The following is a 57,591-nucleotide window of genomic DNA, read 5'->3' as shown; positions in this document are numbered from 1 at the left end:
ATTATTATTATTATTATTATTATTATTATTATTATTATTATTATTATTATTATTATTTCACAACTCATAGTGACCCTAAGGCAAATCTATCATGGGGTTTTCTTGGCAAGATTTGTTTGAAGTAGGTTCGACATTGCCTTCCTTGAGGGTGAGAGAGCCTGATTTGTCCATGATCACCCAGTGGTTTTCCATGGCAAAGCAGGGATTCATATTGTGCCTCCCAAAGTCTAGTCCAGCACTCAAACCACTATACCATCCTGGAGTACCTGGGCAGACTTACTCATATGTGCTAAATTTGCAGTCTTTACAGAGATGCTTAAGTGTGTATGATACAGAAAGTGAGTACCCAGCTGTAAATTAGCACAATTCAAATATTTAAAAGCACTCAACAAAATGGCATGAGTACATGTGCAAAAGTTATATAATTCAGCCTCATTCACAGTATCATAGTCATTATCAAACTGTTGGTTGTGACACCCTCACAACTACATTCCATATAGTCTTCAGTGGTTCTGCCATCTGAAGAAAGAATAATTTTCTGAGTCACTGTGGCTTTGTCACTGAGACAATGCCATGTCTCTGAATCAGCAGCCCATTCTTGAGCTGTTGGGCTGGAAATATAACACTCCTGTGCAACAACTCTGCATTTGATAGGTACTAAATTGTAAAGGAAGGAAGAGTACATAATATAAAAAGAGTACACAATACACAATTTTATGGTAATCATTTTTTTTAAATGCCCAGACTAAGAATGTTAATGTTTTTTCTCAGAACTGAGAGGAAAGACAGACATATCTCTCTACACCTAATTTCTAAATACCCTTTTTAGAAACCAAAGGGGCTGTAGCCTAGTCATAAGCACATGCTTTGTATGTAGAAATGTCCTGCTTCCAGCTCAAATGCTTCACATCTCCAATTAAAAATATCATTGAATAAAAATGCCCATTTGCTATCAAATATATTAGGAGGGGTGCAATTTTGGTGATTGACAGACAGATGGTGAGATTCACCTCTGAGTTCAAGGCTGTTTATTCAGTGCAATAGAACAGGGTTTTTCTTTTGTCCCAGAGGCTGGTGCAGGGGAGCATGAAGTGGCAACAGAACTGAGACCAGACCTTAGTGGAAATCCTGTGGTTGTACAGATATTGTTGAACTGCAAATATCATCACTCCTCACCTAGGGAGCTATGTTGGGAGTTGCAGTCTAGAGGGCTGCATGATTCCCACCTGCATCTTAGAACAATGCTGTATCACACTATAGTGTGATAGTGTGATTCTCAGGGTATTTGGGAGAAAGGAGAGTGCCAGCCTCCTTTAAAACTGCCACCAATAAGGGAACCGCTGCTGTTGCCTTTATTTATTTATTTTAGGAAAGAATGGCCACACTTCTTACAGAAAATTTCAAAAAGCACTGCTAAAATTATTCCCATCTCCACACACACACACAATTTCAAGTACTCCTTGTCCAGTGTTGATTTCTCCATGGATCACCAAATCACAGAATCATAGAGCTAGGGGAGACCAAAAGGGCAATCCAGTCCAACCCCCTCCCATACAGGAACACAGAATCAAAGCACCCCTAACAGATGGCCATCCATCCTCTGTTTAAAGACCTTCAAAGAAGGAGACTCCACCATTCTCCGAGGGAGTGCGTTCCGCTGTCAAATAGCTCTTACTGTCAGGAAGTTCCTCCTAATATTCAGGTGGAATCTCTTTTCCTGCAGTTTGCATCCATTGTTCCATGTCCTATTCTTTTGAGCAGCAAAAAATAAGCTTGCTCCATTCCTCAACGTGATGCTCCTTCAAATATTTAAATAGGGCTATCATATCACCTCTTAACCTTCTTTTCTGCCCAGCTCCCTAAGTCACTCCTCATAAGGCATGATTTCCAGGCCCTTCACCATTTTGGTTGCCTTCTTCTCGATATGCTCCAGCTTATCAACATCCTTACTGAACTGTGGTGCTCAGAAATAGACACAAAATCCCAGGTGAGGCCTGACCAAAATGGAATAGAGTGGTACTATTACTTTCCTTGCTCTAAACATTATACTTCTATTGATGCAGCCTAGAATTGCCTTGACCTTTTTAACTGCCGCATCACACTGTTGACTCATGTTCAACTTGTCTACTAAGACTCCTAGATCCTTTTCACATGTAGTTTTGTTAAGCCCATCCTATATCTGTGCATTTCATTATTATTATTATTTTGCCCAAAGTATAGTACCTTACATTTCTCCCTATTGAAATTCATCTTGTCAGTTTTGGCCCAGCTTTCTAATTTATTAAAGTCATTTTGAATTTTGATCCTGTTCTCTGGGGTATTAGCTATTCCTCCTAATTTGGTGTCATTTGCAAATTTGAAAAGCATGTCCTCTATTCTTTCATCCAAGTCATTGATAAAGATGTTGAATACCACTGGGCCAGAAATCTTTGGCACCCCACTATAGAGCATAGACACCTGTTTACAAACCTGGCTCATGTTTCTTAATGTTGTCAAAATTAGAAAGCAGCATAAAAGTAATGGGCAGGAAGAGCTGGATGGATTTTTCACAAGTTCTTTTAACATGTAAAGAGGTGGTTAGTGGTCCCTGCAAAATCCAAGGAAAGCACACTTCCTTGCCAGCTAAGAAATTCCTTGTTCTGACACAAAGTATTTTTCATCCTTTTGGATATAAACCCCTCCAAAATAACTGCATCTGAATCATGACAGCATAAATAAGCTTGCTGACAATTTGTCTTAAGTAAGAGCTAGTGGAGCTTGTAGGCAAACTGATTCACAGATCCCACACACCAACAAGAGCTGGCAGCTTGGTACTCAGGGACCTCATTTACCACTTACATAAACAATTAAAAGGCCTCACCTGAGAAGACGTTTCTCCTGCTACAGATTCTGAGCTTCTGGTGGCACTGCTGCAGCACCAGTGTTCAGAGTCACTTACTCCAAAATATGATGTTCAGGTCTCAGTCAGCAGTTCAGTCAATAGGCTTCTTGCCAAACATGCACTATACAGCTGTAGCTGCTAGGCAACTCTGGAAAACTCAGCTAATGCCATTAAAGCAATGAACAAAAGCCCAGGGTAGCCTTCTCCAAAGCCTCCACAGTACTAGAGATTTAAGGTTCACACAATCTGTGAGACTGACAGGGATCTCAGTCTTTGCCATATTACTCATTTACTGGGCATTTTGCAATGGTTTCATGTTTGAATCACTGGAATAATGTTAACACCTTCCAATTAGCCAGAAACTGTTCCACATGTGGAATGAAATGCTGTGTGTGACTCTGTTTTGTTTTACACAATTTTAAAGCATTTACTATGCCAGAATAGTCTAAGAACCTTTGGTATTTGTTGCAATTTACCCAGAGTCTTTCTACTAAGAAGTATCCATAATACAGTAAATGACACAGTTCCAAAGCAGATTGTAAACCTGACCACATTAGGCTAGATGTCCAAGGAAAGCTGCCAAATTTCTTGAACCATAAGGAACCATCCTTATTTCAAGTGTGAATCCTAAACAGCATAAGATCCCTTCTTTCTGAAATTTCAGTTCAGAACTTCAGATCAGTCACATCCACATACTGCAAAAGTAGTTTGAACACTAAATCCTGACAAAACCTTTTTGCAAAATCTTCTCTGTTGCATTCAAATTTGTCCTCCTTGTTTCAATAGCATTTTCTATCATCAATTTTTCTACTACCTGAGTATTGTCAAATTGGAAGATGTTCTTTAAAAAAAAAAGTAGTGTAACCAGGCGTCCAGTTCACACACACATAAAAATAGGTGACTAATTACTTTAGCCTCTGGCAAGCACAATGAAAGATTTCTTTTCTAGACAACACTGTTTTGTTTCATAAAACCAAACTGGTGAAAGAAAAATCAGCTCCACGTTTCATATACTACAACACCCATGCAGAATATTGCTACAGACTGAGAACAAAGGCACATGGAAGGGGGGGAAGTGTATTTGCATTGTACTGCAGCTTCCTGCTGATAAGAGAATTCCTGGACTTGGGCCACCTGGTGTCACTTGGAAAGCTCCATAGAGCATGGAAGCTTAATCTCTGCATGTGCAATGACTACATACAGTATGTTTAAAAAATAATAGATAGATATAGAGTGAAACTCTGGCATCTGTATTCTGAAATAAGAGAAATGTTATTGTGCTTTAGGGAACGTTGCTACTCTGGAATGGATGGTACAAGGGGGATTTGAAACATAATGTTGCCTTATGGGGTGTCCCTGTTCAGTATTGCAGACAGAAAACCATGACCTCTTCTAAGCTATTCTGTTCTATTACCCTCTCTGCCCAATTTTCTGTTCCTCTCAAAAGTCAGCATTCTTTGTCCTCTGTGTATGGTCAGTACACACTGGGCTGTTTTGTAATTTCCTCTGCTTTACAGTTTTGTGCAAAACATTTTTATTCCCCTGTAAATATTTCTAAAGTCAGAATTGTCCAGGCAATTGTATTCCCAATTACCATGTACAGATGCGAGAACTGGACAGCGAAGGAGGCAGACAGAAAGAAAATCATCTCGTACGAAATATGGTGCTGAAGAAGAGTACTTAGGATACTGTGGATGACCAAGAAGACAAATAAATGGGTTCTTCAACAGATCAGACCAGAGCTCTCCTTGGAAGCTTAAGACGATCAAGTTGAGACTATTATACTTTGGCCACATAATGAGAAGGCACAGATCTCTAGAAAAAATAATAATGCTAGGAAAGGTAGAGGGTAGAAGAAAGAGAGGAAGACCACAAACAGATGGATAGATGTGATCAGGGGGAGTTATGGGCAAGGGCTTACAGGATCTGGGCAAGGCAGCAAAGGATAAGGATTCTTGGAGATGTCTCATTCACAGGGTCACTATGAGTCAGAGTCGACTTGAGGGCAGCTAACAACAGCAACAAATAGTTCTTGTTGTGTGCTTCAAGTCAGCTTATGGTGACCATAAGGCATCCCTATCCCAGGGTTTTCTGGGGCTGAGAGCATATGACCTGCCCAAGGTCACCCAGGGGGTTACCAAGGGCAAGTGGGGAATCAAACCCTGGGCTCCAGAATTGTAGTCCAACATTCAAACCACTACAGCACATTGGCTTTTTACTTTTTACTTTTTTAATTTTATTTTATTGGAGATCCCCAAATCTTATGGCTCTCTGGGTGACACTGAAAATTTTGACAGCATAAGCTTCCACACTGACCAATGAACTTTAAAAATAGAGTCGATTACTATTTCAATATTACTACATTCCTATGATTACAGACTGAAAAATATATATTCACAATTGTGAGTAGATGTGCTACAATGAAACTTTTCAACCATGTAGTTTGGGCAATGGTTTGTCCATTGTGGAAAACATTCCAGGAAAAGTGTAATCCTGGTCTTGAGAAACATACATTGCTAAGTGTGATGTAGCCGTGATAATCTGCCCAGCATGACACACCTGCAATGATATAACTGCAAATGGAAGGGACTGCTTTAGATAATATGACTACACTCATTTCCTGCATTTATTGATTTATAAACACTGAACATATCAGTAATAGTCCCTACAGTTCAGGCATGATTCAGTCATCACGTCATGCAATGGCTTGGTTTTATTTCAGTCAACCTAACTGAATCTTCAGGATTGCATGCTACTTTCCCATTTCCACCCCCTCCTCCTCTGTGGTTGCTCTGCCAGCCAGGACTGCAAACTAGGGGTGGAAAAAATATTTACTGTTATTTTTTCCTGGCTGGATAATGAGTTTCCCCAAACTCAAGAAAGCTGACCAGAAAATACAGTATAACACAGTGGCAAGAATTTTGCACAGTTTTTCCATGCAATTTGCACATCCCAATGTGTTTATATTCGGCAGAGAAATACATCTGGGTTCCTCGGCTAGAAAATTGGGGTAGGGGTGCAACATAAAAAAAAATCCACTGTTTTTCAGACAGCCACACTGCTATTTTTTGTGCAAACACCAAAACCAGCAACAGTACACATACATACACACAAAACGCCCCAAACTTGTGTGGGTGTCTGGAAAGTATATTTTGTGAAAAAATGTGTTTATTGCATAAAAAGCTCATTTTTGTGCAAAAATAGTCTTTTTGTAGCAAGGAGATAGTAGTCTTCTCTTTAGTGGGGAGAAAATGCCCATAAAGTATTCATCCTCACTGTGAGACAAGTAGTCAAACATTTACATCCCTACAATAAACCAGAATCAAATCCCAGTTTATAATCCTGCATTGCAGGTCATGCGTAAAACAGTTTGCCACTTCAGACACAACCAACTATGGTTTGACGGAAAGCAGGCAAGGAGGGAATGACAGAATTGCCATGCACAAGGACACAAGAAACTACATGAGCCCAAGGATATAATGCCAACTCCTGGCAAAACATTACATCTGAAATTCTATCAAAAGGGAATTACATCCAAAAAAGAGATCTGGATGGGGAGTGAGTAGTTCTGGGGATGGAGATCCTCATTTCATGTTGTACTTAACAGTAAAGGAGCCCTCTTGGCTAGTGTTTCCAGCTTGGATCCAGGACAAGGCTCCAGTCATTTTACATCTTAAAAGATCACATAGCAAGGCAAGCTAGCAAGTGGGACAAGTAGGACAAAGGTCCTACCTCATTTTCCAAATCCCAACTTCCAGCCACAGCATCCCCTCCCATCACTTAATTTAAAATAGCATTGAAAATTCATCTGTCAGCAGTCCTATCCAGATGATTTTGAAAAAGTGTAAATTTTAAACAATTAATTTTAAATGTAGACTGTTTTAATATGTCTATGTCTTGTTTGTTCTTTTAAACTGATGTATCTTTTAACTCAAGTTGTGTTTTAACTGATGCATATTTGTTGGTCTGTTGTTGTTCCCCACCTCTATCCATGGGGAGAGGCAGATAATTAGCAATAGCAAATACATTTCTAGGCCACTTATCAGTGCACTTAAGCACTCCCTAAATGGTTTACAATGTGTAAACTAATTGTTCCCAACAGGCTGGGTACTCATTTTAGCAACCTACAGAAGGATGCCAGGGGTGAGTGGACCCTTGAGCCCTGCCTGGGATCGAACTCACAACCTTATGGCTGTGAATGGCTGCAGTACTGGCATTTAACCACTGCACCACCAAGGCTCCTTTTAATTGCAGGAGGAGGAGGGGGGATCCTGGAACAGTCTGTGACAAAAACTGAGCTGGATACTGCTCCGTGCCTCCTCCCATCTCCAGGGTGTGAAGATGGCGGGGGGGGGGGTTTGAGCTGCAACTGAAAGCTGTGATTTGGAAGATGAAGGAGGTACCTTCATCCCACCTGACTGAGGGAGATTTGCAGTATCAAGATCTGTTAGGGATTAAAGTGACAGGAGCCTCGTTACTCATCAAACCTGGCAACCCTACCTTTGCAATCAGGATCTTACAACTTTTTCTAATTTGGGTTGAATCCACACTGCAAAAATAATCTGGTCTGACATCACTTTAACTGCCATGGCTCAATGCTATCTGGTCCCACAGCAAGCTACAGTTCCCAGAATTCCATAGCATTGAGCCAAGGCTGTTAAAGTGGTGTCAAACTGTTATTTGTGCAGTGTGGATGCAGCGTAACACAGTGCCTCTGGATTCAGTTACACAAAAGTGCTTACAATTGAATAGATACTCTTGAACTCACTGTTGAATAGATACAGCGTAAATTCTAATTCATGCAATCAAACTCTGCTTAAAGTTTACATCTTGGAAACGAATGCTCCGCCCCCAAAAAAAAGACAAACTGCTTTGCTTATTTATTAGCGCTTCAGCTCTGATGCAAAGTCAGCTGCATATTGAGTATCTGTAAACAGAAAGAAAAGCAAGAGGCCCAAGAAAAAGCAGGCAGCAACCTGTCTATGCAGCCTCACTCAACCCCCAGAACTGAGACAGAAAGCAGCCATGCATGAAGTCAAACAAATATGGCAGAGGGAATTAACAGCATGGCGGGGGAGAGAAAAGGACACACCTGCCATCTGCTTGGGTTTTCTTTCTGCCGTGAACATTTAACATGAAAATCATGGGGACCCAAAGCAAAAGGCATCAGAAAGAAACACTCTGAAAGTCACTGCAAACAAGTTCAGGAAAGAGGTACAGTAGTAGTTTGCTAAATTCTGTGGATTACTCAACAAATGACATTCCCCTCAGTCACGGGTGGGAAACTGCAGTAGGTCTGACTGAGGGGCACTTTTCTGTCCCAGGGATTCTTCTAAGGGCTGCACAAAGTGCCAGAATAAAGGAAAGGCAACATTGCTGGAAGGGTACGATTCCACCTCTGGTTTTCCAAAATAAAAAATAAAAATAAATAAAAATGTTTTGTTTTTACTTTTAATGTTGTTTCAGGGAGGAGGTCACAACCTATGTAAAAGATGAATTCACTCCTGAATGCTTCCAGGAAGACCAATTTGCCCTTTTTCATGGCCAGAAAAAGGGCAATGCAGGGAGTTTGGAAGGCTCCATGGGCCACAAGGTCAGCCTTGGGGGCTGCATACAGTTGTCTACTCCTGCCTTAAGTCATAAAGCAGCAATATTGATATATTATTTATTTTATTTCATTTCATTTTTATGCTGATTTTCTCCCAGAACGGCTCACATGATAAAAACAATTTTTTAGAAATGATAGTAAGAAATTAAAAACAGTTAAAATCATCTAATTAAAACAGTATAAAACTGGCATAAAAACATACAAAGCAACCATACATACATAGTATAGACATACAAAACATACGTAGTAACATACAAAACATACATAATAACCATACATACATATACTATGTTTATACTATACATAGTATAAATATGCTATGTAACCATATGTATGTACGTAAGACATATGTATTATACATATTATAATATGTTTATGTATGTATGTAATGTATGTATAAAACATACATAGTAACCATTCAAATTGTAATAGCTCTTCCAGGTACACACATTTTTGCCATCTTTGGACTTGTCACAGTTGAGAGTTCATAATAACTCTTCTGAAACTTGTCCTTCTCTTTTACCTCTAACCGTACCCTGAAAAGCTGACGTTCAACTTGTGATGCCAATCCCTTCCTTACCACTTTATCTTAAAAAGTCAGGAGGGGGAAAAGGCCACCATCTACATTTCTACTTGCTGGGCCACCCTTAACTAGCACTGGAGTCAGGTCACCAAGAGAAGTTGACAGATTTACTACACAGACACAAAAGGCGCTGCACTCCATAACACCCTAAAGGCACCAGATCCTGTCTGATGTTGGAAGCTAAGCAGGGTCAACAAATGGTTAATGCTTGCATGGGAGACTGCCAACAAATAAAAGGTGCTGCAGGCTCGTATTTAAGAGGATGAAAATGACAAAACCACCTCTGAATGTTCCTTGCCCAGGAAAACTCTATGAAATTGAGGGGCTCATGGAGGCCCATGTGGCCTTCAGCAAGTCACACTCTCTCAGCTTTAGTGGCAACCCCCCTTTGAAGAAATTTGCCAAGAAAACCCTATGATAGGTTTGCCATAAGTCAGAAATGACTTGAAGACATTAAGCAATGACAACAGTGTGCCTTCAAGTTGCCTGTCGATGTATGGCAACCCTAAGATGAACCTATCATGGGGGTTTTCTTGGCCAGGGTTTTCTTCCGCGGGGGTTCACCATTGCCATCCTCTGATTAAAGTGCATTTAAAGCATCCCGCAAATGAAGCGGAAATGGTGAATAACTGTGCGAATGATTATCACAAATTGTGCAAATAAAGTGATATTGGATGTGCATTGTCGCTGAAATCCCAAAAGTAAAAAGATATGTGTTAATGCTTCTTTGTGACCACTTTAATGGCAGGTTTTGTGTGACGCTGGGAGAAATTGTTATGTGTAATTATGCGATTTTTCTGGGATATTCACGGGATAAGCTCCTGATCCCCTTCGTGTGATAAACTCCATGGGGTTTTTCTTGGCCAGGCTTTTCTTAAGAGGGGATTCGCCGGTGCCCTCCTCTGAGGCTGAGAGAGTGTGACTTGCCCAAGGTCACCCAGTGTCCATGGTGTCCATGGCCAAGCGGGGGATTGGAACCCCGGTCTCCAAAGTCCAACACTCAAACTACTACACAATGCTGAAGGCACCCAAATACACACTGAGAGGGTGTGTCAAAGGGGGTCTGGGAAGCAAGACAGGTCAATACACTGCCTGAGGAGAGAAAGGCGGGCAGGTTGGGTGTCTTGAGAGGGGGATTGGGGTCTGGCATTTCGCCTCCTCCACTCCAGACTGTCCTGCACCTTCCTCACAAGAAACAATACCTCCAAACAAAGGGGTGCTCCATTAAAGCTAATGAGGCACCAAGTTGCCAGCACTTGTCCCCTTCCCTCCTGGGCCCCAAACTCCTCTTTTAAGTTGGGACCAGTCTCCCTTTCTCAAAACCAGAAAGCAAGACCCAAAGGTTTTGCTGGGCTGTCAAGACCAAACCCAGGCACTAGCCAGGACTTTGGCCAAACTCCTTCGCAGACAGAGTTACATAAGAGCCCCCCCTCACTCCCCTAATCCCCAGCCGCCGTCCTCCGTGGGCTGAGAAGGCCGAGAAGGAGACCCTGCCGCCTGCCCGCTTTAGCCCAGGGGGGCCAGGCCTCCTCTTTTCCCAGGACGCGTCCTCCATTCCCAGTCTCCTCTCCGGGAGGAATTCCCAAAGGCCCTCCATTTGGAGCAGGGCAAAGAAGCATCCCTTTATATTTTGCATGGAATGTTTTTAGGTCAAGGTGACCAGAGGTGGTCCTTTTCCAGGACATGCCTCCATCCAACCTTCTGTCCAGGAGGAATTCCAAAAGGCCCTCCATTTTGAGAAGGGCTAAGCAGCATGGATTTACGTTTATAGGACTGGTATTTTTTTTAGCTCAAGGTAACCAAGGTAAAAGCCCCCCCCCCATCTCCCCTCGTTTCTGGGGCTGAGAAGGAGGAGGAGGAGGAGGAGGAGACCCTGCTGCCTTCCCTCTTTGCCCAGGACCTCTTCTCCATTTCAGTCTTCTGTCCAGGAGGAATTTCAAAAGGTCCTCCATTTGACAGGAGCAGGCCTGTCAAGGCATGGGTTTTCCCCTTCCTTCCCTCTTTCTGGGAGCCCCCAAAGGCAGGGCGGCCAGATGTCCTCACCGCCAGGGAGGACAAGGCACCGCAAAATGGAGGACAGGCAAGCAAAAGGAGGACGCGACCAAAAGAATGGCCCAAAAACACTCCTGTAAATAGATAGTAAATCCAGGCTTCTTAGCCCTGCTCAAAACGGAGACCTTTTTACATTCCTCCTGGACAGAGACTGAAATGGAGGACAGGTCCTGGAAAAGGAGGACAACTGGTCACCTCTGGGCTAAAAGCACTCCTATAAAGATAAATCCATGCTTTTCAGCCATGCTCAAAACGGAGGACCTTTTGGAAATCCTCCTGGACAGAAAGCTGAAATGGAGGACACGTCCTGGAAAAGGAAGCCGCGGGCCACTCTCCCGGACACCACAGAAGACGTCGGGTCACCCTGAGCTTGAAAAACACCACTAAACGTAAATGTAAAGCCATGCTTCTTAGCCCTGCTCAAAATGGAGGGCCTTTGGGAATTCCTCCTGGACCCAAGGCGGAAATGTAGGACGTGTCCTGGAAAAAGAAGACCTCTGTTCACCCGAACTAATCATAACATAAATATCAATAAATGCTACTCAAAATGGAGGGCCTTTTGAACTCCCTCCTGGACAGAAATGGAGGACCTGTCCTAGAAAAGGAGGGGGAGAGGAGGGCTCTGGTGAGCCTGCCTCAAAGGGGGGCTGGAGGGGCTGGGGACCCCTCAAGGTCCCCCTCAGCCCTCTCCCGAGGCTCTCGAAAGCCCGCCTTGGGCGAAACAGAAGCAGAAAAACTTTCCTGGAGGGGAAGGAGAAGGCCTGGCTGGACATGGCGGCAGGTGAGGGAATGACCTCCTCCTCTGCCCTCACCTGCCCTCCAAGTCCAGCTCCCAAAATGGTGACCCTCAAAAACTTTGAGCTCTGACAGAGAGTTCTCTTTGGGCTTCCACTTTTGGGGGGGCCATGGCGTGGTCTCCCCCCTTTTTGCCCTCCTCCTCCTCCTCCTTCCTGGGGTCCCTCTCCTCCTGGAGGCCTCCTCCTCTTCCAGAGAGGGCTGCCTCTCCCACTCACCCTTCTTCCTCCTCCTCCTCCTCCTCCTCTTCCTCACTGAAGGTCAGCTGGAACCACCTCAAAGGCAGGCAGAGAGTTCCTCCTAGGAGTTGGGGCAACTTTGGGCCTCCTCCTCCTCCTCCGGTGGCCTCTCCTTCTCTTCTCTTCTCTTCTTTCTGGGCTCCAGGTAGTCCAGCTGTTCCTGCACCTTCCCTCCTCCAGCAATCTCTCTCTCTCTCTCTCTCTGCTTCTCAGCCCCAGGACCCCCAGCCCTCCCCCTCCATTTACTGTCACCTTCCCTCTGGCCAGCTTCCTAGGGCCACCCGACCAGAGAGGGCAGCACTCCTCCAACGCAAGCCCCGCCCCCCCAGCCCTCGCAGGGGCTCATGGGAAATGTAGTCCTCTTCTGGACTCAAGCTGGCTGGCTGGCTTCCCAAAACAAAGCTCTGCCCCGAAGGGTCTGTCGCGGTTGTTTTGTCGGGAAACGCAACCACGCACGTCCTCCTTGTCCAGGACAGGCCTCCACTGCAGCCCTCTCTGTCCAGGAGGGTGACCAAAGGTCCTCCTTTTCCAGGACACAGCCTCCATTTCTGCCTTCTGTACAAGAGGGGGCCAGGCATCCTCCTCCTTCAGGACACGTCCTACATTTCAGCCTTCTCTTCAGGAGGGTAACCAGGCATCCTCCTTTTCCAGGACACATCCTACATTTCAGCCTTCTGGGTAAGAGGAATTCCAAAACGTCCTACCCTTTGAGCAGGACCAAGAAGGATGAATTTACAGGTATAGGAGTGTTTTTAGCTCAGGGCGAACAGAGGTCTTCCTTTTCCAGGACCGATTCTCCATTTCAGCCTTATGTCCAGGAGAAATTCCAAAAGATCCTATGATCCAAGCAGGCCTAAGAATCATGCATTTACATTTATGGGGGTGTTTTGTTTCTCTCCCCCCCCCCCATGTCTGACATTTTTCTTGAACGCCCTACATTTTAGGGCGCTTTGTCCTCCCTTGGGGTGGTCACCCTGCACGGAGCAAAATACAGAAGTGGAACTTGGGACTCTTGAAACTTGGTCCTTTCACTTTCATTCCCTAGTTGTTGCTGTTAAAGTCATTTCCAACTGATGGTGACCCAAAAGTGAACCTATCATGGGGATTTCTTGGCATGATTTGTTCAGAATGAGTTTGCCATTGCCTTCCTCTGAGGCTGAGAGCATGTGACTTGCCCAAGGTCCCCCAGTAGGTTTCATGGCTGAGCTGGGAATTGAACCCTGGTCTCCAGAGACATAGTCCAACACTCAAACCACTACTCCACATTGGCTCTCTCATATATGTGTGTCTGTATACACACAAATGCACACACACACACTTGCCAAGAAAACTCCGTGATAGGTCACCATAAGTTGAAAACAAAGGGACACAACATGTACTTCTCAGTGGTTTGTTGCTGTTGTTTTCTGCCTTCAGGTCATTTCCGACTTATAGTGACCCTAAGGTGAAGCTAGCGTAGGGTAATCTTGGCAAGATTTGTTCAGGAGAAGTTTGCCATTGCCTTCCCCTGAGGCCACCCAAAATCATCCAGTGGGTTTTTACATGGCAGAGCCAGGGTTCACCCCCTGGTCTCCAGAATCATAGTCCAACATTCAAACCACTATGACAGGCTGAGAGTATAAATTATGTCCTCAAGGTACAGACACTGGTCATTTCTCATACTATAAAGGAGACTCTTAAACAAACACTGTTTTTGTTTTGTTGTTAACTGGCTTCAGTGGACTTCGACCCATGGCAACTCAATGCATGAGAGACTTCCAAGGCATCCTGTCCTCAGCCGCCCTGCTCAGCTCCTGTAGACTCTTGGCCATGATTTCTTTGACTGAGTCAATCCACCTGGAATGTGGTCTTCCTTTTTCCTACTACCCTCCACTTTACCAAACAATAGGGTCACTAGGGTTGGCATCACCCGGTGCGGAAACTCACGCTGTCACACACTCCCATTGGCATCCTCCCATCCTATACCATATAGAATCCTTATAATGTTTTTTTGTAGAAATGTTACTCATAAATCATACTTCCCATATACCACCAAATGTAATGGCAATCATGACATAAGTAACAACACTAAAAATTATACCTTTAAATTACAATATCATATGCACAGGCTATATATACAGAGAAAAAGTAAAGGTGTCCATTTTGACGTGATTGTCTAGTTGTGTCCAACTGTAGGGAGGAGTACTCATCTTTGTTACTGAGGGAGCCAGTGTTGTCAAAGACATGTGGTCAGCATGACGAAACACCGAGACACATGGAACTCTGTTACCTTCCCTCCAAACTGGTACCTATTTATCTACTTGCACTTTTACATGCTTTCCAACTGCTAGGTCGGCAGAAGTTGGGACTAGTGATGGGAGCTCACTCCATCATGCAGCGCTTGGGTCTCAAACTTTGCAGTCATCACAGTTGCCATCTTAGCCACTAGGCCACTGTGTTCCTATATAGTGTCTGTACCTTGAGGACATAATTTATACTCTCAGCCTCTGTATCCATGGACTTGCCATCCGTTGATTTGAGCATTGGCGGATGGCAAGCACACATGGGAGGCACAGGAGGAAATGGGGAAGACAAGGAGGCAAGAGATAGCGAGATGAAGAGGAGGAGGAGGAAGGAGATGGAGGAAGCGGTGGGGTGATGAGGAAGAAGGCTGAGGCGGCAGGGGGGAGAGGAAGAGGAGGCAGTCCTTTGCCACCCACCGCAGTGATATCAGCTAGGTAGGCTTCAGGGGGGTGGCATGGCAAATTCCCATTATACCCAATGGTGGTGCAGCCACATGGCTGCACCACCACTGAGGATAAAGTGGCTTGAGCATCCACAGATTTTAGTACCCATGTGGGGATCCAGAACAGATCCCCCTCGGATACCAATGCCCACTGTGTATATATGTGTGTATAGTTTTATATATATGGCTGGGCTGACTTTAAAGACATGGAATGCTGTCTGCAACCCCCTGATAACTTACAAATACATACCTAGAATCCATAGATATAGAATGTCCACTAATTTTCAGAGCAATCTTACACTGGTCTGTTCTGAAATAGGTCCAGCTAGACTTATCTCATAGGATGGCAGCCAAAGTGGCATTCCAAAAAGAATTAAACACATCCATAAAGAACATATAGAAAGCAAGTAAGATGGAATGGCCGTCATGATTTGGCTGTTTGTGAGAGACTGCGCACCACCCACCCACAAAGGCAAGAGGATTATCTCTTAAGACCATGGTCACACAATCATGTTAGTGTACTATGAAGGCACAACTAATGCCAAGGTATCACTAATGGATATACAACAGCTGTAAAGGAAGACAGGCACTAAAGAAACAGGCTAATCAAAGCTGGCAGATTTTGCCAGCCTTTGCACTCAATAACCCCAAGAAAAAATACAACTGGTAGCTTAATGCACCAACAAGATTCCAGAGTATGGACGTTATTAATAAGGAATCACACTGGTAACATGCCAGGCTAGTGAATCCTTGATTGCACAGAATTGGTGCCTCTAATCAAATTGGGATGGATTCTCACTTAGTCATGCTTAGAAACAACATAACAAAATTGACAGACGTCAAGTCCTTTGTATTTTAATGGTTCTGTTGTAAGTATGACTAAGTTAGGATCCAGCTGAATGATACATAGGGTATGAAAATGAGATGGAAGACATAATTATTAAGATTGCACAATACAGTCACATAGATTAATTGGTTTAAAATCTTTGAACTGGTTTAGAATTGTGTTTTAAACAGAATAACCTGTTTTTAAAAAGTGTAGGCAGAAGACATCAGAGAGGCATTCTAATGTACAAGCAAAGACAAACCTCTTCTTCTGAAATAGTGCCTGCAATAATGTATGTATAAAAACAATGCAAGCATGAGGGGATTTTTCATCCCATTCCAAACTTGTTTTGACTCATATGCAAACCTATGGAGATATCATCAACTCAGCCTGCACTAATTGACCAATTAAGATGTCTTTAATCTGGTGTCAGCCATAATAATGGCTTGTATACACTGTAGTCCACTCAATGTGTCAGTCAAATAACAGGATAATCAAACAGATGATGTGCCTGTGAGCAAGGATGCCTTTGGGCCTTACTGAACTCTATTAACATTTACATTTAACTGAATATTTTAAAAATACACAGCTCAACACTTTGGCAAATTCCAAATAAATTATAGAGCATTTTTCTTCTTTATGGGTGATCAGTTTAACACACTGTATCATTTTTTTTAATTGTACTCTTATTAATGATTGTACTCCTATCTGTATTACTTAGGCTTACAATCTAAAAAAAGTTTTGGATACCATTCATAAATGCATCCATCAGTTTAAAAAATGCTATTGAACAGATGTGGTAATTTTTGGAACTCTAATAAAGTTTCTAGAGTAAAACATTCAGTACCAACTACTGAGATAAAAGGAAAAATTTTGCCATAGTTAACACGCTTTCCAAGGGCATTGCTTAAATAAAATGGGCCATGGTCCCCTTTCCTTTTGAACAACAACTATAGTGCCCCCCCCCCCAATTTCCTGATATTGAAGATTATCACACTAAGTCTTACTGTCAGAGAATCGTCCCTGGACATTGGGGAAGTGCAGGTGTATGAACGCCTGGCGCGCTTCCTCAGCGTCATGGTGTCATCACCTCTCTCTAGTGTCATGGAATCATTCAGGGAGAGTGAATTTCCTCTTAACAAAAACTTCGCATTAAGAGGAAATTAACTCTCCCTGAATTATTCCATCATGCTAGGGGGAGCTGATGATTTCATGATGCTGAGGAAGCGCACCAGGCATTCATACACACACACTTCTCCAACGATCCAGGGATGATTCACTGACGGCGTGACTTGGTGTGATAATCTTTATTAAGTCTACTGATCTACTCCAAATTTAAAACAGCAAATGTTGGTCGCTGCTCCCTCTGCACCCAGTTACCTTGGGAGCAGCAAGAGAGAAGGTGGTTGAGCAGTGACCAAAAAGCCTCTTGCGTGTGCCAGTCTTGTGGTAAAGGCCAGCGTAGGCGAGAGGCTTCTCAGTCGCTGCTCGTCTGGCCGCTTGGTTGCTATTCCCTTTGCAGTTGGTCCCTGTCAGAGCAGTAATCATAGAGCTTGCTGTCCAGTGGCAGAGAAGCCTCTCGTCCATTTTGGCTTTCTTGTGAGCAAGAAGCTTCTTGGTTACTGCTCAGCCAGCTGCTTGATCAATGCTCCCAAGGTGACCAAGTGCAAAGGGAGAAGTTTCTCCTCAGTGAGGAAGGACTCTCAATCTTCCTTTATTGAAGAGAGGCACAGCCGGTGTTTGTATGGTGTGTTTACAGAGGCTATACACTCTGGATTGGAAACCTCTCAACCTGTCTGATGAAAGAAAGCAAGAGCAGGTGGGAGCACACAAAGCTTAAAGAGAGTCTCAAACTTGAAAGCTCTTTTTGCTGCTGCCTCTTCCCCACTGCCACATGCTCTATCTCCTTGCTTCAGTCAGTCTTGTCCCAAAATGGTACCACTCCAAGCAACAGAAATGATATCTTGCACCCAACTTTTACGAGAGTTTCTCACCAGTACAAGTGAAAGATGCAGTTAACAGAGGAGCTGACGTGGGCAGATGAAGAGCAAGAGGTGGTTTTAAGAGACCCTGAAAAGAAGTTTTATGGAACCCTCATCCCCACCATGGTCCTAAAGGCTGCTGGTTCTGCTTGTCTTTCTTGTGCACCAGTACTTTAACTGAAGCCCCAACTGCCACCCCTTTTTTTTATCTCTGTCCCCCTGCTGCCCCCTTTCCCCTTCACCGCCCACCCACCCCCCACCCCCCCATCATTTAAACCAGTGATTCCCACCCACTTTGGGAATCACTGGTTTAAATGATGACACATTGAAATAATGAGTGAGAATGTACCAGAAAGCTGCCAGGGAACGGCAGAAGTGGAGAATGACACTGATGGAGGAGCTCTCAGAGACAGTGGCAGTGGCACTGTAGATAACACTTATGAGTACTGCACAGAAGGGAGCACAGTAAACCCCTTTTGAATGTATTTTACCATGAAAACCCTATGATGAGATAATCCAAAATGAAACAAGAGATATTGCCAGAAGATTACTCTCCTAGGTTGGAAAGCATCCAGCAAGCTACTGGGGTACAGCAGAGGACAACTACAGTAGCATTGTGGCTAATGATGCAACTGGACTCAAGCCAAAAGGGTGTTCAGCTGTTGACATGCTCAGAAGTAAAAGGAAAGTCGAAAGCTGCACAACACATATTCTAGGAAAATGGAATGTGAGAAGCATAAATCAGGAGAAGCTAGGCATAAGGGTTATCTGCACAGGCCAAAATGTCCATGTTTCCCCCTGGTCTCACTTCATCCTCTTTAGACAGGTCAAAATGCTGGGGCCAGGGTCAGGTCAGATCCTAGCAGACAGGACACAGATCTAGGGGATCAGGCCCAATCCTGGGGTAAACAGTCTTTACTCTGGATCAATTTGACCCCTGGTTTGCCACAGAGTTTCCTGGACACTCCATGGCAAACACTCCTTAACTTACCCTGAGAAGCCCCCTGTCATCACATCCAATGCAAACATGGGAGTCCTGACCATTTGGTGCAGCCAGGTGTCCTATTTCTGCATCAGATGAGGCAACAGGGGGCTTCTCATAGGAGCAATTGCCCAGCAAGGTAAGGAGTGTGCACCAGTACTGGGTCCCAGGGCAGTAGAGGGGCAGGCATGGAAACTCCTGCCCATCCCTGCACTCACCGGGAACCAACCAGGTAAGCACATGGGCCAGAATAGCTTGGGCTGAGCTCATGCTATCCTTGCCCATCTGCTCAGCCACATAGTAAAACAAAAAATGGAATGCATAAAATGAACATTGTAATACTTGTTTTGAGCAAGCTAAAGTCAGATAATTACACAGTGTTTTACTCGGGAAACAAAAATCTAAGAAGAAATGGGGTGGCATTAATAGTGAGGAGAGATGGAGCAAATGCAAAGGATATAATGCAAAGTCTGACCAAATCATATCAAGAAGATTTCAGAGAAAACCCATCATTATAGCCATAATTCAAGTTTATGCCTCAACTACAGAGGCAGAAGAAATAGAAACTGAAATATTATAGGCTGGGGTCCTGAAGTAAATAGAGCACACATCCAAATGAGAGTTCTTGTTAAACATAGGTGATTGAAATGCAAAAGTAGGAAACAGAGCAAAAGCAAAGATTCTAGGAAAATTTTGCCTAGGAGGAAATGAAGCAGAAGAGCAACTGAGTGGATTTTGTAAGGCCAACTGTCTGTTCAGCGCAAACACATTTTTCAAGTAACTAAAGGGGCAATTTTATACATGGATGTCACCTGATGGCTAATATTCTTTCAGCTTGTCCCAAAGGTACTACTAGATCCCTTTACACACTGATTTTCCAGACTAACACAGCTATGCCTTTGAATTCTAGCTCCTTTTTATTTTATCACAACAGACTGGTGGACTTGTAAAAAAAAAACATGTTATCTCCTAAGAGAGGGAAATACAGAAACCAATAGATTAAATCAGGCTATGGCATTTGGAGCTCTTCAGATATAGTTGGATTCCAACCAACATGCCAAAATGCTGAGTGGACAGGGATAATAGGGCTTGTAATCTAACATCATCTGGAATGTTCTTGGTTTTCCAAACCTCTTTTAAATATTAAATCCTTTTGGAGCTTAACTTGAATCAAGGCTCAATCCTAGAGCCCTTTTTTTGGGGGGGGGGGGAGTCCAGGGTTCAATGCTGGAATTTGTGAAGTAATACAGGACAGAATGGTGTGTTTCTCAATTTATTAAGAACACCTTTTCTTTACCACACACCAATATACACAGCTATTATCACAACAGGATCTGAACTGGCTGATTTGTGGGTTCTATAGATACATATGTGGGTCTGGGCCATGATTTCCAATAATCAGGCATGGCTTGTGGGTAGATCAGGCCTAGCTTACTCTTTCTATTACAGTATTACATAGAATTTGCTCTACATTCAAGATACAGTACTTGCAAAGTTCTAGCCAGGCAAAGAGAACATTCCCCACTAGGTGGCAATACTGCAATATTTATCCAACTGCAACTTCCTCTTTGGACTGAGGCTGCAGATTGTTACCACATACACCAAAGAAAATTCAGAAACATAAACTGGCTTCTGTGCATGAATGGTTTAGTGAATAACAGCATTTTCAAAAAAAAAAAACACCAGCAGCTTTGTAAATATAAAAACTGCCTAGTGTCTCTGCTTTCCAGTGATCAAGGAATTTGTGTGTTTAATCCAAGAACAGAGACTAATACCCTAACGGCTCCAGATCTTGTCTGATTTTGGAAGCTAAGCAGGGTCAACCCTGGTTAGTACTTGAATGGGAGATTACCAGTGAATACCAGCTGCTGTGGGTCATATTTCAAAGGAAAGAACTGAAAAAAAACGCCTCTGAATGTTCCTTGCTTAGGGAAACCCTATGAAATGCATGGAGTCGCTATAAGTCAACAGATGACTTGAAGGCAGAGAGAGAGAGTGTGTTCTGAGTAACAACCATATTTTGCATTTCAAAAATGGGGCATCAAACAGTTTGTTCTTTCATGCTCCCAGCTGAAAGTTGTTTCAAATAGGATGGCAGGACAAGAAACTCTCCAAACAAGGAGCTCTTCAAAAAAAAATTCTAGTACAGCCAGTGCTACCTGCAGTCCAATAGGCAATTGTGGTGCAATTTGGACCTATCACATTGACCATTAGAGCTTGATTTTTGTGTCTGTAGGCTTCCTCCTCTCCCATATATTTTTAAGACACTGATCACGCAAATAACATAAATCATACAGTTGGAAGGGACCTCAAGGGCCAGCTAGTCCAACCTCCTGCTGTGCTAGAATTCAGAGCTATAACATTCCCAAGAGATGGGTATCCAACAGCTGCTCAAAAACCTCCAAAGGAAAATCCACCTCTTTGAGAACCCCCACCCAAGCAGCAGTCCATTCCATTATTAGAATTCTTCATAATGTTTAACCTATTTTCTTGCAGTTTGAATTTCTTGGTTCAGGTCCTAGCTCTAATCTGCACTGCAGAAATAATGCAGTTTAACACCACTTTAACTGTCATGGCTTATGGAATTCTGTGATCTGTACTGTGTTGTGGCACCAGAACTCATTGACAGAGAAGGCTAAATATCTCACAAAAACTACAAATCACAGAATTACATAGCATTGAGCCATGACAGTTAAAGTGGTGTTAAACTGCATTAATTCTGCACTGCAAATTAGACCCTAGTCTTGGGAGGAGCAAAAACCAAGCTGGCTTCATCTTCTTCATGACTTTACTTCCGATATTTAAAGTTGTCCAAGTTGTCTGCACTCATATAGCTGTGGAAGGACCTTTTGCAACTTACTTGCACCAAGGATATACTGTGGTCAGTGCGGGAGGCATGGATGGATGACTCTTCCTTTGGTAGAGAGGACCAGATGACCTTCTAGTTAATTCCAAATGTATGGATCTATTAGGCACATGCATTAACCTACATCATGCACACATTGCTACAATGTCAATGGCAACACAAGAAGACAGAGGAAATGATTCATGCAACTTGCTATCCTCTAGTCTAGATGGTTTGAACTGCAGCTCCCACAATCTCTCACTGGTTAGGGCTGATGGGGGTTACAGGCAAAAAAAGATTTAGAAGGACACAGTTACCCACTCCTGATATATGCAGACGAGGGATTCCTTATACCATAGGGGATGGCTTATACCATAAAAAAGGGGGTGGTCAAACTGAGCAATATTCGCCATTGCCTCCCTCACACATATAATACTATAACGTTGAACTGAGTTGAAGGATGCACAACTGCTGTTGTTTAGCCTAAAAATTAAATCTGGCCATAGAAATTCCAGTTCAGATCATTCCTCTTTAATGCTTTTTTTGGATAGCAAAACAACCAATGAGAAGACTTGAACATTTACGTATCAGTTTTAACCATTTATTTTCCAGTCTGCCACAAATATGATCAGAGTACCAGCCAGTGATTCAAGTAAAGAAGAAAATCATGGCTCCCAGAGTACAGAGAAGTCAAAAGGAATTGTCCAATACAAGTTTAAAAGAAAAGAAAGAACCTATTAATAGAGGTGTAGGTGGAATTTAAACAACCCTTTCCTTCTCTGTAAGGACTTTAAAGGGAAGACGTTGTAACAGAAGAGACCAAACATATTTTAAAGAATCCTTTCCAGTTCAGAAAAACAAACAGCCAGGCCTAGGCAGCAGTAGCAAAGCCAACCCTGTTGTTGCCCATGTCATAGACAGAATAGTACTCTCTGAGAAAGACATCTCCAAGGATCCAAAGAGGCTGTCCATTTTGGGAGGGCAGATACGTGGGCTCAATCCCAACTGTGCAGTAGCCATTGTTCTGTGAAATAATAAATAACAAGGAAATCAGTAAATGGAGGAAGAAAGAAGCAAGCCCAGTGATGGCAAAGGGAGATTTCAGAGAAAGAAACATGTATGCTGCGGTTAGCAATGGCACCCCGGTTATGTAAATCCCTTCACTTAGGGCTCTAACCCCCTAAACTCGTATCTTTCAGGCATGTGTCAAAAACATAAAGATTTATACAGTACAAGCCTTTGAGTAACAAGCATGTGTTTGATTCTGTCTTTTACTGCTGCTTGTTTGGATTTTAATGGCGCTTTAATATTGAACACTAAAAGAAGAAAATGAGTTACTGACATACGAATTGATAATACATACGTTGAGAATGTAAGCAGAGGGAGGCAGAGGGAATGAAACTCCATTGATGGTGAAGGAGATGGTAGGAAGATTCTGAACATTGTTGCAATTAACTGCATACTGTGAAAGAAGAATGCAGTGACTGTTCAATCTCTCATAGGAAGAGACTATACAGAACTCACAATGATAAACTAATGAAGCAGGTATCCATATTCTTGTTGTCTTTCAAGTCAACAACACACACTGCATAATTTATTTCTGTCCAAACCTAGTCCATTCATTGTTTTACCCTTCTAACTTTTTAAAAAAATATCAATGATGTGATGTGATCTGCTTTTATATTTGATGTTTTTAATTTGTCTTTTCTTTTCTACATGGTAATTTTATCTATTCCTCTATTTAATTGTTATTATCTTAGAGTGTACACCTTGGGCAGGCTTTTATATTTACTCCTTAATTTTACCGACTCTGTACAACGCTGTGTATAATTACAGTGCTCTAGAAATAAAGTTTAATAATAATAATAATAATAATAATAATAAATCCCACCTACCTGTCCATACTGATTCTGTTGAGCACCCACAGCATTCAAGAAATTGTTCATGTACTGCTGGGGAACAGTGAGGAGGGAAGTCCCAGTGTCCACAATAGCCTGGCAGCCTTGACTGCACCATCCAGTAGCTTGTCCTCCAATAGAAAACCTAAGAAAAAGGAGCATATTGAAAATATAGCACACCCTCCCATGTTTAGTCTTGATTGAACCCTGGAAGAAAAATAGATAATTTGGATGCGGAAGGACTGGGAGATGTCACAGGGCTTGGTATGCCCCACAATGTATGGACTAAGTCATTAGAAATAACTGATTCAAACTTCACACAGACTAAGGCTGCATCCACATTGGTTTTTGCTCCTCCTGAAACAAAGGGTTTAGTCTGCACTACAGAATTAATGCAATTTGACACCACTTTAACTGCCATGCCTCAATGGTATGAAATTCTGGGAATTATAGTATAGTGAGACGTGTTCTCTGTCAGTGTACTTTGCTGCCCCACCAAACTACAAATTCCAGAATTTCATAGCACTGAGCCATGGAATTGCTGTGATGTCAAACTGGATTATTTCTTGCAGTGTGGATGCAGGCTATGACTAATTTCACTGGTATTCTTGCTAGTTTGTCAGCTCTATATCATGTTTTACTTGCTTGTTGACTAATAGTCATTCTTTGATCAGTGTACACTCCTGTGTACAGTTTCCTAGGGGAGCAGCTATCTTTCTAGCTGAACATTTTACTTTCTGTAATAATAAAAGGTTGAGATGAAATGCAGAAAAACTGTTATCACAGAGAAGACTTTTTGCTAGATACAGATACAGAGGCATGCCTTGTACCACTGGTTAGCTACTACCATGTGCACATTTTTTGAGAACAAAGACACAGTAACATCAACAGAAGAGGCCAACATAATCCTGGCCTTCAGATTCTAGGGCTATAATATCATTGCTTACTTTGATATACTCTCAGAGAAGCTAAGAACACAGATATTTTGATAAGAATCAGTTTGTCTGTACATAATGTCTTCCTTTCTAAGCATGCCTTGAAGATTCAGGCCGAAACTGAAGAAGGTCTTCTTATGAACTCAGAAGTCAAGCTCTCTACAGACATCCAAGAAAATTCTCCCCACTGTTCTTGAACATATTTATATAAATTCAACTCACTCCTGAATTCCAATCTGCCAATAAAGTTCCTGGGTGACTGGAGCCCAATAGATCTGTCCAGAGTAAAGACGAGTGTCCACACCTCCAAACACAACCTCACCACCATATTGAGAGTTTGGTTGGCTGCAAATACAAAGTATAGATTAGGCATTCATAGTTTACCAATGGTTCTGGAATCCCAGAAACAAAACACATGATCTGAAGGAGTTTTGGGGAAGAATAAATGCCATCATGTTCATTTCAAGAAACTTAAGGATATCTGCGAAAAAAAATAGGTAGTCACTTCTAGAGTTTAGCTAATTCTTGAAATTATTTGAAGTTTATTACCTGGTTGCTGAATCTCATACATTCACAAAGGTGAGGAGAAAATACAACATTTGTTACTATCTTTGTCAAACTTCAGTTTGACATTTAACAATAAATGTTCTGGTGTTAAGGCTCTGTTTGTTTGTTTGTTTTGTTCTGTTTGATACAAATACTAACTTGTAACAAGAAAACTTGTGATGGTTGCTTCAATGCTTCTTCCTCAAGGCACTAAATACCAGTGAATTAACACTGTTAATAATTTCAAACAATTTGTTTTTAAAAGAAAAAATAGTGTAAACAGTCTGAAAACATATTAAACTATGGTGCAGGACAGACTGCCCAAAAAGGGTAGTCTTCCACCGGCCTAATTTCCTCCAGAGGGAAGCCACAGCCGCCAAACCACACAGCTAACCTCCGGAGGAAAAAGAACCAGGAAGAAACGGGATCTTTTAGTACCTCAAGGAAGACATAACAAGTGCGCCAATGGTGCACTCATTATGTAAGCGATGCATGGCATTTTGCATACGCTGTGCATCACTTATGCTACAATGGCGGCACCTGTATGGATGGGATGCGGCCATTATAGCACCGTCGCGCTGTGCTAGGGTTAGGGACTGTGTGGTTGCCGCACAGTCCTTAACCCTAAAATCGGCGCCAGCACAGCACATTTGGGCCATCTCTTTCAGTCCTATATGACAATTTAAAGCAGGCTAAAACAGTTTAAAACCATGTGCACATGTGAATTTGATAATAACCAATGAGCCATCAAAGTGAAAGGCATTAAAAAACCAAAGTGCCACAGCAATGAAAGCGCTCCTCCATTGCCCTTCACAATGTATTGCTCTCATTGGTGGGGCACAAAGCAGGAGTTTGTAGGGAGGAGCACTCCTTGAAATGCTGAGGTTCCAAGCCTTTTAGAGTCCTACATATTGTTATCTGCACTCTGAATTCAACTCAGACAAATATTGGCAGTCAGTGCAACTCTTTACGTAACTGTTGTTGTGAGCCTTCAAGTTGTTTCTGACTTATGGTGACCCTTAGTTTATGACACCGGACATATCCCATGCAGAAACTAAATTTAAATTGAAAACAAACCGCATTTACGAGTTGTTTTTCAGATGATGTTCGGGATTAACTGAAACAAAGTTGACAAAAACTGCATTTGCAGGATGTTTTTCAAATGATGTTTGCGTAAAAGAGAAATAATGCAAAAATAACTGAAATGCAAAGTCATCAAAATCCGCTCCTTTTTACCTTTTGTTACATTCCAAAAGTATAAAGGAGCTTTCCATTCGAATTATTTTTGCATTATTTCTCTTTCACACCAATGCATCTGACAAACAACTCTCGGATTTTAACATCCTGTTTCTGCATGGGATTTTACCAATTCGCCTTCCATATGATAAACTACAAAGTTGACCCCAGTGGTCCAAGCCACATAGTCCCTAGTGACAGAGATGAATCCAGAAGAACTCCCAAACTGTGCATCTGGCCCCTCATGAGGAGTGCAACCTCATTCAGAACAGATCATTTACCCTATTTCTGGACCAGGAACCACCAATCAATAGATCATTCATCTCATCAAGATTCATCTTCACTTTATTGGCCCTCATCCAGCCCATTCCAGGCACTGGTCCATTACTTACAGAACCCCAGACAACTGCAATGTCAAGGAAATGTAGAACTGCCTGTCATCAGTTTAGTAATGCCACTGAACCCCAGAACTCCTAATGAGTTCACCCAGCAGTTTCATATAGTTACTATACAGAACAGGGCATAATACCTTGTGAATGGCAACTTATCTTCCTTACCGACTCAGATAGAAGCTGAAAACTGGCTGTGATAGCAAGTTTTCCTGTAACATCTTCTCTAAAGCAGTAGTAGCACCCCCAACTGCTAGAGATGGGTAGGCCATACCCAGAATGCCATCAAACTCAGCATAAATGAAGTTGGCACCAGGCTCATTTTTACTCAGACCAAACTCTTGGTTAGTGACGACAATGTTCTGCAGCTAAGGAAATGGAGAAAAAATGTCAGGAAGGAAGGCTGAAAAGATAAAAATGTTTCCAGACCCAGAGGGCAAACTTTCAACCAGTAGCCATCCTGGTGGGAGTGTTCTGCAAATTATAGTCCAATAAAATAACTTTTTCAGGCTCTCTTTTCAATGATGGTATCCATCATCATTATGCTTTGCTTGTGCGTTTCCAGAAATATCTAGTTGGCTATTGTTGGAGATAGGAAGAGCATGAAGAGCTGAAACAAATTAGTTTTCCCAAATTCTTCTCCTAATATTTTGTATCTGACAGGATATGATGGCTAGCATGCAAAAATAATATCTGAGAGCACTTGGTAGATAACATATAATGATTGTAATTTAATAATGTTTGACAGCTGATGAATAATGAGAATTCATATTTAGTGCATGGCAAAACTATCAATAAATGCCAGCTAATTGGTCCCACAATTTCCATGCAAATAGTGAGTTTGGAACTTCATATTCAAAAATGGAATATAAATTTGAGGAAAACCAATAGCTTTCATATATTTGTGAACATTTGCGTTAGGTCTATACTAGCTAGACAGGCTTTCTCTGTACAGCTTTGTCCCCACATTTTTAGGGTTGCAGTTTACAACACTGGAACTCAGGATTAAATTTCATGCTATCTTAAAACAGATAGCATGCAGCTAAAGATCACTTGTTATAAGTATTCAAATCTACCCCAGCCATGTGTACAGGTCCAATCCAGACTGTGGTCATGTGTGCTTATTTTAGAATGTAAAAAATGGTCTTTAACTGCATGTTGGACATTTAATGCTGTGTCCAGCTTTAGGCAATAAGAGCCTTCACACTCTACAGCCAAAGGATATGTCCAGTAATAGAAAGATAATGTGATGATTACTTGTCAGCATTAGGAAAAGGAACCATAGGAACACTTACTCTCAAAGTGTCATAGCCAAAAAATCCTGCAAGGTTGCCACTGCCATATTGCAGGAAGAAGGTCTGCCCATTGGTAGAGTAGGTTGAAGACTGGCTGGGATTGAATCTGGCATGGCTAGCTAGTGGAAAATATAATAAAATTATATTTAACTTTTTATCATGCTTTTCCCAAAGGCTCAAAACAAACAACAATTTAAAAGCATAAGCCACAAGCATCTCATAAAATGGAATGAAAATTTGCCACACATTCCCAGTCCTTTGCCAATATTACCTGGAATTTTTTGAAAGACACACCAAATGCATACAATGCTTCCATAACATAAATAATGAACTGTGACTAGGATAATTTTTTCTCATTGGACAAAAAATGAGTAAAAATTTGGTATACCCTAAACATGCTTTCCTCTTGGCTGTTAGCCTATGACAAAAGTCATACTTCATATTAAGAGCACATAGGTGTGTCCTAAGATTCTTGCACTGTTTATCTCAAACTTTCAGATTAATTATATGTAGTGTCAAAAAAAGAAATACTGTACTTCAGAATATAGATTTTGTGTGCTATTGTCAGCAATGTTCTCCCAGCTAAAACTGCTCTTCTAATCAGGAGTGACCCATCTTTATCTCAAGGGTCTCCAAGGTCCCTATGGAACCATCCAAGAATAACTGTTTTTAGATGGAGTCAGGTATTAATTTCCCGTGCCTGAACAGAGCTTTTACATTGCATGCAAATATAACTACCTGCCCTATCTCACCAGCACTGATTTCTATGATCATTAACAATAGTATGCCTCATACATGCACTCTGAGAGGGGGGAAAACTCCTCTCATTGACTTTTTAATGATTGGCTTGATGTGTGACATTTTATCTTGGTGAATTTGATTATATGCCTCAGTCTACGGCTAGGCCAAAATTTGATTCCATACACATAGCAAATAAAAGCCACTTGGATAAATACAGTGTTATTGCAGCAAGACTTTTTTGGAATTACATTTCTACTTCATCTCACCACATCAGTCTCCACTACAGATGCAGTTAGATCAAGCTTTATAAAAGGCTGAGATGTGGTTACTTACTGCAAGCCTGGGTGTTGCAATAGACAGAAGGAACCCAAAGATTGGAAGACCCAGTGTCAAACAATACCAGGAAGTTCTGAGGTGGGGTTCCAATGCTGATTTGTCCATAGTATGATGCCTAGGGAGGAGGAAAAATACACCCAGTGTGACTTCCAGAATGATGTTTGCATGAATTTAGCACTGTGGCTCTCTACATGAAAGAGTTTTAGCCTTGGTTTGTTTCCGGGGTCATTGAAAAAAATCATGAAAGGCAAAGATCTTAAAAACATTGCAAGCACTGGAATGGAATGTTTAAAAAAACAAAAACAAAAGACAGATTCCCCTGTATAGCCTGCGGAGAGGACCAAGGTGAGCAGACTATTGACCGCCTCTTGCAAGTGACACAGACAAGGCCCTATGTTTTCCATCCATCCTGCAAAGTGCCTATTGTCATCTTGCCTTTAACCTATTCAAGGGTCAAATTATTTACCCTGGGGCACAAGAAGCAGATATGTTGCCATGGCAAGAGGCATTCCAGGGTCCAACAGGTTCCATGTCCCTCGAGGGACATGAAGTCTTGGATAGGGCCAATAGTCTTAGAGAAACCATGCAATTTCCTCAGTGGAATTAATGGAACTGGTAATTCCCCATTCCTATCCCAATGAGGATGGGAATGATTGCTATATGATTGATCCACCAGCAACCCATTTACAGTACAGAATTATAGCACTATTATTCCACTGTAATTGCCATGGTTCCATACTATGAATTCTTGGGTTTTATACTTTGGTGAGGCACTGGACCACTCTGACTGAGAACTTTAAATACTTGTTCCCAAACTGCCAGTCCCAAAATGGCAGTTAAAGTGGAATAACAGCACTATAATTCTGTAGTGTGAGTGGGTCCCAGAATCCTCACTGCTCTCAGTGCAGTTGCCACTGCCTTGTTTTGGTCCTGAGGAAGTTATTTAGGTTGAAATAGGAGAAGATGTTGGCAATGTGAGCATCAACAGTTTTGAACTTCTGTAAGGGTCTGAAATGATGACTTGTAAAAATGCTGTACTTTTCAGGTGGAACTTCACACTTGAGTTGCTAAAAGAAACTATGGCCCGGTACACACCTCCAGGAAGCAACATCCTGGTGGCGATAATAGGGCCCGGGAGCACGCACTACCCACACACTCCTGAACCCTACTACGTGCAGGCGGTGCCATAATTGTGCTGCCCACACGTAGGGTTGTGTGTATGACGTGTGGGCTTCTGAGTGCCCACACATCTTCTACAGGAAGCGCTGTCATAGGGCTGCAACGTGCAAAAAAGAAGACAGCGCAAAAAAGAAGCCACTCTAGGTGACTCCTTTTTTGCTGCACAGCAGAATTTTGCCGTTTGGTTGCTGCGGTAATGCTGCACAGCAAGCAGGGGCAGTGTTTCTCCACCCATCTGTCTCGGCCCACAATAACTGTAGTGCTTGCTTGACCTAATTGTTGTATACTGTGGTGAAAAAAACAGATTTTTGTTAGACAGAATGTCACAGAGAAAACTAGGAAAGGAAGGGGAGACTCACATCCATGTATGCCATTGGTTCATAAGCAACATTGTACTCATTGAAGTGGTATCTCCTGGCTGGATCAAGATTATGATGTTTCAGATAATCTTCCAGCACACCTTTCTCTTTCATCACCTCCCGAATAGACTTGCCCTTTGTCAGAGGGACTCTACAGGGAATTAAAAAGCAGATTGTAGGTTAAAAAATAGGATACACTTTCTATTTATACATTCCTCAGATCCTATTCATTACTACCACACAAATGGGCACAAAACAATCTTGATTGTGTTTGTTCTCATTGCTACATTGAGACTGGAATTCTTCTTCATATTTTGTCAAGGGGGAACTATTGTCGTTTCCCCCACCCTCCAAATTGACCTCATCTGCTCCCTCACTTACTTATCACAAACCAATGACATCCTCAGGATATAGCCAAAATGCAGAATTAGAGCGGTTTGATACCATTTTAATTGCCATGACTCTATCCTACAAAATCCTGAATTGTAGTTTGGTGATGTATTCAGCCTGGTCTGTCAGAGAGCTCTGGTGCCTCACCAAACTTCAAGACCCAGGATTATGTAGGAGAAAATCAGGCAGTAAAAGTGGTGTCAAAATGCTACACCCCCAATTTCTTACATTCATTTTTTTTCTATGTTGCCATCCTATTTTTATTATTATTAAAAATGTACATCTCTATTTCAGCTTCACACAGCATTCCTGAGCAATCCCTGGCTGTGCAGATGTGTGTTGCCTTATGTGGAAGAGTGTTTGGTAACACCATCACTACTGTTGTCTTCCTTGACAACGTTCTGCTTCCATGTTGGATTTCTTGTCCTGAGACTTTTCAGGTTTACTGAATATGTGCTGTATATTGCTCAACATTTATGTATTGTAGATTTTAGTACCATGTGTCAACAGACCAAAAATATGTCACTGGAAATGGTTGTATGAATCTATTGTTATGCACGACTGTAATTTACTGCAGGCCTACATCATGAATTTTCAAAAATCATATTATAATACTATGTGATCTTTAGTAACTAAATGCTGCATGGAGCCAGCACTGACCAGATTTATGTTGATAAGTTTGCTTATACTTAAATCAGCTTCGGCTGATATGCCAGCTGCATCCTGTCCTGGAACCTAGCAACCTACAAACTGTAGTACATGAACTGGTAACCTCACAACTCAACTTCTGCAATGCACTCTACATAGGGCTACCCTTGTGCCTTGTCCAGAAACTGCAATTAGTACAAAATAGAGCAGCCAGATTGGTCACCAGTAAAACTAAAAGTGACCATATAACACTGGTTTTGAAATCCCTTTACTGACTACCATTAGTTTCCGAGCACAGTACAAGGTGTTGGTTATAACCTTTAAAGCCCTTCATGGCCAGGGCCCAACCTATTTGCGGGATCGTCTTCTTTCATATAAGCCACCCTGCACATTAAGGTCCTCTGAGTAAAGCCTACTGCAGCCGAAAAAGACCAGGTTGACTGGGGTCATCCAGCAGGCCTTTTCCTCAACTGCTCCCAGACTATGGAACAGTCTGTTGGAAGAGATCCATCACATTACCAGCCTTGACACGTTTAAAAAAGCTGTCAAGACGGACCTCTTTCGGCAGGCCTTTCCTGAATAGTTGCTTGGTCGCCCCCTGAAACAGATCAATATACTGGATGTCTTCCTATTTCTTCCTGCCTATGATTATTTTAAGGGTGATTTTAAATTGTTTATTGTAATGTTTTAATTGTTGTCTATTTTTTATGTGGGTATTTTAAAGGTTTAAGGGAGGGAGGGAAATTTGGGGGGGGATTAATTTGTATTGTATGCATTTTATTTTTGTTTTTGCTTTCTGAGCCGCCTCAATCCTGGTGGAGAGGCAGCATATACATTATTATTATTATTATTATTATTATTATTATTATTATTATTATATAAAATAGATTTTGACTGGTAACACCAATGATATGCAAACATTTATTTCCCATCAAGTTCCATGCAAAGGGCACATCCAGGAAAATTAAAAAGACCGGCAAGTCCTAGATTTCATTCCTGATCTTTCAGATTTTATTTTGGAGATCCATACGTTTCATTTATTCCAAAATATTTTCTGTCAGCTCTGGGTGCAATCAGAGACTTTTTATACCAGCTCCCCAGGTTGGATTATTTTAATTCTGTATAAAATTGGTAAGAACTGGTACAAAATTTGGGACTTCTCACTCAGTCTAGATGTGCCCCCTGCCTGCCTCCCCAAAAGCTGGAATTTGCTGAGAAGTTTCAAACTGGCATAAAATGATAGAAATGTTACCCTAAGCATAAATAGCAAGTTTTGTCAAAATCAGTGCATAAATGTGAATGTTAAGAGCAAACCCACAAAACTGGGTCCAAAACCTTACTACAGTCTTTGTTTTCATCCCATTGGATAACATACCTAGTTGGTGACTTTGTGATCAAACACATAGATCTATAGACATACAGAAGCAGACTTTATATTATAGCACCGATTGTATTACTAATAATTAATACTCAATAAGAACACTTACTTCACTATTCCCTCTGACAGCTGGAAGCAAGCCAATATCAGCATCAACCACTTCATGATGCTTGATTTCTTCCACATACAACACCTAAAGAGTCTTCTAGACCCCAGCAGAAACTGCCCTAATGTTTTAGTTCTTTAGCCCTTCCTTTTATACCTTGGATATTTGCACCCCTAAAATGAATTGGTTCACATTGCCTAGAGTGCCTTCATCCACTGTATAAACACCTTAAGTGTGTTAAAACATTCTTATTTCATTGACCTTTAATTAAAGGCAATAATCATGTTTATAAAGAGATTAAGATCTGATAAGGAAGAATACATGTGCTGATAGGAGAAGAAGAAAATTGGGGTTATCAAGAATTAGAAAGATATGGTCACTGTTTATCACCTGTAACCAACACAGTGTGTGTTTTCCAAAAACAGAGGGATCCAATGGGAGGGGCTGTGTTAAATCAAAGTTTTTATGATAGCACTCTCTCTACTAGTAGCAAAATAATGAACATCTCAGCGTGATGTGTTCAACCTGGAAGGATAGATTGATTCTACGGGCAAAGATTTAGGCCCTCTCATTAATAACGGGAGAATAGCAATAGCAATAGCAAGTACATTTCTATACCGTTTATCAATGCACCTAAGCACTCCCTAAGCTGTTTACAATGTGTAAGCTAATTGCCCCCAACAAGCTGAGTACTTATTTTAGCAACATACAGAAGGAAGCAAGGCTGAGTCGATCCTAGAGCCCTGCAGGATCGAACTCACAACCAAGTGGTTGAAAGAGGCTGCAGTACCAACATTTAAGCACTGCACCACCAGGGCTCCTTACTAATATTATTTTAGAAAATATTATTTTGTCCATCTCTTTTTAACAGTGAACTGAACCAACTCAGTTAGCACATCCTAGACAACAAATTATGGAGAGACAACTTGCACACCTAGTCAAAGCTGCATTCCATTTACTATTGTTGGAAAAGAGGAAGACTCAAAAACTGAGCAGATGTTCAGAAAGACTGAAAAATGCTCTGCCCATTAGTATCTATACATGTTTCTTTTTCAAAATGAATGTTAAATATTGGTAAAATAGCAGGAGATCTGTCTCTGTATTCCCCACTACTGTCCTTTTCTCCCCATTAAGGGGTCATATGGCGCAGGAAACAACACTATTAAGGCCCTAAGAGAAATTAGATTGATTTTATGTTGTTATGTGATATCAGATTGGAAAATTATTCTTATCAGTACCAATACCACAAAGAATAAAGGCACAGATTTTTTAAAAATCCATCAAAGTGAGCAATGAAAGCTATCGGTCACTAGGTGAATAAACAATTCAAAGAGTTTGTTGTAGCATTTCAAAGAAATAAGACAAAGGCTTTTAAGGACAAATGGGGAGGGAACTCCTTTAGGGAACTGGATTGTTACCAGGTAACGTGTCAAACATATTAAGTGTGCCCTTCATGTTTTTGGGTACAGGAAAAGAAGTAAAGTTCTATTTGCATGTCATATTTAATTTCCCTCAAGGTCATTCTTTATTCATTCCAGATCTTTCTTGTTTTCCATTTCTGGTGTTCCAGTGAGTTGAACTTTGAGCATGGGCAGCAAGGATTCAAACTGTTGTGCATGACAAATTCTGGACTGTTGAGAAGTCATCCATAGAGTGAATGAAATAAGATCTGTAAAGCATTTCATACAGTGAAAAGAGCAGAAAGTTGATATAATGATCTCATTGATAAACTAAATTAATAAACTAAATGTGTTGTTGTTGTTGTTATTGTTGTTTTCAACGTATGGCAACTCTAAGGTGACCGTATAATGGGGTTTTCTTGGCAAGATTTGTTCAGAAGGGATTTGCTTTTGCCTTCCTCTGAAACTGAGACAGTTGGACTTGCTCAGAGTCACCCAGTGGGATTCCATGGCTAAGTGGGGATTTGAACTCTGGTTTCCAGAGTCATAGTCCAGTGCTCAAACCAGTACACTGTGCTGGGTCTTGAAACTAAATATAGTACTCTCTATTTATATATAATCCCTATTATTATTATTATTATTATTATTATTATTATTATTATTATTATTATTATGCCATTTGTCAAAACACAACTATTAGTTCCAACCAAAGAAAATCCATTCAGTCAATGGAATTTACAGAGGCATCATTGTATCAAGTTTCTATTGACTCAACAGGTCTGCAACAAACATTTGGATTTAGGCCATAGGCCTCTACAGTAGAGTTCATTCAGATGTTTAATGGATGTAGAACAGTTTATTCACAAACAATACAAAGCTATTACAAAATTTGCTTTTGTGTATTTTATCTCATTTTCTATGATAGTATGCATACTCAGTCAATGATTTCATTTGTTAATAAATTAAATGACAGCTAATTAATCAACTGATATTCTTTAATCATAATGAGCCCTTAATTTCTGTGTTTAAAGCATTTAGTTAATTAGTTGTGGGTTGCTTCAAGCAATGTTATTATTTTAAAAAATGTTCCTACTACACCAACCAATTCTCATTCCTTATTAAAGTGTTAATAAAGGAACTCATAAAATTAATTGGTTTTTTTTTACTTTGAATTGACAAGAAAATGCAATGTCATGTCAAAATGTCTTTAAAATGCTGTAAAATGTCCTTAAAAGAAACATTTGAAAGTGACTAGAAATGTTGCTTAAATCAGCAGTTCTCAAATTTTTTAGCCTTGAAAAAAGTTACCCTTTACCCTTTACATCTACATGTGGATGCCCCCCTCCAATCCGCATAGTAAATGAATAAAGATATTTTGTTTGTCTAATGTGCATATTTTTATTTTAACATTTGATAACATCATTCAATCTAGAACAGTTTTACTTAATTAAATTCAATTATTATCATGTGTAAATTTTACACATACCTTCTCTTGTGTGTACTCCTGGGGGTCCCATCCCACAGTTTGAAAACCACTGGCTTAAATTACTAGATTTTAAATGCTTTTGAAACAGAATTTTGTAACACTCTCATTGCAAAAAAAAAAAAAAACCTAGTTACAATTAACTAGATTATTTGTAATGTGTTTTTAATAAATTCTGGAAGTAGCAAAAGTACAGAATGCCAGCATATTCCCAGGTAGTTCCTCAGATGCAAATATCCTGAGATGCAGACTAGTTTCTCTTTCTTCAGTCTGGGAGTAACATCAGGGAAGATATATGTACAACCCAACTGACCACATGGCATTCCATTAGATCAACAACAGGGTTTTCTTTTCTTTTCTTTTTTCACAAAAGAAACACTGCTCTCTTTCCTACCACCAAAAGAATTCTATTCATTTTTTCCTGATCTAGAGATTTCATAAACCAGTTTGTATCCAAATGTTAAAAGATTTGGCTGCCTGTAATCACATTTTAATATAACGTCAGAGAGGCAACAGACTAAGGCCTCTTAGCCATGCAAAAGCTTGTTTAGCTGCTGTGAAGCCATTTCGTAATAAGCCGGGTGTGCTGGGAGGGGTAAGCAGCTGCAGGGAGATATTCATGGGATATAAGGTCATTTAGCAATCTGGTATTGTATGGGGAAGAATGCAGGCCTTTTGGAGGTGAAGTGCTTTTGGGGAATTATTAAGAGTGAAATCTATGCTGTAGCCTTAAATCCAGCAAAGAGCATACTACTGTGCTGGGCCTTATCTTCAATAAAAACCTTTCTGGATTCATCCACGAAGTCCATTCTTTGAAAAAGTAGAGACAGGGCATCACATAGAATCACATTCTTTCAGATAGCAAAAGCATAGTAAATGCTTTGTGTTATTCTGCATGGTTAGTAAATAATCCAGTATTTGAAACTATTGCTTCATCTACAGTAGCTTTTGAGCTTCTTACAGCAACATTTGATAGATTTAAGAACCTGGAAGAATGGAAATCATCTTTTTTTAAAATAAAAAAAATCCTCATGTTGCAAGTCTACATGTTGGCACCCTTTCTCTTCATGAAACATGACTCACTGTTTTTCCCTGCCATCTGTAAAGAATTCAAAGATAACACATCAATTTTGTTTCATGTCAAACAATAATCTCTGTGATGGGTTGCTTGCACCTCACAGTAGCTGTCAGGAACATTTTTGATAAGAGTCTCACAAACCTGATCAGGAGGACTTTAAATAGAATTACGTTGGGAAGGGAGACAGTATTCTTGAGGGCTGGAGTTCACTGAGTGACTGGAGATAATAGCCCAAATGTTATGGGGAGAACTGGACAAATAATACGAGAACCCAACAGTGGGAGGAAAAGAACATCTTAAATAAGCAGCTAGGTATGGCCCATGACCTTAGTCTCTACAGTAATGCACACAACATGGGAAATAAACAAGATAAACTTGAACTCTTAACATGCCAAAGCAAATATGATATAATAGGTACACTGAAACCTGATGGGATAAGTCTTGTGATTGGACTGTAGATGGGTATAGCCTATTTCAAATAAATAGACCTAACAGGAAAGGAGGGAGAGTAGCATTACATGTCAAGGATTTTTACACCTGCAAAGAGATCCATGACTTAAATCCTGGAAGTCAGGTTGAGAGCATCTGGGTAAAAATTAAGGGAGCCCACTACAATCCTCCCCCGCCAAGCCATACTGAAGATTTAGATTATGCCTTCCTGAAGCAGATGGCCACATATTCAAAAAGGAGAGATGTAATAGTAAGGGGAGACATCACCTTTCTAATATTTGTTGGAAGTCAAATTCTGCCAAGAATCTAAGGTCGAACAATTTCCTTGACACAATTCAAGAAGGATATCGACAAGCTGGAATGTTCAGAGGAGGGCAACCACAATGGAAAAAGGTCTGGAAACCATGCCCTATGAGGGATGGCTTCTGGAGCTGGATATATTTTGCCTGGAGAAGCAAAGATTAAGAGGTGACATGATAGCCATGTTTAAATATTTGAAAGGGTATCATATTGAAGATGGAGCAAGCTTATTTTATGTATCAGTAATAAGTAAATAAATAAATAGTTATTGGCTGTCTCGCCTGCTTTAAGGGTGAATAAAGCTGCATGTTTTGAAGGAGCCAAAGGGAGGCCATGAGTGAAATATGAGTTTGGACTCAGCAAAGGTATAACATCTGAGGATGGTGGCTTTTTTGGGAGGACTCATGTCAGGTAGCAGATGGAGTACAGATATACCTCAGGAAGTAGATGTGTTCCTGGGCATTATTTCTTTAACAGAAAATTTGAAACAAAAAGCAACAATAATATGGAAAGAACAGGAACAGATTCTTAAGTTACAAAAAGAAGAGCAATCCAACATTTTGTTCAAAATTAAAACATTTTTTAAAAGCCAGATGAGAACTAGCTCAGTGGGTAGAGGGAGTAGTCAGTGACTTGCTAAAACAAGGTAGAGTTCCCACTTGCTTGAAGAGTTCAGTTATGAAACCATTAAAAAAAAAAACTTTCTCTGGACCCCACTATTCTGGATAATTATCAGCCAGACTCTAAGGCTCCATTCTGAGGCAAGCTTCTAGTGCACAGTTGGCCCTCCTTATCCATGGATTTTTTTAACCACGGTTTCAAGCATCCACAGCTTGAAAATATTACAGAAAAGTATAAATTCCAAATAGCAAGCCTTGATTTTGCCATTTTATATAAGGGACACTATTTTGCTCTGCCATTATATTTAATGGGACTTGAGCACCCAAGGATTTTGGTATCTACAGGGGATCCTGGAACCAACCCCCAACAGATAACAAGGTCCCTCTGTATATGGTGGCCTTCCACCTTCAGGGGTTTCTGGATAAAATGAACTATCTAAAGCCATTTCAATATGGTTTTGGACCTGATTGACAGCTTTGGTTGTCTTGGTGAATGCCCTATGTTAAGAACTAGATAGGGAGAGTGTGTTCCTGTTGGTTCTGCTGGATTTTGCAGAGGTTTTAATACCATCAGCCATGGCAACCTTTGGTGCAGCCTTCCTAAAATGAGACTTGAGGGCACTGTCTTACAGTGGCTTCATTCCCTTCTGGAGAGGCAAACTCAAAAGGTGGTGCTGGGAGACTCCTGTTCAACCTCTTTGCCATTGACCTGTGGGGTTCCTCAGGGATTAGGTCTGCCTCCCCCCCCCCCCAATTCAACATATACATAAAAACACTGGGAGAAGTCCAGAGTTTTGAGGTTCAGTGCCTACAATATGTGCATGATACCGAACTCTACTACTCCTTTCCATCACAAGCCACGGAAGTTGTTTCAGTCATAAACCAGTGCCTAATCTAGATCTCTGCAAAACAGACATCAGTTAGACTTTCTTCCAAAAGTTCTGCAGAACATACTTTTGTTAGATTTTCTTTTAGAGTAGTAATATAGTCTCAGAGAACTGAAAATTGGTGCTAGAGATAATGTGTCTTGTCTAATGTTGCAACTATGGTTAATTTCAGTTTTGGGTTAGAAACTCACAAAGGCAAGAGGACAACTTGTTTCTCATAAAACAATAGGGAGAAGACAGTCTGTGTGCTTTCCCTCATAATTCTGCCCATAGAAGGCCTAGAGCAGGGGTAGGCAACCTGCGGCCCGTGGGCCGGATGCGGCCCGGCAAGGCCTTGGGACCGGCCCCAGCCTGGTCCTGCCGCCGATTGCCGCTGGGGCCTTTGGCGTCTCGCGCGAGGGACATGGTGGGACAATTGTCTACAGAAGCCTCAGAAACATGCATTTATCTTAACATTTTTTTAAAAATCAGCAATTTTTTTGGTGTGTCCTCCATTTTTTATTTAAAAAGTGCCCTCCATTTGAAAATTTTGTCCTACATTTGTCCCGGTTTATTTATTTATTAAAAAAAAATTTTTTTTAAAAAATTTATTTATTTGTTTTTTGGCTTCGGCCCCCCAGTTGTCTGAGGGACAGCAACCCGGCCCCCAGCTCAAAAAGGTTGCCTACCCCTGGCCTAGAGACTTGCTTTAAAAAGAAGGAAAGGAAAACTTGGAATGTGGACCAGATAACAATCCAAGCAACCACTAGGTGGCATGCCTAGAAAGCAACAGAAAGCCAGCCAACCAGGTGGTGTGGCAGCCATATAGCTGAGGCATAGCCCACTCTGTTGTTGGCATTATCAGAGACAGAATAATAGACAGACACTGGTTTAGATACCATGGTTCAGTGCTATGTGTGCTATGGCATTCTGTGGTTTTTAGTTTTGTGAGCTATTTACCCTTCTCTCTCAGAGAGCTCTGGCACAATAACAAACTACAAATCCTATGATTCCATAAAATGGATCCATGAGAGTTAAAGCATTGTCAAACCGCATTAATTCTGCAGTTTCCACAGAGACTGAGCATTTTGGGAAGTCATACATATCACTACAATTGCAACAGAATGATCACTTCTGTGAAAGAAAACGAAAAAAAAAGCTTATATTGTATGTCCATTGGTGAAAAGGCAAAGCATATTTTAATGAAATCTGGCTTTAGGTCCTCATTTGATCATATGATGAGAATTAAGTTGTCTTCAACACTACTTTGCCTCTCTGTCAGCTTATACAGTAGTTGAAAGATATAGTCATGTTAGTCTGTAGAATCAGTGTGTAGTGAGATCTTGTAGCATCTTTGAGGAAGCTGACTTTAGTCTACGAAAACTCAGGCTGCTAACTTCTTTCAGTTAGTTGCAAAGGTGCTACAGGATCTCTACATACCTTGTAGCTGAGATTATTATTGTTTAGGATTTGCTTCCAGGGAAATATTGTGAGAGTTAGATTCAAAATTCACATGCTCAAATATGTATCTGACACAGCTTGGAAAAGTTACTTTTTTGGTCTTTTAACTAAAAAAAACAAACAAACCTCCACAAATCACATTGCCACTGATCAGGCTAGCTACCAGATTTTTAGAGCTTTAGTTGGGGGTGGGGTGGGGGATTAAAAGCTTTTTTTCTTTAAACTACCTGTGATCTGATGTGGCAGTCATCTCAGCCTGTTTGGATATAGAGATGAGTGCATTACATAAAGTGGAAACAACAGTGCTATCTTGCCCTCCAACTGTCCACATTTTGGCAGTAGCAGTCCAGTCTAATTCTTTGCCGTCCCACCTTTTCAGATGCTTAAAAATGTTCTAAATTCTCTCTCCTCCTCTCACTTCCTTCTCTGTCCTCAGCTTCATTCAGTTGCTTCAAATTGAGTCTAAAATGCAAAAATATTTTAGTAGAGGTGGGAGGAGGGGAAGGAGCTGATTCTTGTTCTTCCCAGTAGGCTTAGGCAGAAAACAAGCTATTGCAGCTTCTCTTAACTTGTGTGTTCTTCTTCATCAACACTTTTTGCAATCTTGACACACACACACCACTGATATTGCTTGGCTACACATATCCTAGTTTTCATCTGTGAAATGTTGGAGGGTATGTGATACTCTTTTTTACACTGATAAAGATAATAAGCTGGGATCCTTCTTCAGCTCACATTTTTATCTTTAGTTCTAACAATAAAAACCAACTCAAATGCATCTCTGAGAACATTTTTACATTTGCAAGTGCAGGAAATAATGTCATTGGCAATGATGGATCACCCCAAGTATATAAAATCCATGTTTTCTATCTACCTCATAGCAGAAGCCTGTTGTTATCAAGAAGAAAAGGAATTAAATGGTATTAACCCCAGCTCTATACAGTCTAGTGTGAAAACTCAGACGAGCTTCTTTCAAAGTATATACTAACTTGGGGATTCAGCTAAGAATGTAAGCAATACACTGACAACATGAGCAGAGGGGGGCAGGGGAACATCATAATTGTGGTGGCGGTGGCATATGTTGGATGTTATAGCAATTCTCAACATACTGTTAAAAGTACAAACATAAAGGAAAAATAAACCCCATGAGTATGCCACATGGGAGATTAATAACATAGTGGCCTGTTACAGACTGCCAAAATAAAGCTGCTTCGGGTCTCTTTGGAGGTATGCTGTTTAAATGATGCATAGGTCCTAAGAGTCCGGAAGTCGTGCCAAAGCCACACTCCAGTCCTAAGCACTGGAGTGCAACTTTGATGCAGCTTCCAGATTCTTAGGGTGCATGCATCATTTAAATAGCATACCTCCAAAGAGACCCAAAGCAGCTTTATTTTGGCAGTCTGTAACAGGCCTATGTCTCTACCAGAAAAGAGGCTGACAAGCCAAGAACATTCAGCGTAGCACAGAAAACAAAAGCCTTATTATTGTTATACTTAGCAGTCCCATATGCAGCAGCTTCACTAACTGCCTTCCCTACATACATAAGAACATAAGTGGTGTTTTTGAACTAGATCAACCAAGGTAACTTAAGTCCAGCATTCAGGAAATGTACAAATGCACACATCTCCATCATTCAGTTGATTAAGCTTGCCCATATGCAGGGGCTTTAATAAGAGGTGGGGGAGCATAGGCTGCATGAAGTGAGTCCCTAAGAGTGGGGAAGACCACTAATCCCCAAACATCTGCCATTTGTCACAGGATGTGGTGTTTGTCTGCATCCATTTAAAATGCTGGAGCTCAGTGCAAGAGATGGTGTGAGTGGGGGAGGCTCAGGGAGAAAGAAAGGAGAGGTCTCATGTTTGGGGGGAAATACATTTTAAATTTTAATTTTTTCCTCTTTTAAATTTTTCTTTAAAAACATCACATCTCTCTTTTCAGCTAGTTTTAAAATGAGCCAGTTTCTCTCCCCTCCTCCCACTTTCCCTCACTGTCTTCAGCTTACTTTGGTTACTGAAAAATGAGTTTGAAAGGAAAAGTAGTTTACATTCAGTTAGCTCAACAGAATCTTGTCCTCCTGGTAGGCTTAGGCAACAACAGACTGCTGCAGCCTCTCCTAGCTTGTGTGTTTCCCCTTGTTAATAACATTTCCCTTCTTGTCCACACTCTGATGTTGCTTGGCCACATGTGTCCCAGTTTTTGCATATGAGATGTTGGAGCGCATAGAAACACTGCTTTTCATTTCTGATATTATAGTGTCTTATTAATTTGAAAAACAACTGATTCAACTTGTCCATATGTTTGCCTAAAAGCAAAGGAAAAAAGCATTTTATGGTCAATTACCACCAAGCTGATAATATGATGAAACTGCAGAAAATTAATTTTGGAATCATACCTCCCAGGTGCCAAATGGCTGCTCTGGAGGGGGATTCTGGGAGATGTAATATTAAAAAAGCAATTTTTTCAGGTTCTCCTGTGTATATATATATTCCATCATTGAGTGCCAGTATTGTCAAGTCAATTTAGAAGAAACATCACATCTCTCTTTTCAACTACTTTTAAAATGGGCCAGTTTCTATAGATATTTGTGCCTTTTTCGGACTATGTACCCATGTTTTAGAAGAGTTGATTCCTGACATTTCACCAGCATCTGTGGCTGGCATCTTCTCTGGCAAAATTTCAGAAATAAACTCTTCTAGAACATGGCCACAGAGCCTGAAAAACCTACAAAAACCTATGGGTGCCAGCCATGAAAGCCTTTGACTTCACAAGCCAGTTTCTCTCCCCTCGTCCCACTTTTTATGCCTCCGTTGATCTTTAGCCAAAAGATCAAGAAGCAATCCAGCCCAGATCTTATCCATAGACTGACTGAATGAATTCCTACTTATTCCATCCTGCTCTTTGAGTTTCTAATCTTATTTTTGTTCTTTCCTGCTTTATGTTAGGAAAAAATGGGCCATTATGAAATGGAATTGCCTATGCTAAAATGAACACAGCAAATTATAATTTCATTAAGAGGTTTGTTGTTCATTAATTGACTGATAAGATCATGTCTTCATGGATCAGTCCAAATCTCCACCTTGTTTAGCACATATCTGTCAGATGTTTCTCAGAAGCTCAAATATTGGGCATAATGAAGACATGTATGTCCTGTTTGTCCCTAACATGTGGCAATCTAGGGGGAAATGGTCTTTGAAAACTGAACCTTCATTTTCCCTATCACAGTTAATAAACATTGCTAAACAACTCTTTGTTAATATATCTATCCCTCTGAAAAAATCCATCTGTGCTAGCAGCTACCACCACATCTTAGGGGAGTAAATTTCAAATTATTGTGTGCTGTGTGAAGAGTGCTTTTTTTTTAATGTCTTCAAACTACTGCCAATCAATTTCATTGGATTATCTCAGTTTCTGGTATTTTGAGATAATAGTTGTTGTTACGCTGTTCATTGTTTTATAATGTGGTTCCTCTTGTACTTCTTTTTGCTAGATTACATTTATAAGATGATGGCTGTTATCAGAGCTCAAAGCCCTACAAAGATGAAGCAACATAACTGCCAAAGAAATTAGTATTTACACTATCAGTATGTTTTTGCACATTATACAGTAGTATGTTCTGCCTTCAGATTTTTTAGCTTCTCTCAGGAAATGTCATCATTCAACATCTGGAAGTGTTTTGTTTTGTTTTGTTTTTAATGGAAGATATGCATTTTACTCCAGGAAGGAAATTTCTCCTATTAGATTAGTTGCAGTTGGGATAACAGAACTCTCCAGATTCCACTACATATTCCCTTTTCATGCTTAAGATATGAGCAATCATTAAAGAAGCAAGACTGAAAGAAATCATGAAATATCAAGTCATTTCCTAAAATCAGCCTCAGGTCTTCATGCATACAATCAATGTCAAGCAGATAAGAAATAGTTTGGCATAATAGAGTTTATTTCTCTGTTACAATGGAGCTCAAAACAACTGATTACATATAAGCTGTGGCAAATGGATTACAGAGAGTTAAGACTGCTGCAATTTCTTTTCCAAATAATTTAGAATCAATCTTGTCAGTGTCCAAAAGAGTAGAAGTATTATGAATCTAGGAAAGTATTCAGCTTTCTTCTTTTTCTTTTTAAGCTGCTGGTGCAAAGCCCACCCTATTGTTGGCCATATCATAGACTGAATAATACTCCTTAAGGAAAATGTCACCAAAGATCCACAAGGGCTGCCCAGTCGGAGAAGGCAAGTATGTGGCTTCAATTTGAACTGTACAGTAGCCATTGTTCTGTGGGAAAAAGCAAAATCAGTTATACTTTTGACAGGAAAATAGAACAGAGCATTTTAGGGAAGTCTGCAATAAAAGCTTGTTTGCAAGAATATACAATCAGAACTACATCCACATTTCAGATTATCCACATTTGAAATATTCATTGTGGGAATTTACATGGCACTGCAGAAAAGTAGCTGGATCCAGGATTTCCTCATCAAAGGTACCTGCAATTTGGGGGGATAGTCTCTTTACTCACCACCCTTTCAATGAGGCAGCCACAAAGAAAAAGGAGCAGGAATTTCCACTTGTCTGCCCAGTTGAATGCAACCCAGAGTAAATAAAACTGGATCTGCCAGAGCACAGATTGTGCACACTGTCCAGGTAGATGCACAACCGCCTAGCTAGCACTGTGGGAGATGATACCTATGCTCTGGTAGAAGTGACTCTAGAACTCTTCTTCACTCCATTATTTCAGCTTTCATAGAGGTTACTATAATTCATATTTTGCTTCTAGCAATAACAACCAGAGAAGATCTTTTTTTAAAGAAATCCTTGCAACTCCTAAAGTAGAAAAGTATTAATATGCCATTGACCATTCCACTCAAAGTCAGCGGCCTCTAAAAGATGACCACAAGAAAAGAGAAAAATGGTCAGGGGCCTTTAAAACAGCTTTCCAGAACAAAGTTCAAAAAAGCCCAGTTGCCAAGATATTTAGTGAAACTGGAATTTAGTGAACCCCAAATATAAGCTAGGCTTGAAAATTTAAGCAGCCAGGGTGAAGTTATGCACTGTATAAGGACATTAAGTTAAGAACTATCACATACGTACATTGGCAATGTAGGCAGAAGGTGGTAATGGGAACTGGGATCCATTAATGACAAAAGTGATGGTGGGCATGTTCTGGACGTAGTTACAGTTCACCACAAACTGTGAAAGAACAAATATTAATTGGAGTATAACAAATACAACCTCTCCATCCACCCCATCCCAATTCATGTATTGCAAATGTTTAGACAAAGAAGCCCTCCTCCCCAAAATATGTCAGATTACTGTAGACACCAAAATCTGTGTCTACATAGCTTTTCTAGGTTGATTCAGCCTCCCAGATGACACCTCATGGGTACAGGAACAGATCATCTAAGGCTGTAGAATTTCATTTTTGGGGAACTGCCAAGTCCACACTGCTGGATTAAAAGAAATTCCCTTCATTCTCACATTGATAGCTAAGATCTAAAGCTATCCAGAGAGGCTCTGAACATCTCTTTGGCATTTTAGTTCTAGGATCATGGTAAGTTTAGTCAGCTATCAATGCGAGTATTCATTGATTTTAAAATCAATGTACTATTTCCAAGCATCTCTCTCTGTAGATCTTTAATCAATGTATTGAACTGATAATGGTGTTGACTAATTCACTTCTCTGGGGCCTGACTTCACCCATGGGCTTGCCATGGTAACTAAGCTGGTAAGGAAGCTCTGGAAAAAGGTCAATTTTTTTCCATAAGTATTTAAATCTGAATTCTACATATCTGTCTCATAAAAGAACATAAGTTATGGTTTTGGGGCTGCTGAAGAAAAGATAGTAGTTATGTTACAGCATGTCCTGCCTCTCAGGTCATGAAATACAGGTATACCAGTTTATCTCAGAAGATTAATCCATTGAGTGGAATAAATTCAACACTGGTCAAATCAAATCTCATTTAGAAAACAGAGTAACATACAAAGTATTTTGAAGTTCATTCCAGAGACAAGAAATACTTTGGTTATTAGACTAACACCCTATCTATAGCTGCATTAGTGACTGCTTCCTCATTCATAAGAGGTAATATGAATTTTATTTCTGTAGCAGACCAAAATCTAGCTAGTTCAGCATTTTTTTCCAACATTATCTAGTCAGAATCCTCCTGGTAGAACAACAATGTTCCATGAATGCAGGGCATGCTCCATGTCCTCTGTTCACTTGATTAGGCTTGTCTTTTCTGTGATGTTAACATCACTGTGCTGTAGTAATATATAGCAACACACCTCTTTCCCTGAGTTGATGTACAAATACTCTGAGACACCCTTGGGTGCCCTCAGAATTTACCACATCCACTTACCTCACCATTGTATTCTTGAGCTCCCACAGCCTGTAGGAAAGTGCCAATGTACTGTTTAGGCACAGCCAACAAATATGTTCCAGTGTCCACGACTGCCTGGCAGCCTTGACTGCACAAGCCAGTAGCCTGGTTGCCAATTGCAAACCTATAGAGAAAGAAAGAAATTTTTGTTGTAAAGGTACTGAATGACTTGATAGGAGTTTGCCTCTGTACGTATACATTGGGGCAAAATGCGTGCTCTCTCTATGGGAAATAGAATAGTACAGTGACCATTTGATTAAAGTGGGGGGGGAATGCCAATCTGACATTGATGTAATTGAAGTTACGTATATAACTTACTCCTCAATTCCAATCTGCCAGTAAGCCTCACGGGTGACAGGTGCCCAGGTAATTTCCCCAGAGAACAGCTGGTTGTCAATACCTCCCAAGATCAGTTCTCCTCCATACTGAGCAGTTGGTTGTCTGGGAAAATAAAATGTTTGCACATAGTCAGAATGTAGATTATAGTATAGATTGAGTATAGTCAACATAAGTCTGGTGATAGTCTATACATTCAAAAGTAAGTGAACAGAAAATGTTAGGAAAGTATAGAAAGGGAGCAAGAACTGTTTCACACAACACAATGTTGTTTGTTTGTTTGTTTGTTTGTTTAAAGTATTTCTGTAATATCTCCCAGTCCATCAGAACTCCTGAGGCAATGAATAAATAATTTAAAATGCAGAGCTAAAACATTTTTAAAACACATTAAAATACTCTTTTAAAATTCCTAAAAGCAGTTACAACAATCATAGTACTATGATTCCACTTTAACTACTATGACAACATCCTATAAAACACTGGGGTTTACAGTTTGGTAAAGCATTAGAGCTTTCTGGCAGAGAATTCTAAATTTCCCTCCTTAAAATAAAAATCCCAGGATTCCATAGGATGTTGCCATCGCAGTTAACATGGAATCATAGTGCTGTAACTGTATAGAGTGAAAGGGCCCCGGAAAACAGAAGACTGAGGAAAACAATGCAGCACATCAGGCACAGAATGCCTCAGAACTATGTATATATTCAATCATACAAAAATATCAGATTTCAGACCTTACCGAGAGAAATAGAAGCTGAAGATGGGTTCTGAAAGCTGGCCTTGCCTCAGCATCTGTTGCATAATAGTGTAACCACCTACATGGCCCACAACTGCAGAAGGATAGGACATCCCCAAAATCCCATCAAAACTGGCATAATAGAAAGGACTGGAAGGTTCATTCTCACTTAGGCCAAATTCCTGGTTGCGCACAACAATGTTCTGGACCTGTGGGGAAAGGAATGAATGCATTTCACCCCTGGAATCATGATAAAATATCTCAAAGTATCACTGGCAAGGACATATACTATCTGTAAGTTTAGGAATAATGATGAACAAAAAACCAGTGAGACCCAGTTGGGTATTTTGATAGTCATTTGCACCAAAGAAACTTGCCTACTCCACTAGGAGAACTATGCAGAACTAGGCTTGTTGAAGCTGGAGGTAACAGTAGTCACAGGCCTGATTATTCCTATCTGTGGATTACAGAACTTCAAAATGTTACTTTTGGGCTGCACCTTCTAGATTCCCCCAGCCAGTATACCCAATGCCTGGGGGGATTTGGGGAGTTGTAAACTGACAAAAATGTATTGAATACCCTGAACCCCAGTGGGTGACCTTGAAGGACGGCAATGGCAAACCTTCTCTGAAAGACTTGCCAAGAAAACCCCATGATAGGTTTGCCTTAGGGTCGTCATAAGTCAGAAATGACTTAAAGGCACACAACAATAACAACAACAACATGAACCATCAGAATGTTAGTGTACCATCAGTCGCATAATCCATTCTTTAGTACTGTACTTCTTATGTCAGTTCAGACTACAGTCCTGGGGTCCTTTCACACTACACAGTTACAGTGTTATGATTCCAGTTTAACTGCCATGGCAACATCCTATGGAATCCTGGTGGTTGTAGTTTGGTAAGGTACTAGAGCTCTCTGGCTAAAAAGTCTAAATATCCCTCTCCAAACTACAGATCCCAAGATTCCATAGGATACTGACATTCAGTTAAACTGGAATCATAACACTATCATTATAGAGTGTGAAACAACCCCTGTGTTCTGAACAGGAGTTTCTTTTTCTCTCAGAGGTTCCTCATATTCTTCCCAAGCCCACCATTTGAGATTTCTCATAAAACAGCATACATAAAGATGATGCATGTCTTCATCGTACAAAGTCTGCTTACCTGCACAGTATCATAACCTAGCATGACAGTTAGGCTCCCACTCCCATAGTACAGGGAAAAAGTCTGTCCATTATTGTAGTATGTAGAGGATGCACTCGGGTTGAATCTGTGGTGGTTACCTAGAATAAAAAAGAATGGGAAGAGGGGACCACAATAAATCTGCCTCTATACGACAATGAAAACTGTCCATTAGTGTTAAGTATGCATTCCTTTCCCAACCTCTGTCTGCACTGGCCAAAATACTCTGTGGGTAGCCCAGAATATTCTGGCTCTGGAGCTGTCCCAACATCCCCCCCCATTACCTGGCACTCCCATTCTGATGCCACATGGATGTTCGCACATGTATCCCACTGTGCTGCCTGGCATAGCTGTGACCATGCATTACTTCTTCTGAAATCAGAATGAGGCACCCATTGTTGATCAAGCTTGGCGGCAGTGGCCATATCAAGCAACAAAGTAGGATGTATTGTAAACAGCCACCCAGCTTTGCAACTGAGGGTTCCTGATCTTCCAGGAAGATCTGGAGCAAAAGGTGACTTTTTAAAATTCATTATAAAGAGATATACTGTGGGTTTGGTGCTAAACAGGCTGAAGTCATCTGGACTGTTCACAGAAGAACTGGAGTTTGAGCCATGTATTGTCCAGACTCCCCACTGAGAGGATGGGGGGAGGACATTTTATTTGGCCCATGCAGACAGGGCCCAAGACACTGTTTATGACAAAACATATCCTTTGTTATGTTACAGTCACAATGTAGCTTTGTTCTTACGTGTTACAGAAAAGGATTCATTACAAGTAACCTGTTTACATAGCTTACCAATACCTTATTTACAAGTGGATTGTTTATAAATGTGGGTCTTTCAGCATCCCTGAAAATGTCCTCCAATCTCCAAATTTGCCTTATCAAAGAAAATCCTATTTTTGTTGTAATAAGTTCTTCCGTACTACAGTGTGGTGTAGTGGTTTGAGCACTGGACTACAAGTCTGAACACCAGGATTTGAATCCCTGCTTTGTTATGCAAACTCACTTAGTGACCTTAGGCAAGTCACACTATCTCAGTTTCAGAGGAAGGCAAAGGCAAACCCACACTGAAAAAATCTTGCCAAGAAAACCCTGCGATAGGTTCACTTTAGGGTTGCCATAAAACAGGAATGACTTAAAAACACACAACAAAATGTTCTTCCATAAACATTATTGCCCTATGACCCTTCTTAGGTGAGCCTTGTTCCTTAGTATTCCACCATATCGTCTGTGATGGAAGTTTAAAGAATAACAGCCACAACACTGGTTGTTTATACACATCCAATAAATGAGCTCTAATATTATATCCCATGATGTGTGTAAAGTTGTAAACTTTATACTGTACAACTTTTGAACTTGGATAAGTCCAGATTCAGACCCAGATATGTCTAACAAGACAGCAGGTCTCAGAGGTTCTAGCTGATATATCATTATTACATTCCTCATTTTAGTTTAGAAACTGTCAGTTTGGGCAAATAAGTTTGAATAGTTTCTAATAAAGATAAAGTGCTGGCTAGAATACTAAACTAAAGTTAGCCTTTTGCAAATGGATTTATTACTTACCACATGCAGCAGTATTGCAATATACAGATGGTACCCAGAGATTGGCAGAGCCAGTGTCCATGAGAACCAGGAAATTCTGTGGTGGTGTCCCAATACTAATCTCTCCAAAGTAGAAAGACTGTCAGATGAAAAGTTTTGGACAGATGAAATATTCCACATCACCTTTAAATAATTTTAACTATCTTTTCCTAACAAAGATCTCAGAGTGACTAGAGAGTTATTTCATTTCACAAAATAAATGTGCTCCTGGGCATTACTTCTTAAACAGAAAATTTGGTACTAGAGGCAGAAACAATATGGAAAGAATAGGGATTAGTTCCTGCACTACAAAAGAGAAAAGAAGTTCAATGTGTTTCAGCAAACTTTTTATCCAAAGCAAACAATATGGATGTGTGTAATGGAACAAGCGGACCAAGTTAGCCTTGCATAAATCTCAATTTTTGTTATGATTTCCATTTTGGTGGTCAAACTTACCATATATATTTGACTATAAGTTGATCTCATTTAGAAGTCAAGGGCAGGTTGTGGGGCCAAAATTAGGGATTTTAACATGACCCGTGGATAAGTCGAGGGTAAAACTTAAGATCTCAATGCCCTTCCTCCTCCCCTACAGCCTGAGGAAAAGGCTTGGGGGGAGAGTGCTTGCCCTTCCTCCTCCTCCCCACCCTGGCTGGGGAAAAAATTGACTTATACACGAGTATATACAGTAAACATCTATTCCTCTCCCTCTATTTAACATGTTGGGGATACCAGGAGAGGCAGGCTTATCTGTTCTTCCCTTTTCTTTTTTGTTGTTCATGCATGCTCAGTAAGGGATTTTAGAGACAGCTGCTGTTTACTGCCTGTTGAAGGCAGACACACACATCTATACTAGTGTCAGCTAGAGTAGAATCCTATTCTCTCCCAGCTCACACTGTATTGCTTTGTTTACTGCAGATGTTGCACAGCAAAGAAACACTGAAAATGTGTATTTCTCCAACCCTCTTCTTCAGCATCTTCCCAAAGCAACTGAAAGAACTTTCAATTATACAGAGAAGGAAGAAAAGCAGTGCTGGCTAAGTGTAAAAAGACTTTGTAAAAGGGAGCTCCTTTGTCAAAAGCTTTGTTAACTGAGGTATGCCTGTATCAACATCATGAAGAATGCAGTTTAACAATGTATTTCAGTTTAACAGTGTATCCAACTCTAATATTCTTCATGATCATCTTGCAAACTGTGGCATTGCTAAGAGGGAAGAGAAGTAAATGTTTGTATGTAACATTCGTCTCTGATCCAAAACACACTGTGAAAATAATCCAGTTTGAGCCTACTTTAACAGCCCTAGCTCAATGCTAGGGAACTCTGGGAGCTGTAGTTTTGTGAGACATTTAGCCTTCTCTGTCAGAGAGTTTTGGTGCCACAATAAACTACAGTTCCCAGGATTCCATAGCAATGAATGAGCACAGTTAAAGCAGTCTCAGACTCGATTATTTCTGCAGTGTGTTTTGGACCTCAAACTACAACACACTTCCTAGGATCCAAAGAAGTATGCACACACACAATCACAATGAATGTTTTGAGTCATAAAGACATGCTTTAGTATTCCTTGAAGAAAAAAAACTATATTTGACAACTTTTCTGTGAGGAAATGTTACAATGTTAAGGGGATATTTGGTTTAGAAAAATATGGCAAGTAATGAGTGTATGGTGGAGGTGTACAAAATTCTGGGAACAGGGAAAAGTCTCTCTCCCTTTCTCTCTCATAATATTAGGATTGGGAGTCATCCCCTTAAACTAAATGATAGGAAATTTAAGCAGTCAAAAGGAAATACTTCTTCACCTAGCACATCATTACAATGTGAAATTTGCTACCTCGAAATGTGGTGGCCACCAGTGCTGAAGGCTTTAAAATGGGATTAAGCACATTCATGGCTATTTGTCATAATGGCCATATCCAGAATCAAAGGCAAGATGCTTCTGAATACCAGTTATTTGGGAACAGTAAGAGAAGCTCTCTGCTCTTTTTTCCTGCTTGTGGGCTTCCCATAAGCATCTGATTAACTAGTGTGGAAAAGCAAGATAGCGCTGGGTAGACTATTTGATTCACCTGGCCTCTTATATTCTCATCCAGCTGTGCACCTAATATACAGTGTGCCAATAGGAAGACCAGTTGTGGCTGATGGGGTGACTCCACTTTGGATTTCAGTCTGAAAATGATAGGCATTTGCTTATCCAAGTTTCTGAACCTTAGAGGATAGGGTTCATCACCTTTAATAATTCCTTTAATGAAAACCCATAACACCTTCCCCACTGACTTTGGTGCCACCAGCTGCCACCAAGGAAGGCCATATAAGAATCAAAATGTATTAATGTTGGCCTCTTGTAACAACAAGACCAAAACTGGTGTCCAAAGAAATGATACACACAACTGCAGCTTGGCTTGCTGTGTTCACCACAACAATCCCTACTGCTGAATTGAATTGTGCCTTGCATCCTTAGCAGTAAGAACATAGGGTGAGAACATAAGGAGAACTGGTTAAAAGTCTCTTTAGCATTCATTATTTTCACTTGAGCCTCCAGTGTATTTCACTAAATATTTATTTATGTATTTTAAAAACCAAGAGAGTCACAAAAGACATGAACACTGAGCACACTCAGAATGATCCATTAATTCTTGAAGCTATTAGGGTAGTGGATGGGTTGTTTGATTGCATTCTCAGTGACTGAGCTCAGCAGTCAGCTCTCAGTTAGCGATTTTCCAACTTTCTTCAGTTCCAAGGGAGAAGAACAAAAGTACAAAATATATATTGTTGTGATACTCACATTCAAATTATTGGATATTGGTTCATAAGCAACATTGTATTCATTATAGTGGTATTTCAATGCAGGATCAAAATGGTTCTTCTTCAGAAATTCCTCCAGCACACCTTTCTCCTTCATGTTCTCACGAATGGATTTCCCTTTCTTCAGAATGACTCTGCACAGAACACAGTAATCTCAGGGGGTCAATTGAAGGATTTCAACCCCTTCGTGTATCTTATGCTTTTTTGTTCACCCATTTTCCTATTCATCTCACTCATGAATTATGCTGCTAGTGAGGATACTTACCTTTCCAGCCCTTCTGAGAGGTGGAGGGAAACAAAGAACAGAATCAACCACTTCATGGTGCTCAGTGTTTTCACCAATGCGATCTGCTAGAGAACCCACCCAAACCCTGTCCATGGTTCTAGTTGTTGTGCCCCTACTTTTATACTAAAGACAACTGTCCTCTACGGACTTGTATGTTTACTTTTGATTTCCCATATCATTATGCACGCCCAATATCTACACTTTCTGTTTCCATACAGATAATAGGGAATTCTGCTCGTTTGATAACAAAGGTTTCAAAAACAATTTGTGTCCTTGATTTTGAGAAAAGATTGAGATATAAAAATTGGTTCTAGTGTAAACCTTTGCTTTTAAGAAGAAAATAGTGATAAGATATTAATTATCAGTTTCTTTGGAAAATGGGCACTAATCTTTTTTGAAATAGTAAAGGGCAAGTTAATAATCACAATAGTTCTGATAAATACTGACATGACCTGTATAGGTTCAAATTTTGGTCAGAGAGGTCCAACCAATATCCAAAGCAACTCTAGGTTTCTCTTCCCAGTGTTATTGGACCATAATGGACTATGATCTTAGACCACTGTACTTGCTTTAAAAACCCTACCTTTAATGGGGTTTTTAGTTTAAATCAGCAATGTGTTTTGCTTAACCAGTCCATTATAGCTTGCTATCAACTTCAGTTGATATGCCAGCTGTGACCCTACCTGGGCCAAAGGGACCTTGAAACCGTGGTACCTGCTCTGGTAACCTCTCGCTTAGATTTCTGTAATGCTCTCCATATGGGGCTACCCTTGTACCAAGCCCGGAAGCTTCAGTTAGTACAATACATGGCAGCCAGATGGGTCACTGGCACATCCAGGTTTGACCACATAACACCTATTCTGAAAAATCTTCAGTGGCTGCCCATTCACTTCCGAGCACAATACAAGGTGTTGGTTATTACCTACAAAGCCCTACATGGCTTGGGCCCGAGTTACTTGAGGGACCGCATCTCCCCACACAATCTTCCCCGCATACTCAGAACATCAGGGAAGAATCTGTTGAAGATTCCATCTTCCAAATATGACTCCACATCCTAGACGGCCTTTTCAGTGGCAGCCCCATGGATTTGGAGCAGTCTCCCCGAGGAGCTCCGTCTCATGACCCCCCCAGAAACATTTAAAAAGAGGCTTAAAACCTTTCTTTTTTGCCAAGCCTTCCCCCCTGAGGAATGAAGTTGAGCGCTCTTGATGCCATCGATTCTCTGCCTTACCCTATGAATGATTGTGTTTGTATAATTGTATTACTTGTTTTTATCTATTTTTATGAGATGTTTGTAATAGTTTTATAGTCTGTAAACCGTTTTGATCTAGGGAAAAATGGTATACAAATAAAATTTATTATTATTATTATTATTATTATTATTATTATTAATGTGTGGTGCAGTTTTATATTTTATGGGAACATTTTCTCTCTATACTGTACATGTTTCTGAAATAAACTGTAATATAGCCTTTGTCCAGATGTGTGTATATATTTCCCCCCTCAGTTAGGAATGTATCAGTATTCTCCATTTTACTTGTGATAGAAACCATCTCTTCCACATACACACAGTGCTCTTTCTCTTATGTCCCTCCACTGCCAACAGTTTTTCTTTCTTGCTTGTCTTATTTTCCCTTCACCTCAATATTTATTCAGCCTATACCATCTTCATCCAGATTAGAAACATTTCAGTCCCTTAACCCAGTACTATTTTTCATCTCTTCTCCCAAACTCTCCTCTCATGCTGCCCTGCCTCCCTCTGTCTCCATTGTGGTGTTTGTTCAGCCTTTTCTTACTCTGCTCCATACCCATGGAAACTAGAATTTTCTCTCCCTCCTAGAGTTACAATATTCTATTCCCCCAGATCCAGGCAGCCACATATCCTGAAAAGCATTACTTATTGAAATCATATGGTGGATTCTGAAAGGTTTGACTAGAACACAGGCATACTACTAATTTACCCACCCAGAAACTCCTTTCTCTAAAGTAGCTTTATAGATAGGCTGGACTCTCTTGGGGCCATTAAGGCCAGCCTGGGGGCAGTTGGGGTGTGGCATGCACACAACACACACCCTGATTTTGCCCCATGGCAGTATGACACTGCATGCATGCGGCATTATGGTGCTCCTCTGGTGCTGCATTTAGATTATGCAGTACCAAAGGCGTGCCATAAAGCTGTGGCACAGCAGCTATGGTGCCCTTTCCAGGGCACAAAAAGGAGTCATTTTTTGCGGCTCCTTTTTGCACCCTGTAAAAGCCAGATCAGTGCTGCAGTGTGTGGTTGCTGTGGCCCCGATCTGGCGAAGATGGAGGCCACCCCTTAGAGGCGGTCTGCACAGCCCCTCTGATTCTTTGCATGTAATACTGGGATGCGCAAACTGTTCTGTCACCTTTCCCCTGCACAGGCCTACTTTATCTTTAACAGATCTAGGGGATAAAGGTATTTAACTGATATAGCTTTCTCAGGAACAGGGATTCCCCAAGGTTTACAACCCTGTAGATGTCTAATGCACACACACACACAAAAAGAGAGTTGGAAATGTCCAGTTCAGGTGTGGAAATTTGTCAGCCTGTGCCATATATCACAAACAGGATGTACAAGCAAATCACCCAAGAAAAAGTTTCAAAAACATTTTGAAGTGAGTGAAGTAGGGTACATAATAATAAGTACCCTCTTAAAAAACAATCAGAGTCTAAAATCGCCTAAGCTTGCCTGTGCTCACCTTCATATTTCCACCTGCAAAATGCAAAAAGAATACCAACCTGATTTACAATTGGGATGCTATAAAATTACTGAGGAAAGATAAGTACTGCACTTTGGGTGTTCAAAATGACTTTAAAATACTGTATGTTATCAGTAGTGTTAATATTATGCATTGTCACTACAAATAACACACAGTCATACACCCATCATAGCACTACCTTACTGCGGTGGTGGGATTGTGTGCTGCTGTGAGGCAAGAGGCTATGTTGATGGTAACAGTGATGCTGGTAGGGTCTCCCATATCAGACAGGCTTTTGATGAAGAGCCCAATTAAATGTGCTAACCAGCTACTGGGCAGTGACAGTATTGAAGGGTCACACTGGCAGATGATCTCTCAGAGACAATAGCAGTGGCACCAGAGCTAACACTTGTTTGTACTGCATGGGAGAGCCATAATAAACCTCCTTTTGAAGATCTTTTACCAAGAAAATCCTATGATGAGACAATCCCAGATTAAACAAGAGATAGTGTCAGAAGAAGAAACTCCCAGGTCAGATGATCCTCAACGTTACTGGGCTATAGCAGGTAATAACTATGAGTACTGCTATGTCTAATGGTGCAAATAGACTCAGGGTGAAAAGATGTTCAGCTACTGAGGTGCTTAGAGACAAAAGGAAAATCTGAAGCTGAACAGCACATATTATAGAAACATGGACTGTAAAAAGCATGAAGCAGGGGAAACTAGACATAGTAAAACAAGAACTGAGTGAGCTAAAGTGGACAGGAACGGGACGTTTTGAGTGAGGTAATTACACAGTGTTTTACTCAGGAAATGAAAATCTCAGGAGAAATGGGATGGCATTAATAATGAAAGGGATGTAGCAAAAGCAGTCAAAGGATGTAATGCAAAGTGACCGAATCTTATCTATAAGCCTTTAAGGAAAACCTAATCCAAGTTTATGCTCTAACAAAAAAG

The 57,591-nt window shown here is 40.8% G+C and overlaps 3 protein-coding genes across 3 annotated transcripts in view; all 3 read right to left on the bottom strand.

The window, feature by feature from the left end:
* TFEB (transcription factor EB) overlaps nt 1-12,392 on the bottom strand; it is a 73,621-nt gene extending 61,229 nt beyond the window's left edge. Inside the window, exon 1 of the mRNA XM_042463498.1 lies at nt 12,138-12,392. The gene's annotated coding sequence lies outside the window, so the exon portion shown is untranslated. The remainder of the gene's footprint in view (nt 1-12,137) is intronic.
* Nucleotides 12,393-22,125: 9,733 nt separating this feature from the next.
* On the bottom strand, nt 22,126-33,013 carry LOC121929503 (gastricsin-like). The gene is made up of 9 exons (XM_042465122.1): nt 32,958-33,013; nt 30,433-30,583; nt 28,892-29,009; nt 27,818-27,936; nt 26,691-26,890; nt 24,574-24,696; nt 23,414-23,561; nt 22,882-22,980; nt 22,126-22,542 (listed from the first exon to the last, which is right to left on the bottom strand). The coding sequence occupies exons 1-9, from the start codon at nt 33,011-33,013 to the stop codon at nt 22,390-22,392; spliced, it is 1,167 nt and encodes a 388-aa protein (XP_042321056.1). The 3' UTR covers nt 22,126-22,389.
* An 11,717-nt stretch (nt 33,014-44,730) lies between these two features.
* Nucleotides 44,731-53,946, bottom strand: LOC121929504 (pepsin B-like). The gene is made up of 9 exons (XM_042465123.1): nt 53,891-53,946; nt 53,606-53,759; nt 50,806-50,923; nt 49,221-49,339; nt 48,058-48,263; nt 47,304-47,426; nt 46,965-47,109; nt 45,697-45,795; nt 44,731-44,883 (listed from the first exon to the last, which is right to left on the bottom strand). The coding sequence occupies exons 1-9, from the start codon at nt 53,944-53,946 to the stop codon at nt 44,731-44,733; spliced, it is 1,173 nt and encodes a 390-aa protein (XP_042321057.1).
* Nucleotides 53,947-57,591: the final 3,645 nt, after the last annotated feature.

The sequence above is a fragment of the Sceloporus undulatus genome, chromosome 4 (genome assembly GCF_019175285.1).
Source record: "Sceloporus undulatus isolate JIND9_A2432 ecotype Alabama chromosome 4, SceUnd_v1.1, whole genome shotgun sequence".
In the NCBI taxonomy this organism is placed as follows: Eukaryota; Metazoa; Chordata; class Lepidosauria; order Squamata; family Phrynosomatidae; genus Sceloporus; species Sceloporus undulatus.
Note: the sequence above shows the minus strand (reverse complement) of the source record. Positions and strands in the feature narration are given on the sequence as shown.

What these genes read in the sequence shown, in the direction of transcription:
- LOC121929503 (XM_042465122.1), bottom strand. Translation starts at nt 33,013, where the DNA reads ATGAAGTGGTTGATGCTGATATTGGCTTGCTTCCAGCTGTCAGAGGGA. An exon ending in TTGGCTATGACACTTTGAGA is followed by an intron (nt 26,891 to 27,817) that starts GTAAGTGTTCCT and finishes CCATTTCCTTAG; the next exon opens with CTGCAGAACATTGTCGTCAC. An exon ending in AACAGAATCAGTATGGACAG is followed by an intron (nt 22,981 to 23,413) that starts GTAGGTGGGATT and finishes CTTCTTTCACAG; the next exon opens with TATGCAGTTAATTGCAACAA.
- LOC121929504 (XM_042465123.1), bottom strand. Translation starts at nt 53,946, where the DNA reads ATGAAGTGGTTGATTCTGTTCTTTGTTTCCCTCCACCTCTCAGAAGGG. An exon ending in TTGCAATACTGCTGCATGTG is followed by an intron (nt 49,340 to 50,805) that starts GTAAGTAATAAA and finishes TTTTTATTCTAG; the next exon opens with GTAACCACCACAGATTCAAC. An exon ending in TGGCAGATTGGAATTGAGGA is followed by an intron (nt 47,110 to 47,303) that starts GTAAGTTATATA and finishes CTTTCTCTATAG; the next exon opens with GTTTGCAATTGGCAACCAGG.